At 33.8% G+C, this 50,752-nt stretch overlaps 6 protein-coding genes across 13 annotated transcripts; 4 read left to right on the forward strand and 2 right to left on the reverse strand.

Moving 5' to 3' along the window:
* The first annotated feature begins 13,175 nt into the window (after positions 1 to 13,175).
* On the forward strand, positions 13,176 to 24,017 carry DFC (DHFS-FPGS homolog C). 7 transcript variants are annotated; one of them, XM_011029016.1, is made up of 18 exons: positions 13,227 to 13,313; positions 13,907 to 13,960; positions 14,423 to 14,608; positions 14,782 to 14,993; positions 15,350 to 15,415; positions 15,813 to 15,922; positions 16,656 to 16,716; positions 17,679 to 17,762; positions 18,444 to 18,500; positions 18,701 to 18,761; positions 18,996 to 19,042; positions 19,201 to 19,278; positions 20,353 to 20,511; positions 20,937 to 21,290; positions 21,475 to 21,553; positions 22,271 to 22,426; positions 23,031 to 23,230; positions 23,686 to 24,017. In XM_011029016.1, the coding sequence occupies exons 3-18, from the start codon at positions 14,428 to 14,430 to the stop codon at positions 23,743 to 23,745; spliced, it is 1,965 nt and encodes a 654-aa protein (XP_011027318.1). In that variant the 5' UTR covers positions 13,227 to 13,313; positions 13,907 to 13,960; positions 14,423 to 14,427; the 3' UTR covers positions 23,746 to 24,017. The 7 variants fall into 7 exon arrangements, 6 of the variants coding, with proteins under 6 accessions (XP_011027316.1, XP_011027318.1, XP_011027320.1 ...); XM_011029014.1 differs by lacking the exon at positions 13,907 to 13,960 and having other exon boundaries at positions 13,176 to 13,313; XM_011029018.1 differs by lacking the exon at positions 13,227 to 13,313 and having other exon boundaries at positions 13,959 to 14,033.
* A 2,872-nt stretch (positions 24,018 to 26,889) lies between these two features.
* Positions 26,890 to 31,844, forward strand: LOC105127648 (glycosyltransferase-like At3g57200). The gene is given in 13 exon segments (XM_011029021.1): positions 26,890 to 26,971; positions 26,974 to 27,218; positions 27,956 to 28,105; positions 28,259 to 28,311; positions 28,859 to 28,943; positions 28,945 to 28,971; positions 29,065 to 29,199; positions 29,364 to 29,408; positions 29,586 to 29,761; positions 30,003 to 30,135; positions 30,432 to 30,478; positions 30,720 to 30,807; positions 30,944 to 31,844. Coding segments are annotated over 13 exon segments (1,476 nt in total). The 5' UTR covers positions 26,890 to 26,904; the 3' UTR covers positions 31,169 to 31,844.
* A 2,064-nt stretch (positions 31,845 to 33,908) lies between these two features.
* LOC105127649 (apurinic endonuclease-redox protein) lies at positions 33,909 to 35,040 on the forward strand. Its single transcript, XM_011029022.1, has 3 exons — positions 33,909 to 34,113; positions 34,190 to 34,321; positions 34,616 to 35,040. Exons 1-3 carry the CDS (start codon positions 34,101 to 34,103, stop codon positions 34,735 to 34,737), a joined length of 267 nt encoding a protein of 88 aa, XP_011027324.1. The 5' UTR covers positions 33,909 to 34,100; the 3' UTR covers positions 34,738 to 35,040.
* An 802-nt stretch (positions 35,041 to 35,842) lies between these two features.
* On the forward strand, positions 35,843 to 40,699 carry LOC105127650 (UDP-N-acetylglucosamine--dolichyl-phosphate N-acetylglucosaminephosphotransferase-like). The gene is made up of 11 exons (XM_011029023.1): positions 35,843 to 36,270; positions 36,666 to 36,753; positions 36,905 to 36,996; positions 37,076 to 37,194; positions 37,527 to 37,642; positions 37,717 to 37,844; positions 37,932 to 38,018; positions 38,499 to 38,559; positions 38,641 to 38,681; positions 38,790 to 38,910; positions 40,366 to 40,699. Exons 1-11 carry the CDS (start codon positions 35,888 to 35,890, stop codon positions 40,423 to 40,425), a joined length of 1,296 nt encoding a protein of 431 aa, XP_011027325.1. The 5' UTR covers positions 35,843 to 35,887; the 3' UTR covers positions 40,426 to 40,699.
* Positions 40,700 to 41,061: 362 nt separating this feature from the next.
* LIS (WD-40 repeat family protein / small nuclear ribonucleoprotein Prp4p-like protein) lies at positions 41,062 to 45,279 on the reverse strand. 2 transcript variants are annotated; one of them, XM_011029025.1, is made up of 6 exons: positions 45,175 to 45,279; positions 43,672 to 44,576; positions 42,952 to 43,405; positions 42,642 to 42,839; positions 42,462 to 42,543; positions 41,062 to 41,609 (listed from the first exon to the last, which is right to left on the reverse strand). In XM_011029025.1, exons 2-6 carry the CDS (start codon positions 44,568 to 44,570, stop codon positions 41,518 to 41,520), a joined length of 1,725 nt encoding a protein of 574 aa, XP_011027327.1. In that variant the 5' UTR covers positions 44,571 to 44,576; positions 45,175 to 45,279; the 3' UTR covers positions 41,062 to 41,517. The 2 variants fall into 2 exon arrangements, with proteins under 2 accessions (XP_011027327.1, XP_011027326.1); XM_011029024.1 differs by lacking the exon at positions 45,175 to 45,279 and adding an exon at positions 44,851 to 45,152.
* Positions 45,280 to 45,931: 652 nt separating this feature from the next.
* On the reverse strand, positions 45,932 to 48,394 carry LOC105127652 (uncharacterized). Its single transcript, XM_011029026.1, has 2 exons — positions 48,032 to 48,394; positions 45,932 to 47,119 (listed from the first exon to the last, which is right to left on the reverse strand). Exons 1-2 carry the CDS (start codon positions 48,123 to 48,125, stop codon positions 46,341 to 46,343), a joined length of 873 nt encoding a protein of 290 aa, XP_011027328.1. The 5' UTR covers positions 48,126 to 48,394; the 3' UTR covers positions 45,932 to 46,340.
* Positions 48,395 to 50,752: the final 2,358 nt, after the last annotated feature.

Genomic DNA, 50,752 nt, shown 5'->3' on the forward strand with positions numbered 1-50,752 from the left:
TTTTTTTTTCCTTTTTTATATATTTATTATATTTTTTGTCATGAATAATAAGATAAAATAACATTCAAAAAATTTTAGTGAATCTAAAATTGGGTTACAACACGGAGCAAGGGTTTCGATTGACTCTTTCGCCTTCAAATCTCCATTTCCTTTCGCCATTGCAATCTTGTTATTTCAATCTTAAACAGGTACCGAGTCCATCTCCGCTATTTGTTACCGGTAATAATTAAAGAACTGAAGCACACAGAGATGAATCAATGAATCTGACTTTTATAAATGACATATGATTACAAGAAGGATAGCAGAAAGAATGAAAGGAACACAAGATATAAAACAGAGAGAAGTTTTACAAAATGATCCAATCCAATCTAAGACACTCTAGCTGCACAATTCTCTTCTTATACAATCTGTTACCTACTCAACTAACTCATAAAAGATTTACAAGTACTTTTCCCGGTAATTCCTCCATCTTCACGGCTCACACTTTCACTTATTCCACACCAGCACTGTCATCTGCAACAATGCCACCTGTGCATGCCATGCCACCAGTTTGATTCTCCAGAATTTGCTCTGTATCATAGAAGTGTAAGGAGAGAGTGGCATCCTGGTGCTTTATAACTTTATAAGGGATAGTAAGGAAAGTTCTGTGTGCTTGGAATTTTAGAAAGGAAAGTTCTGTGTGTTTGGAATTTTAGAAAGGAGAAGCATGTTTTCCATAGGAAAGGTGTCTGTTGATCATAGGGGTGGCTGGATCGAGTTTGCTTTGAGAAAACGCAAGGGGCATAGTTTATGGTATCTGATTTGGAAAAAAAAAAGGTTGTCCCAAAGCCTGCAAGACCCATCCTGAATCTTGCTTAATGCTTGCTAGAAATGCCAGAATCAAGTCTTTAATTCCCATTAATATTTGGGTCCTCTCCCCTTAATTCGCAAGGTTACCCCTAATCTTAATCCCATAATCACCAGCCATTAGCCAATCGAAGTGTAACCATATATATTGGAACATTGTCTCTTTTCAAGTGGACAATAAGTGTAATACATACATACATATGTATGTATCAGAACCCCTTTTCGTCCATAACATCTGAAAGAGAGAAGGGTGTCTAAATCAGAATCTTGTTTCAAGTGGACGGTACTATATATGTGTATCAGCTTTGGCCATAACATCTAAAAGGAAGAAGTGTGTCGAGCAACCATCTAGGTGGTGGTCAAGTGGTAAAGACTTGGGACTAAGGGGTTTGTTTCCTCTATAGTCTTAGGTTCGAGTCCTTGGTTGCTCATATGATGGCCACTGGAGGCTTACATGGTCATTAACTTCAGGGCCCATGGGATTAGTCGTGGTGCGCGCAAGCTGGCCCGGACACCCACATTAATTTTAAAAAAAAAAAAAAGAAGTGTGTCGAGCATCAGAGCCGGATTCATCTGTTTATATAAAAGTTTCAGATGGAACCCCTTTTCTAAGTGCATGGAACGGATGGTAACAGGCATTTCATTTTATTGATAGTCTTGGTCGGGGATTCTCAGTCCTTGATACTTCTTAGTGCTATCTCGATATGCATGCATGTTAGCAGCTGGCTAACAAACCTCTCTTATCTTCCAAAGAAAAATAATGGCGTCCGTCAATTAAAAAGATCAAGGGATGTAAGTGGTGAAAGGCGCGAGAGGAAAAACGACTGCGCTAACGAGGTAAGGCATAACGAAGTCGAGTGGCAAGCTGGTGGGTGGTCAAAGTCTTAATAAATGACAGCTTAGAGAGAGAGACAGATAATGGAGCAAAAGGTGATCAAAAGTCATCCAAAAGCTCCTTTACAGGGGATAGTAATGGTTTGGAAAGTTCTGTATGCTTGGATTTTCAGAAAGGAGGAGCATGTTTTTCCATAGGAAAGGTGTCTGTTGATCATGGGGCTGGCTCAGGTTTGCTTTGAGAAAACGCATATTTGGAAAGAAAAGTACTGTCGTCCCCAAGCCTGCAAGATCCACCCTGAATCTTGCTTGATGCTTGCTAGAATTGCCAGTGTCAATTCTTTAATTCCAATGTATTCTTTAATTCCAATGAACACGCAAATACTTTTTGGGTCCCTTCCCCTCCCCTCAATTCGCAACGCAAGTTTAATTACCCCTAATCCTAACTCCATAATCAACAGCCATTAGCCGATCAGTTCTCATCATTTTCTATAAAAATATTTAACAAGCGCCTGGGATTCATATGAAAAATATCCTTGTTTTTTTTTTTTTGTGATTCGATCAATTATTTCTTGAATCATGAAATTTCAAAATCAATATAGAGATTATTTAAATTACAGAGGAAGTTAATTGGATGTCGTGAAAGAGATAATATTTTATGTGATAGTTATTAAACTTAATCCAACTTAACAAATTTTAACTAGGATCTGGTAAGATGATTGGTTGGATAACTTTGGCTCTCTTGCTAGATATACGACTCAGAATCTATACGAGGAATTGCTCAACAAGTTAGTGGCAGAAATGGTTTCTAGCAACCATTAGTGGGGATGAGATGCTTTTGCGCACCTTTTGCTAATAAATATTGTGATGACTTTAGCTAGCTGTCCCCCTCTGAGGATTAGCTCTTTTAGAACCTTTTCATGAATGGTAAGTTCACTATTAAATCAACTTATATCTTTTTTATCAACTCTTGTGATAATCAGATCCATTTGAAGCCTTTATGACATCTCGTTTGGAGATGGAGAGGTCCTGAAAGAATTAGATCTTTCCTTTGGCTTGTTTTCCATTACAGATATAAAAAACATATGAGTGGTTCCCTTTATTGTCATTGTGGTAGTGGTGATACTGAGACCATTTTACATGTGTTAAGAGACTCGGTGAAGTGTGGCTGAAAATCTTAAATACATGTGATACTGATGGTTTCTTTATTGTGGATTTACATGTATGATTGCTATCTAACTTGTTAAGCATATTTAACATGAAGAAAGGTTGGTGTTGGTAAATCTTGTTTGATGTTACTAGTTTGTTTTTTGAAAGTATAGGAATTGTTGCATTTTTAGGAAAACCGTAGAAGTGGTTGGCCATCCTTTAATGATTATTTGGGATTTGACCAAAGACATAATGGGAGCTAGACTTCATGAGGAGTTTAATATTTTGATTCTTAAAAAGATGAATGTTGTGGGATGAAAATAGCCCCTTCTAGATTGGATGAAATTACATATAAATAGATATAATAAATGCAATCTAGGTTTAGCAATGACGGAAGAATTAATTAGGGATTACATGGGCTCTTAAATTAGAGATTTTACTATTAATACGAGGATTTATGTTTCAATTCATGCTGAGCTATAAGCGGTAATTACAAGGTTAGAGTTGCTTGGCATTTTAACTTTCACAAGATTATTTTGGAATCTAATTTCTTGATTGTGGTGGGTATACCCTTGAAACAGTCCATAAAAGCTGATGTTAACTTTGCCTTGGTTAACAGAACTCATGAAGCTCTAAGTAGAGATTTGATAGTCCAAGTACAACATTATTGCATGGAGACGATGAATGTTGCTGCTGATTGGCTTGTTAATTTTAAACTTTCTAAACATATACTTTCTAGAAAGTATTTGATTATTAATGACCCCCCCAGAGTGCTTGTATTGGTTTTTATATTATGACTTGATTGGAACAGTGTTCCCTCGTTTAAGTTAATTTTGGGTTTTAGCCTTGATCTATAACAAAAAAAAAAAAAAAGGAAAACCTAGGACTTGGAGTATGATTTAAGCCAAATTTTCAGTTGAACAAGACAATTGAATCAGTTCGATATCTTACAAATAAAGTGCCAAACATCATTGTTTTAATAAAAAATTATTCATCCAATCACTCAACTAACCAAATTTTTTTTAAGGATTAGTCCCCGGATCGGCTTTTACAACTAAAGCCAATAAACTCGGTTTCCATCTTCCTCGGTAAAAACAAGGAAAAAACTCTCAACATTCAATTTACCAAATTAATTTAAGAGCCGGTACTTGGGCAAATTAGAATCGCACACATATAATTTATTTATTTATTGGATTCTTTTTGTTTCATAGATTAGGACTAACAAAACACACAATCTATCATTATCTCTTAATTAATCCCCACACACACACACACACCATCTGGACTAGCTTCAGATGGCAATTCCTGTAGCATTCCAGTACCTGAGGATGTTGCTGTCCAAGCATTCCAGTACTTGACGATAGTCTCATCTTTATAGAATGAAGCATCCGGGTCTTCGAGGGAAAAAAAAAATTGAATTGAGCATAGAAAGCTAGTTACTTAATAAATAATAATTAATATGCTTCTTTTTTTCCTCAATTTCTATTACATGACAATCACCCCTATTTTACTAATTATAAAATACAAAAAGATAAGTTCTTGGGAATTTTGTTTTATTAAGAAAACGCAAAAATTTCAAATTTTTTGGGATTTGTTTCTTTTGTAACATTTATTTCGAGAGCCAGATACTGTGATATCAATTACTAATTAAAATTTTTGTTTGTTTAAAAATATATTAAAATAATATATTATTTTATTTTAAATTTTTATTTTTGATATTAACATATTAAAATGCCGAGGCCGAGGCCGAGGACGACGAAGACGACAAGGAACACGAGCTAGTACCGTATGAGTCATTAACACTCCCTGTAAAAGAAGTCATAGTTTATCGAATTGCTAGCTGAATGCTTACATCCATAGAAGCTAAAAAACAGGTCTATATTGTTCATGGGCAGGATTATATCCATGCAATGACTTAACTGTAAGAGGAGCTTGTCTCCCATGGTCATCGTCGTCGTCGTCGTCGTCGTCGTCGTCGTCGTCGTCGTCGTCGTCGTCGTCGTCTTCGTCGTCGTCGTCGTCGTTGTCGTCGTCGTCGTCGTCGTCCTGCAAAACAGCATGGTATAAGTAGTCAGTAAGTTATAGATTGTTGTTGGGCCTAAGTGATTCACCTGAACAAGTCCCTCGAGTTTGAATAGAAGAAGTATATCATCGTTCTTGACCCCGCAATGTTCGAGGATATCCGTGTCGTTCAGCAACCGGTTATCAGAATATAAAGCTTGCTGCTCAATAGGAATCCCTTCTGTTTCTTTGATTTTGGCCTTGACGCTCGAGATGTAATCTGTGCTCGCCACGTCCAGAGTGATTCGTTTGCCTCCAGGTATGATGGCCACGATGATCTGCATGGCTGCTAGGAGCCTTAGAACAAAGACCAAATATAGATAGTAAAATACTGATGATTATTAGAGTAATTAGCAAATGATTTGGTTTAAATATCTCTTTTCTTGAAGTGGGATTTTAGTGCTTATGAGCTAATTTGTTTGATAGAATGGATTCAGAAGCATGGTTTTTATAGGTAGCCTGAGTATTTTCCTTGTGCTTAAGCTAGCTTGAACAAAAAAAAAGAGAGAGAGAATTTTTAGGTCAAAAGCAATGGCATCCGATTCAAAAGAAAAAAAGAAGTTAAATCATGGCATGGAAGATATATACTACTCCTGATCATGTGAAAAATTTCAAGTATAAATTCTTAACGTAAAATCGGGGTTCCTTTCCAAGGTTATTTGATTGATTGTATTATAGTGGCGAATAAGAAGCTTTCTATCGGCGAGGCGATGTCTGATGGGAAAATCTATCAAATAATCATGACAAAAATTATTGTTAGGTGCAGGTCTCTAATAGATTTTTATATATCAGCACACTCTCGCGAGCAAACTTGATATTTAAATGGTTGAATATCTTACAGGTTTTTTTTATTTAAAAAAAACGTAGATTTGAGTTTTAATTAAAAGAAAAGAGATACAATAATAGATTTTAAAAAGCTTAGTGCGAGGTAAAAATAGATACACCACACTACCTTTTTTCTACAATTAATCTTGCATTAAAACAAATGATGCGAGATATCTGAACAAATCTTGTCATAAAATTAATTTTGTATATAAATTAAAGTTCGAGGGTTCAGATACCTTCTATTTTCTTGAATATGACCAATATATATATTCTTGATGTTAATATTGGAAAATTGTCTCATGCTTTCAAGTGGATAGTACTATGAATCAGCTTCGGCCGCTCTAACATATGAAAGTGAGAGAAGGGTGTCTAAATCGGAATCTTGTTTCAAGTGGACAGTACTATGTATGCATCAGCGTCGGCCATTATAACATCGGAAAGGAAGAAGGTTGTCTAAGTCAGAACCAGATTCAAGTGTTTATATAAAAGTTTCAGCTGGAACCCCTTAATTTTCTAGGTTACTAGCGAGTTCGGATCGGGGTAGAAATAGTATTTTTTTTAAGTTTAACTTTTTTTAACTTAAAATAAATTATTATATATATTTTTAGATTATTTAATATACCAATATCAAAAATAATTTTTAAAAAATAAAAAATATTTTAAATTACTATTACTATTACAATACTAAATATATTATAAGCGCATGGAACGGATGTTAACATGCACTTCGTTTTCTTGATATTCTTGGCCGGTGATTCTCAGTCCTTTGATACTTCTTAGTGCTATATCGATATACATCCATGTTAGCAGCTGGCTGATAAACCTCTCTTATAGGTAGTCTGCGTATTTTCGTTGTGCTTGCGCTAGCTTGAAACAAAAAACAGAGAATTTTTACGTCAAAAGCATCGGCATCTGATTCAAAAGAAAAGTAAAAAAGGCCTGTCATGGCATGGAAGATACTCCTGATCATGTGAAAATTTTCTAGTATGAATTCTTCGCGTAAAATCGGGGTTCCTTGCCAATTTTATTTGATTGATTGTATTTAGAAACTTTTATCTTATGAGGCGATGCAAATAAGAGTTTAATAATCCTAATGGATATGTTATTGTAATCACTCCACTTATAAAACTAACCCAAAACTTATATTAATAAATTTAAATTTTCATTCAAACAAGTTTTGAATTCTAATTAAAGATAAAATATTAATTAAATTCAAATAAGTCTTGTGTGTAACTAATGTAAAAGAAATAAAATCCATAAATCTGATTCCTATGCCGCAAGAGAAGAAGAAAAGAAAACATTGAAGGTTTGATACAAAGCTTGTTTATAATCTACAATACTATCCAATAATTCTAGAAACTAAATGAAAAGTTGTCGTACAAGTAGTTTACTATATAGAAGAGGATTTTAATTATAACCTTGTATTTGTTATTCTTTTAAGAGAAAACTAATTGTTGTTCTTAACTTTTCCTTGTAGAATTAGAAAACTTTCTAAAATAAACTAACCAATCTCTTATAAAATATATAAACTAACCAATTTCTTATAAAATATCATCGGCTCTTCTTTTCTTTTGTGATTAAGATAAACTATAAATAATAAATGCATAAATAAAAAATCTTTGTTACTCTTAAAAATTATGTTGTAGTCCATTAAAAATCTTTATAAAAATACAAAATTTTCAAAACAAGCTACCACATCTTTACATGAAAAGGATCTTTGCCAAATAAAAACTTTGTAGGTCAAAATAAAATAAATAACAAAACTTGTACAAGAAATACAAAATTTTCAAAACAAGTTACCACATCTTTATAGGAAAAGGATATTTGCCAAATAAAAACTTTGTAGGTTAAAATAAAATAAATAACAAAACTTGTACAACTTGTTCTGATCTATACCTTAAGGTATTCCAAAACTGCAATTGACTTGGAATTTTATCCTAACATACAACAATATTCTAGGAAACTCTAAGTAAATTTTCATCTCAATACAACAGTTGGATTGAAAATTATGATTGCTTTCGTAAAACTCGACAGTTCCTAATACTTCTGAGACATACTTATTAAATTCATTCTGGAGTTGATCTTGTCAAGAGATCAGGTTTTAGAGTATTCAAGTGAAGTCAGGTCAACTCGAAAAAAAATTAAAATAATTGTTTGAGATTTTAATATTATACATGAAAAAATTAAGAAATTGTAAATAATAAAATTTCAAAAATTATTTCAAAAGATTTTTATCGTATTTTGAAAAATATTATCTTCTCATTTTGAATTAAAGTATTTAAATAAAAAAAAATTATCCCACATTAAAAAATCTATTTTTTTATGAGAACATAATATATATATATATACACACACACTTACACACTTCTTGAACATAATATAAATACATTAGGAAATATTTTTTTTCTTTCAATTATTTCACAATTAAAAACAACACGCATTTACCACGAGCAACCTACCTAGTGCGAACCAAATCATGCTATGAATTCCCCTTGGATTTACAAGAAATATAAATAATTATATTAGACATATTTTATTACGCAAGATTATGAGCCGCCGATCTGGGTCTGAATATTATAGATTTCGGTCTTTTGTGATTTTTGGATTTTTTTTATCAGTTTTGTTAGAAGTTTTAAGGGACTAGCATGGTAATTAAGAAGGTTTGTTTATTTTTAAAATTTCTTGAGTTTAAATTTTAGAATCAATATGTACAAAATTATTAATTTTATAATGCATCAAATGTAGAATCATCTGATGAAACACTTAATTAGTTTTAATTAATGCGTAACTGTAATCATTAAAAAAGCTTTCTTTATTAGAAAATGCGAGCGCGTGTGTGAGCCAGCCACTAGAAACTTGTTGTGCCCTACAATGTTTGACTAATTGCTTGTATTAAAAAAATACAACAATTAAAGCAAGTAATTAACACACATTATTATTACTTGATAAAATAACAAAGATGATGAACAAAACAAATAAAAGGGACATAAATAATGTAAGGACTTATGGACACCATCTATCTCTATATTGGTATGATATTGTCCACTTTGAGTTTAGGTTCTCATGGATTTGCTCTTGGGTTATACCGACTTAGGTTCTCATGGATTTATTCTTGGGTTATATCCAAAAGACCTCATACCAATGGAGATAAATATCTTTATATACTCATGATCCTCCCCATTTCTAACCAATGTGGAACTTTGGTCGCATACCCAACAATCCTTCCCTCGAACAAAGAACCTCCTGGTTGGTAGAGAGTGGGCAGATGAATGATGATCGTGTTGGGATTAGGACACGTTCATGAAGCATCTGGAGAACACTACCTGACTTGAGAGTTTGCTCTTTTTAGGTCAACTCCTCTTCACCGTGTTGGGTTCAGGACACGTCCATGAAGCATCTGGAGCATATCGCCTATCCAATAGAGTTGATTCATGATCGTGATCTAATTAGGGCCCACCACCTTTTGTTCGACATTCCGAGAATCCATCTGTCAAGGCTAACTCTGGGGCATGGCTCTGATACCACTTGTAAGGACTTATGGACACCACCTATCTCCACATTGGTATGATATTGTCCACTTTAGGCCTAAGCCCTCATTGGTTTTGCTCTTGGGCTATACCCAAAAGGCCTCATACCAATGAAGATATTTGTCTATTCTTATATACCCATGATCCTCCCCATTCCTAACCAATGTGGGACTTTGATCGCATACCCAACAAATAATAATAATAACAGCATCAATAATAATAGTAAAAAAGAGGGTTTATATTTTTTATAGTCTTATATTTGAGTCATGTGATTGCTAATATGATGGTTATTGAAGGCTTATATAATCGTTAACTTCATAACTTATAATATTAATTGAAATATGTGCAAACTGATCTGGATATTCATATTAATAAAAAAATTAAAGAAACTAGAGGAGAGGAAATCAAGATTATGTGATTTTTCTATTAAATTTAGATCCAAAAATAAAATTTCACAATTCAAAGTATATTCATAATTGTTTTTACTTTTTATTTTTTTAATGAAAAATTGAATAACATATTCATACATGGAGATCAAAGAGAAATTTTTTCAACAAAATAAAAACATCAAGACTATAACTATTTTTTCATAAAAAATAAAAATAAAAATTGATAGTAGCCTGTCTTATGGTAATTGAATTATAAAATATGTATTTTACTTTATTTAACTGAAAAATTATCATGAAAAGTTATATTGTTAAATAAAAAAAGAGAATCTTTATATTAGATTTATTATAAGAATTAGACCTACGATTAACTACATATGAAAATATTTTATATTACCAACAAATATTGTATATAAAAATATTATATTTTTCATGTCTTTTCTTCATTTGAGAAACTATTGAAAACTTATAAAGAAAAACCGTGAAAAATCTCTAAAATATCTTTTTCATAGGCAGTACAATCTGAAAATCGAAAAGAAATTAGTTTTCAGTTTTTTAATGGAGAAATATTGTATTTGAATATGGAGGGACATTTTTAAAAAATTCAATTTTTCAGAAAATCAAGATATTAATTTGTTTTTATTGGTATGAAACGTAGCTCTTATCATGGTGGGAGAAGCAGGACCACTGGAAGGTGGGGTTGATGACTTTAAGCACATTTCAGATGCCGATTGCCAGAAAGGGATTGCAGCAGGGAGCATTTTTATTTTTCTCACTTATGGACCGCAAGATGTAAGTTTTATTTTGTAAATTTTTATTCGGGATACAAAGATTTAGTTAGGTGCATACAAGTTAGTAAAAGATATTTTAAATATATATTTTTAAAATTTTTTTGCTCAAAGAGATATTAATAACAATGAAGAATATATTTTTGTGTTTTAAAAATATTTTTAAAAAAATTAATAATTTTTTATATTTTTATTTATTTTAAATTAATATTTATTTTAATATTTTGATATGTTAATTTTAAAAATAATTTTTTAAAAAATAAAATAAAAAATTATTTAATAAATAACCATAACTATATTTTCAAACTATGCATAGCCTCTCAATTTTTTCTTTTTAATCACCTAGAATGTGTTTCTTTTATCTCTCCCAATTATGAGGAGGAATTGACTTTTTTGTTTCTATTTTTTAAAAAATTTTATTTTAAAATATTTTATATAAAATATTTTATCATCAAACTTTATAATCTAATTGATTTCATATCAATTAAATATCTTTTAATTATCATCCTTACCGCTTTCTATTGCCATCGTTATCTCATCATTGTCACTCATCACTCCACCACTATTCCATAAACACCACCACTAATTATATTTTTCACATATTACTTATTAAATATTGCGAAACTTTTTAATCCATAAAATATTTTATACAAAACAAATGCATTATATTTGGCAATTTTTTCAGGGCTGGAGTCTAATTAAAAGGGTTAGTGGATTAACACATAAGAGGGGGTTTAAGTGCGTAATTTTTTTAGATTTGTGTTTGTTTATTTATTAAATCATTTTTTTCTTTCTACTACGTAAAATCATGGACTCCGTAAATATTTTTTTTATTATTATATTTAATTTAGAATTTGATTTAAAATAAATTGGTTTCACCATTACACATAGTTTTCAAATACTTATCAAACATCCTCAATCATTTATCTTTCAACCACTTTTCTATACCCTTAACCTCTAGAATATGCAGCATTGAGGGCAGCGATGGAGCTTGAGGTTGTTTTGAGCTAGAAAGCTGAAGGTACCCAGACAAGATTTTAATTAATTAACACTTAATCTTTAATTTTTAATCTCAAATAAAAATAATAATCTAAAAGTGTCAGTATTAATGCTGGATATCCAGGTGATGATTATTAATTATGTTATGCAAAATTAAAGGGTTCTATATCATTTTAAAATGGAGGTCAAAGAACTGGGATTGCTTCTTGCTTTGTTCATGGATTATTTTACTGTGAAAAAGAAGAAGCAAGGGATGGCAAGCCCAAAAAGGCTACCCCTCTTAGTAGTATACTCAAGTCATCGTATGTTTTTACATTTGAAATTATATTGGAAGTGTTTTAAAAAAAATACTTAGTTTTAAAAAATATTAAATTGATATTTTTTTTTATATTTTTTATGATTGATATAAAAAATAAAAAATTATTTTAATATATTTTCTAATAAAAATTATTTTAAAAAAGCACACGGCACAATAACACCAAATACACACATAATAAGATTGGAAATGCAGTAAGTTTTGTTTCTTTTTTTTTTTTGGTTGTAAAAGTGGCTTCACTTAAAAACTCTTTGAATTATTTTTTAATAATTTTGATGTATTAATATAAAAAATAAAAAAAATATTTTAATATATTTTAATAAAAATTACTTTTGAAAAACACCTTCTATTACAATATTAAACACACATCCTAAATTTTTAATGATTTAATTGATTTAATTAAATTTTATTTAAATTTATCAAATCAATTATAAAAAAATAGCAAAGACTAATCCAATCATTCATCTATGCTATAATGATCAAAGTCCTTTTTCAGGTAATTCCCCAGCAATTATGTTACATAACAAACAATTATGTATACTATGTGTGTTTAAGAATATAATGATATTTATTTATTTTTATTTAAAAATATATTAAAATAATATATATATTTTAAAATTTATTTTTAATATCTTCACATTAAAATAATTAAAAATATATATAAAAAAATTTGATTAAATTTTTATTTATATTAAACATAACTTAGAGTTGGTTTAATATTATAATAAAGATTGTTTTTTAAAATATTTTTAGTTTAAAAATATATTAAAATAATTTTTAATTTTTTTTTTAATGTTAGTATGTTAAAATGTTTAAAAAATATTAAAAAAATTAATTTAAACAAAAAAAATTTAAAACATAAATTTTTTTAAAAATATTTTTAAAATAGAATTATTTTGAAAAAACACATTACACAATAACACCAAATACACGCATAATAAGTTTGGAAATGCAGTAAGTTTTGTTTTTTTTTTTTGTTGTAAAAGTGGCTTCACTTAAAAATTCTTTGAATTATTTTTTTAATATTTTTTAATAATTTTGATGCATCAATATAAAAAATAAAAAAATATTTTAATATATTTTAATAAAAATTATTTTTGAAAAACACTTGTATTGCAATATTAAACACACATCCTAGATTTTTAATGATTTAATTGATTTAATTAAATTTTATTTGGTTTAAAAATATATTAAAATAATTTTTTTATTTTTTAAAAATTTATTTTTAATATTAGTATGTTAAAATGTTTAAAAAATATTAAAAAAATTAATTTAAACAAAAAAAAATTAAAAACATGAATTTGTTTTAAAAATATTTTTAAAATAAAAAACAAATAGATAAATAAAATAGTCATCCCAAATCCCAATCTCTCCTCTCGGGTGGGGACTTTTTTGAGATTTACTCTACTTTTCCCTGTTTTTGTGTACGTTTTTTAATCTATTTCACACAACGCCTTATATAAAAAGCCTTGAGTGGATATGAAATCTTCGGCCACCGGCACGAACCGCAGATACTGGTCTGAGAGGCAAGTGCTGCCAGCCCAACTCCCAAAAAATGGTTCCCTCTCTCATTACTTCCTTGGTGAGTATGTCTCTCTTTCTTTCCCTGTCTTTAGTTACAAACTGTACTCTGTTGACAGAAACAACTTAATGTAAAAATTGCCAACCGCCCGCTTACATGTATATCGAATGGAACATGATTTGCTTTTTTTCTTTTCTTTTCTTTTTTGGATTTTGGAACTTGGAAGTGTTATTTTCTTGAAGTGGGATTGATGTTATCCATGCTTTATAGAGATGTTCATTAGCAAATATTGTTTAAGTGAAAGAAAGATGCTTTCTTTTTATTGGGTTATTTTGTTCCTTGTTATTATATTTTTGCAAGGCCAAATTTGCTAATGAGAGAAATGAAGTTCTGGGCATCTTGTAACTTGGAGTCTGCTGCCATAGAAATAATCCTTTCTAAGTTTTTGTTGTTTGGAATTGTTTTTCTCTCACATGGAAACAAGCAGACAGTGAGAGTTGGATGTTCCCATCATGTTAGGGTCCTGTTTTATTGTCTAGTAGGGAGTTTTTTTTTTTTTTGCTTGATCTGATATTGTGAGTTTGTGGTTTTAATGTTGAAATTGAAAAGTGGAGTTTGAAGCTGTGTTTTTTCGTGTAATATTTTATTTGCAGTACCTGATATGTAGATAGACTGGTGGGAGACCTGGAATTGGAAATTGTGAATCGGTTGGTGATAGAAAGAGTTCTGCCAACAAGTTGCATCTAGCTGTCCTCTAGGATATCCTTGTAAAGAGTTTAGGTTTTGGACCCTTTTCTGTGAAGTTTGTTTTTGCATGAATCTATTAGTAACTGAGGTAAAGATATTTTATTTTTCACAGTATGCGAGGAAGAATATGGACATTGACATTAAGGATATTTGGGAAATTCATTTATTTATTTTTTTAATTACCAAGGATTTCCTGTATGTTGGTTTAAGTATGAATATGATCCCTGTTCAGGGAAGTCACGGTCACAAACTGACAATAGAGGCAAATATTTGTTCTAGGAAATGGTTGTATGTTATCAATTATTACTATAAGAAGAAAAAATTGCTGGCTTGTTTCGGATAACAATAGACTTTCTTTTTGAAAGAAAAATTAGTTCATTGAGTTGAATCGGCCTGTTATTTTACTTTCTATTTTTTTGCAGGGTTGATGTTTCCAGCACTAATTCATACAAGTACTCATCTGAAAGGTGGGATATTTGGAGTTCCACGCTTCCATAAAAGAGAAAGTCAATTCTCCATTAGAACACCATGGAAATTTTCCTTCCAACCAGCTTATGTAGACATGTATGGTCTGCTCAGACGTAGGAAAATCCTTTCCCATGAAAAAGGTAATATCATAATTGCAGCTGCTTAACATGTATTGATATTTTAGCCAATGAGCACTTTAACTGAACAAATTTTTATATGAAATAAGAATGTACATGGTATTAATAATCTTGATCTGGGGTGTGACAGGTTGATTAGTAGTTTTAAGACTTCTTTTATTGGTTTAACATTTCAGGTTTTAGGTATCGAAATATGGCATCTCAAAACATGGAAAAACTGGAAAGTAATGTGGCTATCATAGATTACTCGCAAGATGTGCCTCTTTCAACTTCATATGAAGTAGCTATGGAAGCTCTTTCTTCCCTTATTAGACAGAAAAAACGCGGAGATCGAAAGGGGATTGGTGGTAAATATGGAAAATTGGACAGGATGCGGATATATCTCAAGGTAACAATATTACTATTCTTCCAACTTTTTGCAGATGCTCAAGTATTTATGTGATCAAGGGCCTATGAACCAGCTATATTTCTCTTCTGTGTACAAGTTAATATGACTGCCCATTTCCATTTTCTGTTGGATCAATAATGATAATTGGTTTATCTTATTTATTGATGTTGTCTCTGACAAGCAAGGGATCAATACATTTTACGGTCAAACTATTTCCAGGTAGGAGGAACAGAAAGTGCTTATTGAGGTTTTTACCGCACCTCATCAGATTGGAATATCAGTTTTCTATTTTTTCCCATTCTTTTCCTGAATGAAATCTCCTGAAGTTGAATGATTGAATGAATGTTTATCTTCAGATACTAGACTTGGAAGATCATATGGCTGGGCTTAAAATTATCCATGTTGCTGGAACTAAAGGGAAGGTACTGATCCATTTTAATATATTTGCTTAACAAATTAACCAGGTTTAGACCATAATCCACTCCTTGAAATTTGATTTAACCTTGTATCAAGCATAGTGTTAATTGTTGTTGCTATTTGAAAACAATTATGTTCTCTGAAAGGTGAGAGCCGCATCAGAATTACTCAATAATGTGAGTTGATATGAGCGTGAGGATAGAAGTATAGTTGTATGACTTCAGTTCTAGGGTGTCTGCATGGCATTGATATTAATATCCTTCTCTGGAAACTTCTATCTATGTATATACTACTAGATTTTGTTCAATATTGCACATGAGAATCATATTAAAACATGTGATAATATTTTATCACACTTTCTTAAACTCATTTTCATCTTCCTTTGATGGATCCATACTTCAGGGTTCAACATGCACATTCTGTGAGGCTATGTTAAGGGAATCTGGTTTTCGAACAGGGCTGTTTACTTCTCCTCACCTAATTGATGTTAGAGAAAGATTCCGGATAAATGGGTTAGTTTTTTATTGAGTTCCATCTTTGTTTATCCATTATGTTGTGCATTACTTGATCAGACAGACTCTCCTTTCCCTTTCCTTAACTCCTCCTCTTCTGTGGAAACAAAACCATCTATGATCATAAATTCCACAACAACAATAAAAGTAGTACAAGAAACAGATCCCCTAATAGTAGAGGGCTAGAAAATCTAATGCCATTGGGGGAAAAAAAAGATCCTTTCATGTTGTGCAAGAATGATGAGACCACTCAATAACCAGTAGGTTATCCAATGCACTTCGACCTTGTCAGTTTTTTTCAAAAGAGGCTGGTAGCCTCTGTTTCCATGAATCTTTGGCTATATCATTCCAAGTCATCTTCTAATTCTAATAACTTTATTTGACTTGTCTGTATGTCAATTGAGAGGTAAACTTAGGATTTTGTGGAAATAACAAGCTGGTTTGACATAAGATCACTAGCACCATTTTACCATTTTGAAATAGTCTGATGCATGTGGTTACTAAGTCAATCGGCTTGGGTAGAGGATTTCTCTTCCTAAGAGGAGGTGCATCGGTAGAAAACAGTCTTTTTAGATGTATGAAGTCTAAATCCACTGATATGAATCAGATTTAAATACAATTGTAGCTATGTTTATGTATCTTAATGCATTTTTAATTTCAGTCATTTTCTTGGTTGATTTGAATGGTGCTATGGGCATCTTGTTTCAGGTCTAACTTTTAGTTAATTTTGCAGAGTGGACATATCTGAAGATAAATTTCTATTGTATTTTTGGAATTGCTGGAATCGGTTGAAGGTACTAATCCTTTGCTTTCAATGGTTCTCAGGAGCTATAATAAGATCACACAAGTTAGTTTTCTTTTAAGGTGGAATTTTTGGATTGTGAAGAGATCATTTTGCCTATGAGTCATGGACCTTGAAACCACTTTGGTCTTTAATATTACTTTTTCTGGACCTTTTTTTGTGTCTTCATTATTGCCTTAAAGTGAACGTTGGTCTTGAGACCACTTTTGTGTAACATTATTGTGCTATCAGCTTTACATAGTATTATCAGTTTTCCATATGAGTTCAAACTGATTTATGTGTTTTACAAATGAAGTCAATATACATCTTCAATTAATGCCCAACTTTCTATTTTAGTGATCTTATGCTTATCAGTAACATTTACATATATGTAAAAATCTTCGGTAATTTATCTCCCCTTCTCTATGGTAATTCTTTGTTAAGTATGAAGTAAAATTGTTTTATCTTGACCTTTTTTGATAAAGTTTAACACCAAACCAAACTTTGATTCTTCATGAAATTCTCAGCCAATCATGGGATTTTTGGTTCAGCTCCAGCTGTTGCCAAACTTTTTGGTTCATTTTACAGCCTCACAGACCTTCAAATTTGGGCATCTGAAGCATTCACCTTTTATCCTTCCCTTACATTAAAGAAGGCATAAGCAGGACTTTAGTATCTGTGTTGCTTGTGCCTAATTAACTCCTTCATGTTTCTAAATGGAAATGTCAGTAAAAACAGTCGAACATGTCATTTGTAAGGGAAGATAAGAGACGCATTAATAGGATTCCTTGAAACTTTATTTGGCCTTGATTTTTAGAAGTTGGGTCCAAATTGGTGTATCAGTGATACTCCCTCATTTTAGTCACTGCTTGTCAGTACTTTGAAGGCTGACTATCCAATCTGATGCCTTTATCTGCTTCAATAATCACAATCTATGCATGGCAGTTACTTGATTCTGTAAATTTTGCTTTTCAGGAACATGAAACTGAGGACCTGCCAATGCCCCCGCTATTTCAGTTCCTAACTGTGTTGGCATTCAAAATATTTGTCTGCGAACAGGTCAGCTACATTTTCTTAATTTATATTGAAGCTTATTTAGATTACCAGCCTAGCAGTTGCAATGAGAGGTTTATCTCTAACCTCTTAATTTGCATATGTATGTTAGCATAACTAAAGGCATAAGATCTCTGCAGTAACTGGGACCTTTGGATTCATGAAAAATCCCAAAAATATTATTTGCCTTAGTTCATGATATTGCATGTGGACACCAATCCTGTCTCCTGATACTGAATTTCATTGGAAAAGATTTCCGCCACAGGAATTTTTCCTTTGAAATTTAATGGTAGGGCACTAGTACTGTACACAAATCTCATTTTTCTGTTTGAAAATACAGTAAAAGAATCCATTTTGACTGTTAAATTCATTGCATCTTTATTGAGCTATTGTGCATTTTCCAACAATGAATGTCATACCTAACTTAAAGCTGTTACAGTTGTTGGCAACTTTCTTCTTTGGTCATTGCTGATGTTTGTAGATGTATGTCCTTGATACGTTGCTAATCTTGAATTGTATGTGAAAGCTTTTCAGCTGACATGACTGCATGTATACACTGACATGTTCCTTTCAGGACCCAACACCTTTTGTATCAAATTATTTTTGCTTAGATCCACCCTCCATATAAACAGCTTATCTTCATTGCTTCTGAGTTAATGACTCTGTTTTGCTTTTCCTTTTCTACAGGTAGATGTTTCTATCATTGAAGTTGGTCTTGGCGGGAGAAATGATTCAACAAATGTGGTATTTATCTTTACCTAGAATTATCTGATTATTATTATTATTATTGAGTACCTTAAAAATATACTTACTCTAATGGCAAAGGAAAATATTGTTTTTCTGTTTAGCTGTTTATTGGAGGATTCTAAGATAAAAGAGACTAATGAGGTTTGTGATAATAAAAAATTTCTTGGTGATGGAATTTTGTTGATAAATCCTTGCAGATTGAAGAGCCTGTTGTCTGTGGCATTACTTCTCTGGGAATGGATCACACAGAAGCATTGGGTATACCATTTTCTGAAATCTACCTTTCTCAGCAACTTCTTGCATTTATTTTGAGTCTCCTGATACATATTTGTGTTAGCATGCTTAATTGTTGGTTTTGTTTTCTGGAATCAGGTGTCACTAAGATAGTAACTTTCAGCAGTTTCTTTAGTTTTCCAAGGGTTTTGTACAGTTTAATACTTGGTACAGAAAGAAGCAATGAATTATTAAACCACATACTGTGCTATTGTGCAGGCAATACCATTGGACAGATTGCTTCACACAAGGCTGGAATTTTCAAGGTATAAAACTCATATGTAAGCAGTTAAAACTAGCACAACTTTTGCTTTCTTTGCTATTCAGCTATTTATAGCAATTTATCTATTTTGAATATTTGAATTGGCAGTATTCATTTTCAAGTATTGTCTGAATTGAATTCATATCTTTTCTGTTCCCGAAGCATCAAATTCCTGCCTTCACTGTGCCACAAGTCTCTGAAGCAATGGATGTTCTTCAGGAGAATGCCCAAGAACTGACGGTAACTGTTGCTCTCAGTTTGCTATTAGCAAATTCTTTTTTTCCCCCCTGCTCTTGTAAATTATCTGCTGGTACATTTAATTTTTTTCACACAAATAAAATGTAGCCTTCATTCTGTTTTGTCTACATCACTTTGATTTTCATGCAAAAGTATCTTCGTCTGATCCAATAGAACTATTATTGACTCCTCTTGATACATGCATGCTCATCCAAGACTAAGTATGTTTGGCAACATGCACCGCGTTACCAATTGTACCCTAATTGTCAAAAAAATTTACATCTGCATAATTCATAAATGCACAGAGGATAGGTTAAAATCAGAACAATAATCAAAATTTTCCATATTCCGGGACATGAATTTTCTTTACCGAACTGCTGCAAGACACATTTAGGGAAAGTTCTGGATGGTATTTTAGGTCAAGGTTATGAAATTTAGTGGGTTTAGGGCTTGAACATTGAACATATATCTGAAATTATGTAAATAAAAGAAAATCAAGGTGAAAACTGGCGGCCTCAAACTGGTAGATTCAAGGAATCACTCCCTGAATAAGAACTTAGCATCTTATCTAGGATTCTTAGGAATCTCACCTAAGGTTGATTTCATCACACAGTCACGGTGAGCATATTACCGGAGTTCCTCTAAAAATATTGCCACTGTGCTTACTGAAAGATTACACGTGTAAGGAGTTCCTGGTACTCCTATAAAGGACTTAGCTTGCTAAATAAGAATATATTACTATTATTTTATGCTTTGAATCCTACCAAAATAGAAATCTAGACCTGTAAAATTTCCAGCATATCTGAAAGTTACAGAGATAACCCTTCAAATTTCAGAATTACAGAGTTGGCTGTTAGTTGTAAAATCAAATAAAATCACATAAAGTTCTTTTTGTTGGCTGCATCGCCAACATATACTTATTTATGATTCCCACCCTTGTATTTGTGATCTTCATTCTTCCATTATCATGTTTCAATAATAATTATTGAACCTTCAAAAGCTTGTATCCATGCCTGAGCACATGCCTCCAGAGACTGCCAGTGGCATTGCTGATAGATATTTTCTTGCTGATTGCAGGTCCCCCTGAAAGTAGTGGAACCTCTTGATTCAAATGAGTTGAATGGACTAAAGCTTAGTTTGTCTGGCAGTCATCAGTTGTCTAATGCTGGTCTTGCTGTTTCCCTTTGCAAATGTTGGCTTCAAAGAACAGGAAATTGGGAGAAGCTATTCCAAAATGTTAGTTTTGCAGACCATTCCTCATACTGTATATATTACGTAAAATCAATCTAGTGTTGGACTTTTAAACTCATAGATTCTGTTCTTTTTCATGGACTGGACCTAGTTAATTTCTGATAATAACAAATACACTCATAGATGCATGCCATTTACAGTATTTGTGCTTGCATGCGTGCTTGTGAGCATCAGTAATAGATATTTATGGGTACATACTCTAAGCCATTTGGTCATTCTGGTATCTTTCTGTCTCATATCTATCTTTTTGGAAACTGTGAATGGTGTACTCTCTCTGTTTCTTCTTTTGATTCCATTTTTGTAAGCTGCCAGTATCTAAGGATATGATAAATGGTAGTCATCCTCTATATTCAGAATTTGGTTGTTTTACCACAAGTTATTCACTGATCAGTTTTGTGGACTGTTGAAAGGATAACAAGGAAGCTAATTTACCGGAGGCATTTCTTAGAGGTCTGTCTAAAGCACATATTGCTGGGAGAGCTCAAATAGTTCCTGATCTTTCTTCAACTTCAAGCTCCTGTATTTCATCAGAAGTAGCTGAAACTTCAGGCAATCTCATTTTCTACTTGGATGGAGCTCACAGTCCAGAGAGCATGGAGGTTTGCGCTGAATGGTTTTCTAGTGCTGTTAAAGAAAACAACCCATCACCATCACTGGTTTCATTTTCTTCACATGACATTGAAAGTATAAACAAAGTGCCGGGAAATGGTTACATGCAGCATGAGAAATTCAACATTCAAGAAATCAATAAAATATCAAAGAAGGTGATATTCAGAATAACCAGCTTGATTTAGTTTGGGAGTTTAATGCGCTGGGCTGTTTTTGGGATGCTTATTTAATCCCATCATTGTTTGTTTGTTTGTTTTGCTTGGTGAAGAGTTTTTTGGAGTGTTCATTCTGTTTTCATTTATTACCTTCTCACCTATCGTTATCCATACCTTCTTGTAGATTCTTTTATTTAATTGCATGGATGTTAGAGATCCTCAGATCTTGCTTCCACGGCTTGTGAGTACATGTGCTTCCTCAGGTAAAAATAAATAAAAATAAAAATAAAAACTCATCAATCTCTCTCTCTATATATGTGTGAGTGTGAGGCTCCGTCCATTTTCATCTAAGTTTAACCTAGTCTTGGCATATGACAGCCATTAAGAACAGCTGTGTTGGTTTTATGATCAGGTTGCTTTTTTGATGGTTTAACTTTCGTTTACTAAATTATGCATGTCTTTCTTTTCATGCTTACTTAACTTGATTCCATTTTTCTATTTGCTTTCTGTCTGTGGCTGCATTGTTTTGTTATTGTTGTTAAGCCATCACTCTTATTACATGGCAAGTCATGAAAACCAATGCTTTCTTGTAGCCAAAAAAAATTTATCTCTTGGATTTAAAAAAAATGAAGGAAAAAAATACACAAGAGGTCAGGTGGATTTCACTGGAAGCACTAAAAGTATGGTAATTTACATGCTTCGTGCTGGAAAATTACAGTTCAAACAAACTTCAGCTGATTTATGATGCCAAGTTCAGTTGAATGTCAATTCTCGAATCTGCCAATTGGGACACAGGATATACTTATTTAGTGAGGTTGTCCAAATGCTGCTAATGGAACCAGATTCTCTATGATGAGAAATTATGCCTAGAAATAAATACTCCATCTTTCTTTTCCTTCCTACTTCTGCACAGAAATTATCTGCATCATAGTAAAAACTCAGAACACTGATGTGTTCAAAATGATTCGTGTCTTTTTCAGGTACTTTCTTCTCAAAGGCCATTTTTGTCCCAAGTATCTCAACATATAACAAGGTTACTTCTGGTACCTCAGTTGTCCCTTCAGATATCTCTAGCAAGGACTTGTCATGGCAATTCAGCCTGCAGAGACTCTGGGAGAAGATTGTCCACGGGATAGGTACTACTTTTTGCCGCCCTGAAATACTTACACATCTTAATATTTTGTTTATGTATGTCTGATTTCCCTCTCTTTTTGTTTTTCTTTTTTGACAATGATGACCAAAGAAAGCTTGGTTTACCATAAAATAGCAGACAAGCCAAACTATGCACAGAGTGCAGACTAAACTGGCTACTGTATTATCTGTCTTTCCCCATATTTCTGTACTACATGAATATAGAAGGAAAATCTAGAAAGAAAAGGAAATGTGAGGAGTGAACTGAGGGAGCTACATACATAGCAGCAGCGTGAACTGTTACAATGAAGTGACCCTTGGGCTTGATTTATGGTTTTTCTCTTTACCCATGACATGAATTTACCCACTTATGTGATTTAGCCAATCAAGCATCATTGCAAGTGAAACTGTGGCCATAGTCTCCATAGCAATGGAAAACCCATGTGCTTCTTACTCTCCATGACTATATTTTTTGCATGTTATTCCTGCTCAGGCCATTTGAATCATGCTACAATAACGTATTGTTGTTTGTCAAAGGAACCTCTTTTGGTGCCATTGCATGTTGTAATAGGCAGTACCTTATGCCCTTTGTTTTTCATTTGCTTGCAGATACAGATTCTTTACTTGAAAAGAGTATCAAGATGGATGGTGCAGAGACCTTACCACGTCATCAATTCCTTTATGAGGATGCTTCTAATTGCAGTCCTACAGATGGATATTTGGCTTGCAGTGCTGTAATTCCTTCATTGCCATTGACGATAAAATGGTTGAGGCATTGTGTTAGAGAGAACCCTTCCCTAAGACTTCAGGTGATATTTCTCTCTTAGATGGGGTTTCATTTCATTATGTCAAACAATGTGCATGGAGGAAATAATGTTACGGTTACAATTTTTGTTTGTTAAGGGTGAGGACAAAGACCTTTACCAGTTGACAGATTCCTCTCAGAATTCACATTTTCATCAATTTGAGAAGAGATTGCCTCTATTGTTCGTTCACCAACACTTCAGTAAAAATGCTCTAGAAATGAGTGAATTTCGTCTGGCCCTCTTTTAGGGTTATATTTTCTTCTGAAAATTAGTGGATGCAAATGTCTTCACTTGTGTCATGACTGGCTTCTTTTTTTGGAAAAAAAACAAAAAACAAAGAAGAGAGTCATGCCCGTCTTCTCTCATGCAATCCATCTCTAAAAGAACCAAATATTTGTGAGGTGCGTTGATTGTCAAACAGTAGTGCTAACCAGGAAGCCATCGTGGTGGATTTACAGGTTCTTGTCACTGGATCATTGCATCTAGTTGGAGATGTACTCAAGCTAATAAGGAGATGACGTCTATTGGAAGACACTCTAGTTGGGATTGTCCTAAAGATTCTTAACCATTGATTCTTGTCCACATTTTAAAGCAAACAAGGTGTACTCCATACAATCCAATAATGCTTATTCATAAGCAAGTGGGCAGCATAATTATATTTTTTTTGTGCAAGTAACATTGTGTATCATTATTATCATTTACAAAACTATTGTATTGGAATATGAAATTCTTCTATGTATCTGGTTTTGTCATCTGAATCAATAAATTTAAATTTGGAGATTTTAGATCAGTGCTTTGATATCTTATTTTGAAGTAATTACTGATGCCCTGGGGATCATCAGCAGAGCTATTGTTTTTTTTTTGTGGCCCAGAGTGAGGTACAATGAATCTTAGGTTGTAAAAAGGGGTTAATCTTCTCCTATTCCCACTCCTCAATCCATCCCATCCATGTTTGAACCTTGGACTTTCCGGTAGAAATCTCAAATCTAAACCGCTGATATCTAGATGCTCCGAGTGGTTTGGTTGTGAGGTGATATATGTTCCAAAGAGACCCTCGACTTTTCTCTAACAGTTAACTTCTTTATGGCTTCTGTTTGACTGTAACTATGCCAGCCTTGGGCCATTGGATAGGAACATAAATGATGAAAAACATTTTTATTTTTTGTGGTTTAATGTTATGTCGGTAAGCTTTTTTGGAGAAAAGGGAGCTATTTAAACTGGATTTCAAACAGATAAGAAAAGGTCTCATAAGCTATGATTCAGGTTTATACAACTGTTTTTGAGCTTTTAATTTCTATAATATTTCACCAAGCATCACAAATTGACAAGGGGCGAATTAAACTGTTTGAGGAATCATCATTTATGGGGTTGGTGTAATGCCCCTGATAGAAATTGGAAAATCATTGAAGATGGTCACCATACGACAGTGATTATCCGAGCTACAAAGCTAGATGAAGAAGAAAACTTTATGAAAGTTGGGGCCAATTAGAGTAGACACTTTAACCCTCTTTCTTATCATCATCCATGTGACCTGCAAGCTAACTTTGGAAGTTGCTAAGCTTTAAAAAGCAGAATTATCCAGCAGAGCTGTGCCATGTTAGAAAGAAGACAACTTGCATTTAAGATCCACTAACATCTATATCCCCCATAGCTTTCATGCTTGTAATGTTGGTTGCTTTCTATAGGTGGCATGAGAAAGTTATTGTATTCAGCTAATGATTCGAAGCTAGACTTGGAAGCATCCACTGATAAGATAATTAGAGCGGTATAAGGATTGTATTGGGCAATCACATTATCTAAAACATGTGGATACCCTTCTATAGAACTCAAGATAAAGGTCCATGTCTCCATGATGCCATTGGTTCAGCTCATTTTTTTTCAGATAAAGATGATGCCTTCGTCACACCCCTCTATAAGGGGTTTCTTTGCTAATAATCCACCATGGATGTGTTCCACTACTTCGTGGTAATAGTTCTGAGTCGGTGTTTTCAAGGCCCTAACAACTCAAGTAGAGTCGAGTGGGAAGAAATTTGATTAAAAGGCAACCCTACTCTCCGGAATTATTCAGTGGAAGCATAGATAACTCTTGGACAAAACATTCATCGCACTAGCTTGGTGACTCTTGCTCAGATTGAATTGCAACATTCTCATCCTACGGTCTTTCATGAGGCTGAATGGAATGGTCTAAAACCTGCACACGTTGTGGAATGGCAATGGGTTGGTTCAAGTTTTCGGTTCTGTTTTTGATTAAAAAAAACAACTAAACTGAGATTTTTTATATGTATAATTAGAATCGGATCTAATCAAAAACTGATTTAAAACCGAACACTTTCATTTCGGTTTGCTATGGTTTTTTAAAGAAAAAAACCAACAAAACCTGTAAGCTTTTTAGTGGGTTATTTTTGGATTTTTTTATGTCTAAATCCAGTTAATTTTTATAAAATAAAGGGAAAAACAAAATTAATTCATAAAATAAATTAGATAATTGCAAATACCCAATAATATATGTACATACCATTTCAAAAATATAGAAAAAAAAAGTACAAAAAAATATATAATTATCACAAAATTTATATAACCTCATTCAGAATCTTTAAATATGGTTAAGTTGAGCCTGTGATACTGTAATATTTATTATTTTTTAAAATATTTTTTTATTTAAAAATATATTAAAATAATATTTAATTTGTAATAAATTACAGTAATAATGATTATATATATATATAACCATGAAATTTTTTATAAGTGAAATATTATCTTAATATATTTAAATAAAAAATATTTTAAAAAATAATAAATATTACAGTATCATATGCTCTACTTAACTATGTTTAAAGATTCAAACAAGGTTATATAATTTTTATTTTATTTTATTTTATTTTTTATCTCTCTACCCTGCAATCCATATATATATATATATATATAAACTATTAGGTTTAACATTTTATAATCCTCTCCTCATGAAAAGAAATGCACTCATAGAATGAACTAATTTCTCGAAGTATGAAGTGTAAAAAATCAATAGGATTTAAAATATATTCATGATCTAAAATATCTTATCAATTATTAAAAATAATATCATAATTTTTTATTATTATCATAAATTTGAAATTCTTTTTTTAATGACTCTCCCATGTTTATTATTCATAATAAGAATTATCCAAACTTAAAAAAAAATAAAAAAAAATATTATGAATAAAAAAACTAAAATGATAAAGATAAAATGAAAGTTATAAAACCTATTTAATCTAAACATAATTAAATAAGTTAATTTGGCTTAATAAAATTAAATTCATTTTGATTTTTTTGAATCAAATAAAAATTTGATTTTCTTGATCGGTTCTATCTTATATTAATTCTCTTTTAATTTTAAATAATTTATTAAATCAAATCAGATTTAATAACTACCATATATCACATATAATAACATATATTAACGTAGATCTCTTGTTATTATCTATATTCATGAACCGCTAATATCTTATTTGAAAACTAATTTAAAATTATGTTTTTTTTAATATTTAATTTTTTTTAATATTTAACTTTAATATACTAATATTAAAATTATATTTTAAAAAATAAAAATATTTTAATACATTAAAAAAAAACTCTAAAAATCAATACCATATTCCCAAACAACCCCCAGCCCTCCCTCCCTCCCTATTTATTTATTTCAAATGGCGGGTTTAAGACCCCCCACGTCAATATCACAAACATTCACGCAACTTGTTTCTTCGCTTCTAGCCAACTCATAACTCTTCTTCCATTAACTCTAGCCGGGTTTGCATTTGTTCTTCAATGCCGGGGCGGGTTGACCGACCCCACTACCCGGTGGTCACATGATCACCATGAATTTCCCGGAATCTAGACTATCAATGGCTTGACTAAGGATGTGGCTAGGAATTCGGATCTTCTGGGTCAGAGTCATTCCCTTTCTTTCCCTTATTTTCGTGATTGGAAATTCGGGTTCGGGTCGGATCTGAAACCCAAGGTGAGTTTTTTTTATATAGTATTTTTCGGGTTGTTTCGGGAGTGATTGATTTTTTATGGGTTTTCGGGTTTGGTTTAGAATCAGGGTATCCGGCAAAATGCTGAACTAATAGTGTAGGGTTAGGATTCGATTAAAAAGATTGATTGGACATTTGAAATGAAAGCTATGGCTTTTATTTTATTTTTTATTTTTTTGGGGGGTTGACTAAAGTTAGTGTTTTTAGCTTTATTTCATTTGATCATTTCTCTAATGAAAAATAAAATAAAATTGATTGCTGCTATACATTTTTGTGTTTATTTGATCGCTGAAAATTGTGGTTGTGGGGTGGGGTGGGGGGGTGGTTTGGCTTGGCTTTAAGTACTTTTATCACAGCAAAAATATGATCAATAAGAACAGTTGTGTTAGGTGATTGTGTTAACAGTTGCTGAAATGCTGACCTGATCATTTAAGCATTGCCTTTGTTGATAATTCAAGTTGAATGTATATTAGTCCTAGATTTTGTTTCATTTAGCCTACCCCCGGTTTATGGTAATTTGTTCACACTTCGGATTTTAACTGCTTTCCCCATCCATCTTAAGTGTTCGTTAGGTCAACAACTGAATTGGTTGTTTATAAATGCAGCTATTATATCTAATGTTATTGATATTAAGATGATTTGTTCTTTTGAAATGTTTAGTTTCATGAGTGATGTGGAGGATATTAAGACACATGGGTTTTGTAATTTTGCTTTGCATCAGGTATGCATAACGACAAGCACGTCTGCTGGCTTAGAACAAACTTTACCATGGATATTTTATCACAAGGTCATGGGAGTCTCAACCTTTTTTCTTTTTGTGGAGGGGAAAGCTGCTTCCCATGACGTATCTAAAGTTTTGGAAACAGTTCCAGTGATTTAATTTTCAATTTCCTGATACGGCATCTGTGTTGGAATTGTAACTTGTCTTATGCTTCTAGGGGTGTGTGTCTGCTCCTCTGTGGTTTAATTTTTCTGTTTGTCATCTTCTGAATGTTTTTTTATGGGCTGTGTATGTCTTTTGCAGGGGGTGAAAGTCATAAACAGATTGAAAGAATTAGAGGAACAACAAGCTAAAGGGTTGTTGCTTTTTCTCTTGAATATCACTATTTAATTAACCAAGCTGTAGTATTATGATCACCAGTTTCTTCTATTCATAGATGTGGTATACAGAAAAGGATGGCAGCATCTTTTCTATTGGGCATGTTTAGAAATACTACTTAGGTCCTAGTGTATTTTAGCCTTGTGATTTTTAGGCTTGGTGTATTCTTTCATATCATAATTCAACCTTTGATATGTTTGTCAATGATTCAACATATAAGGAGTTGATAAAAAAATTATTGGCCAGGGGAACTTCTGAAGATATCAATCATGATGTGGGGAAAATTTTGCCTATTGCAGTGGCAATGAGCTTAAAATACATGCTTAGGAATGATGCACAGTATTTGACTAGATACTATTTTGTTCATGCTCCTCTTCTCACCATTCAATTCTAAGATAGGGATGACTAGCCTTTTTTTCCCCAATCCTTTTGATACTGGCTATTCTTGTACTTTCATATCTGTAGTTTTAAATCTGACTGAATCTCATTTAGTTTTGTTTCTTTTATTATGTTTTGGGTCATTAGTCGGATCTGGAATGAGACCTGGTTGTCAAGCTTCTTCTACAAGCCATGTAATTATGAGTTATTTGTGAAGCAATCTCTCAATATGGAAAGAAATGGCTATTGTCATGGCAAGGGTATGGATATTACATTCTCATATGCTTCGTAAATCATCAGCTTATTGCAGTGTTTGATGAAAGCTTTACATATTTTACACAATGCAATTTCAGGAGGCTAGCATGGGCTGGATTATCCATCTCGAAACTGATGAGCTAATTCATCCTGCAGGAGCTAGTGAATATTTCTTGAGACAGTTGCTGTCAGATGTGCCTGGAAATGTTGACATGGTTATCTTTCCGAATTATGTGAGTTGAACTGCTTTTATAAGATTCATATGATATATTACCTCTTGCAAGGTTGATTTGTAGCCTTTGGTGTCGAAAACTTTCTGCTCATCACAACGTGTAACTATTAGTTTCTTTTGTTCTGCTGTTCTTCTTGATATTTGATGACCACATAATCATTTCAGGAGAGCAGTGTTGAGCGAGATGATATCAAGGAACCTTTTAGTGAGGTACTGTTTATTTTTCTCAGAACTTAAGCTAATTGAAATTAACACTTGCCTAATATGTGTTGTGTGTGTGTGGTGGGGCAGGGGAAGGCTCATGTGTGGTGTGTTTTTGGATTTTCATGTCCCGGACACAATTATTCTCACCAATAATAGTTCATATTTATTTGTTTGTGGACATAGGTCTCAATGTTCAAAAAGAATCACAATCATCTTCCCAAAGTTACATACTTTGGCAATTATGAGGAAGCAATCCATGGTAATCCAACATATGGGAATGGGAAATCTGCTGCTCGTATTCGAGACCATCTTCGTCCTAATGGCACACACAGATGGCATAACTATATGAAAACACCCAAGTATGGTCACTCTATCTGATAACTTCACATGCACATGCATATACATTTTATTGCGCTTATGCATCTCCTTTTTTCTTTTTTTTCCTCATGTCACCTCCTCATTGGCGCATCCATTATGTGAATTTTTGATGTATTTCCGTTATCTTTCCTGACTTAACATCATCGAGATGCATAGAGAGCTGTCTCATTCGTTTCTTTATTTGTTGCACGCTCTTAAGAGCTTCTCTGTAAACTTTGCTAGTGAGGTTAAATTGGAGGAGGCTGCTGTTCTGCATTACACATACCCTAAATTTTCTGATTTGACTTCACGAAGTGATCAGTGTCGATGCAAGCCTACGAAGGAGGATGTTAAAAGATGCTTCATGTTCATGGCTGTAAGTCCTCATGCATGATTTTTTTTTTTTGTTGGTTGTTTTGTTTCTAGATTGAAATTGTCTTTCCTCTTCTTTTGTGGGAACTGATTCTGTTGGTAAAATGTCTTTATCATGTGCAATAGGCATAATCATAGTTTCTGAGTATATATGTTGTTTTCATTTCCCTCGCTGTAAATGCATTTTATCTCTTGGGCTTATATGGATGTGTTAAAACTCAGTAAAACCATTGCATGAGAAGACTTCATAATTTCTGAATTATTTGGCTTACAACTCTATCATTGTTTTATACTGAACAGGCTTTCATAATTGCTTCAACGGTAACAGAGGAGGAAATGCTTCACTGGTACTAACTATACTCCCATTTTCCTATATTTTGTTTTAGAATTTTGATATGAATCCATTGACCCTTCTTGAAGTTACATATGTGAAATAAAATACCTAAAAATGTGCTGCAATTATCCTATGCTTTCAAATCTAATGCTATGTGAGTTTCCTTGGCTTTATTTTGATGGGTGATGTCTTTTGCCCTAAAATGCTATAAACCAACATTTTAAACCATCATACTCAATACCTCATTACATTAGGTACCAGGAAACGATCATGTGGACTGATGAAGCACTGAAACTGAAACTCTTGAGAAAGGGCATCTTGACTCGCATCTACACTCCCATGGTGAGTTTCACTGCCTGAATTTTCCATCCAAAGTCTCTTGTTTCTAGTTCATCTTTGAGCTGCATAGGAGTTTAGTTGGTGTGGATCTGTGTACCATTTGACAATCCTGACGCCTTTCTTAATTTTCTGTTCACAGGTCATTGTCCATGGACTTAGGGAATCTGGTGTTTTCAGCTCTGTGATAGCAGCGTCACAGAAGTTCATATCATCAGTTAAGAATAGCAACTCTTCCATGACAGCTGGAGTTGTTTCTTCAAGAAAGATTGGTCATGGTGGAGAATCTTAGGCAACTGCAAGGAGGGGCTTGCAAATTTCTGACGAGGCTTCTATATTTTCAGCAATTCCACCAGCCTCCTCCTGACCTGGAAGATATTCACATAGAGATGTGATTACATTACATCCGCAGTAGCCCTTGACCCCCTTGTCTTATCTCGTGTTGTTTGATTGGAGAGGGACGTCAAAGTTCTTGAAAATGTTGATGAACTGGAACTCGAGGGAGCAAGAAAAGCAGCTATGACTGTTGAGATGGGGCACTTCGTTGTGCAGTTTCATGGGGCCCTTCCCGATCATTACCCAAGCGTTGGTGTACATTTTGGTTTAGATATTAGGTTCTATAGAGTTGAGGTGTCGAGCGAGATTCTGATCACTTACATATTCATGATTTGTCTTCTGGTAGTATTTCTGGTTGCCGTGGCTGATTGTCTGCAGTTGTGATCTGAAGCCCTGCCAGACCAGTTGTTGGCTTACACACGTTGCAGGGGACGAATACTACAGCATGCATTCCCCATTCATGATACGGAAGGTGGTTATTCATTGGAATTGGCTTCTTGCCGTTCATTTCCTCAATCTTACTCTCTCTGCTTAAGCAGCTCTATTCATTTATTCTTGTGAAAATGTGTGGAATTTTATCAACTCGTATTAGATTTTGGAGACCTATGTGTCAATGATAGGAAGAATTTCGTCTTTAACAACCACTTGTAAATTATTGGACCAACAAATTGAACCAAAAAAAAAACACCACCACAACTTGAACTAAAGAAACCATTAAAATGTTGGCTCGTATTTTTTTTCCCCTGAAGAGGCGACGTATTTGCATTTGATTAACTTTGAAGTATTTACATTTGCAAACAACTTGTATTTTATACCATCTGAGTTTTTTTTTCAAACCCCAACACAATTCTCAAGGGTACTGTCATTCCCCGCTACGAGTCTAGTACTCCGGAAACTACAATTGCCGAAGCTCAAACCTTGTTCCAGGCATATAATCTATGGAAAGCATAATCGCTAAATGAAGCATGTGATTTGTATCTGTTGCTCCCTTGTGTTTAATGATGACTTCAAATTTTTAGGAAATTTGGAGTCCCTGCCATGCGTCGTAAAGGGGACCTTGTATCTGCTTTCATGCAGATCATGGCCAAGCAGATAGATGGTGATCAGTACTATTAAAATAAGTATTTATGTATTCTGGCAGTAATTTTGGGAGCTCAATTTGACAGATGTTATTTGTTAGTGTGAAAGAGGACTTTCTCTAACCATTGAAAAGGGGATCTTCCTCATTTTCAAAATTCTGATAGTTAGCTGTTTCCCACAAGTGCAGGTGAAAGCTCTCAGGAAGAAGGATGTGTTTCCTTTAATTCACTTGGAAATATTTCCCTGCAAAAGAACAGTAAATGTAAATCTGATGAAAGTTATGTTGTAAGCATTAACACTGTTTCAGAGGTTTTTGGGTTTAAACAGAGTAAGAAAAGGATGAAACAGTCACACCGTTGAGGATGAAATTGTTAAAGTTGATGCTGGAATGGTCACTTCAAAGGAGAAGCTTTCAATTAAAACTGATGCTAGTTACTTTACCTCAAGCTGAACCCTGGACAGTTCTTGCACACAAGAAGCCACAGAAAGGGTGGACTCCATATAACCCCAGAACTACGAGGCCTCCACCTCTCGCTGATTGAAGCTAATGTCTTGGAATGTCAATGGGTTAAGGGCATTATTGAAGTTAGAGGGATTCTCTGCTCTTGAGCTTGCCTAAAAGGAAGACATCGATGTGTTGTGCTTGCAAGAAACCGAACTACGCGCAAGTATCAGTTACATATTTGGTCGCATGAGGTTTAATTTAGAGCTTCTTCACTACATTTTTTTCATTTATGGAGCAAGGTTCTAGCATTCATACCGAACCTTGGGTTGATTTGGTGAAATTGACAATTTCTTGATTGGTTCCTCTGATTTTGAAAGCAGGAGAAGGGTGTTGATTCCATCAAACAATCCCTGATTGATGGTTATGAGAATAGCTTCTCGACATGTGGCAACGCCAAACTTGATTATTCTGGCACTGCAATTGTCTCTCGAGTATGCTTATCCTTTTCTGGTTCTGTCTAGAAGATGACTCTCTCTCTGATTCATATCATAAAATTACATCACATTATGGAATAACACCACAGATGAACATAGAAGCTTACTATAATCCAAAATCGTTTCCAAATACTCAACAGGCTAGCATGACATAATTACAATCTACTGATCTAGAGAATAGAATTTTAGGTTAGCCACTTCAGAATACCAAATAGTTCTGCCTTTATGGTAAAAGAGTTTGTTGTGATCTGTTTTTTGACCTGCAGAGCTTGTGGACTCTACAAGTATTTTGATCCCGATTTTTGAATTGCCAACTTGCCTTTTGCTTTTATAATAGATTTTCCTGTCATTACTTATCCAGTAGAGATCAATGTTTGTGTGACAGACAAAGCTCCTTTCAGTCCATTATGGCCTAGGCATCCCAGACCATGACAGCAGGGGACGTGTTGTGACACTGACAGCAGAGTTTGTTTCATTTTATTTAGTAAATGCATACGTTCCTAACTCTAGATGGCTTGAAGAGACTGGTAATTGGCCGTGGATCCATGTCATCACTATATTATATTTTATTCCACTCACTTTATCATCATGAGCTCTTTGTTCTGAGGTGGATTTATTCATGGACTGACAGCTCTAATTTAATTCTAATTGTACAGGATTGCACAATGGGATCCATCTCTTAGCAACTAATGAAAGTAAGCATGGTTTTTTAAGTGAATGCTTACACCAGATCTGTTTGTTTTCTACCGCAGAGGGAATAGTTGCTATGCTATCTCCATGGTTGATTTAAGGCTTGTGCTGCTTTGCATGCTTGATCCAGGAGCTTGAAAAGTCATAGCCTGTCATTTTGACTGGTGATCTGAATTGTATCTCATCAGGAGATAGAAATTTGCAATCGTGCAGCCAGTCATTTAAATTTCATGGATTTGCACTAGTCTTTGTGAATGTTCCCAAGAGGTCAGTAAATATGTTGGATCCCCAATTTTAGGTTTAGTATCAAGCTTTTTGTTTGAAAGAAGTGCTGCGTGTACAGAAGAAGAAAGAAAATCATTTGGATCAAACTTTTTGTCAAATGGATTTGTGGATGCCTTCAGAAAACAGCATCCCAATGTTGTTGGGTATACCTACTGGGGTTATCGACACGGTGGTCGGAAAACTAACAAAGGTATCTCACCACTTGGGTTCAAAAAATTTCTATCTAAAAATCCTTTCACAGAAGAGCACTTATTATTATTTAAAGTCTTAGAATTTTGAAAAGTGGTTCAACTCTAGAAGATAATAGGAAGCATACTAATATTTGAAGTATCCGTAAAATTACCAAGCCATTGTAAGATAGCCCGGAGAAGGTCAATTCATATCTTCAGATCTTTCTGGCATACATAAACCAGGGCTGTTTACCGTTGTATTTGTTTCCTATTCATTTTGATCTGACACACAGTTGTACTGAAGTTTGAAACAGGATGGCGGCTTGACTACTTTCTTGTGTCGGAATCCATAGCAGACAACGTCCATGACTCCTACATTGTCCCTGATGTTAATGGGGGTGATCACTGTCCTCTTCGCCCTGTACTCGAGCTTTAGTTTTGCAAGAACCATAGTTTGCATGGGAATACACATGGAGGATTAGTTTGTCTTGGCAATTTGTTGAATTGATGGCTTTGGCCTTCTGGTTAATGCCAAGAACATATAATTCTGTCAGCACTGAAATAGGAAATTTATGGCAGATCCAAAGCAGATGGGATCTGAAAGTTTGAACATAATTATCATCAGAGTCCTTATCCATCCTAGCTGGCAGCCAATTCATGGCACCCAGTTAATGCTCGAGCAGCAAATTTCTTTGAGATACACGACGTGGATAATCTACTGGATAAAAAAGAAAAAAAGAGAGGAAAAAAAAGGGTTTGACGTGTAAAAAATAGCCAGAAAATAACCTAATTATTAATTAAGAAAATGGTGAACTTTTTAAATAGTGTTTGTGAACTGTGGCAACTTTTTTTTTTTTTTTCAACTTTTATTCTTGAGGGTGTTGTGTATTTAAAAATGTTTTTTATTGGGAAATATATTAGATTTATATTTTATTATTATTATTTTTTGATAATTTTAATAATATAGATGTTAAAAATTAAAACAAATTTTTAAAATTAATTAGATAAATATTTATATAATTTTAATCAGGTTAATTAGCCTATTAGATGACTCAAGAAATAAAAAACAAATTTTAATTAAATTAGTTGTGGGTCATCTAGCTATGGAGTTAGATAACTTCATAAAAAAAATATAATTTTAATTAAATTAGTTGTGGGTCATCGAGTATAGCTATGGAGTTAGATAGCTTCATAAAAAAAAATAGTTAATTGGAGTTAATCTGTATTTATTTTTATGTTTGAAAAATAATTTTTTAAAAGTAAAAATATATATTATTTTAATATATTTGCAAATAAAAATTTTGTAAAGTAAAGGTTTTCTTACGTGGCAGCCCTTTGGCGGGCCCTGTTGCTCTTTTTCTCCGACATGGCAACATCTGATTAGCTCCAATGACACGGGTGAAGAAAAACCGTAAGCCACCTGAAATGACCTTAACTTCACAGTGGTGGGTCCCGTACTTGAAACGTGGCAACATCTTATTAGTTCAATGACACCAAAGTGAAAACAACAGTGCTGCAACTCTCATATCTTCAACATCTACAAAATTGACAGCAAAAGCAGAGAGAGAGTGAGAGAGAGCAGACCAATGGCAAGAAAGAGAGCTTCGGAACCAACAAAAATAACAACAAAAGAAGCAATTGTTACAAGTGACAAAGAAACCAAACCACTTCCTCCTCCTCCTCCTCCTCCTCGAGGAACAAGCAATGACCAACCAATTGCACCACCAAAAAAAGGATTCATTTTTAAGCTCTCTCTTTTACTTATAGCCCCCTACTTTTACTTACTCTTATTTCACTACCAGATCCAACATGACCTCATCAAACCTATTCTTATCAATGCTGGTCTTAGTCTTGCTGGGTTTTTTCTCACCTTTAAGATGATTCCTGTGGCTTCTAAATATGTTTTGAGAAGGAACTTGTTTGGCTATGATATTAACAAGAAGGGTACTCCTCAAGGGACTGTTAAAGTGTGAGCCCTTATTCTTGGGTTTGTGTTTTTCTTTATGATGTGAGTTTGATTTAGATTTGTTGATAGAGGGTTTGGATTTTGTAAATTTGTGATCTTTATATATATATATATTGAGAAGAGGGGTTTGTCTCAGATTTCAATTTTGGTTGCTAAATTATTTTTTGCCTGTTTTTTATTCATCATCATTGTTTCTTTATTTATTTATTTCACTGGCTGATGAAGTTCTCATGAGTTGAAATTTAATTTTGGTATTGTGATTGTCAAACTGGAGTAGAAGTTAAGAGAATGGATTATTGGTATGTTAGTTCTAAAAGATATGATGCTTAGAAAATGATTGTGTTTCTGTCCTTGCTAATCCGCTTAATCAGATTTTTCCACTTTTATGTTTTTGGCAGGCCTGAATCATTGGGTATTGTTGTCGCTGTAGTCTTCATGGTTTTGACTATAGTATTTCAGTTTTTAAACTTCGCGCCAGATTCCAATGTAAGAATCTTTGACAATCTTCTGTTGCAATTTTTTTACACCATGCTTGTATCTTTACTGCAGTTTCTGTGTTTTCATGTTTCTACCTGTATGTCTTTGTTTACTTCCCCAGTATTTCTTCCATTTGGTGTTTTAATTTGTGAACATGCAGTGGCTTGTTGAGTACAATGCAGCACTAGCATCAATTTGCTTCATGACTCTACTCGGATTCATAGATGATGTCCTTGATGTTCCATGGAGAGTGTGAGTATTTCTTGGTAGCGTTTGTTAAAATGAAGCTTGATTAGATCCTCATGGCTGTTATTGTGTTTACTAAGAGCAGCAAATTATTGCTTCCGTCAATTGCTGCCCTTCCATTGCTGATGGCATACGCCGGACATACTACTATCATTATACCAAAGCCTCTTGTTCCATATATTGGGCTCAAGGTTTTGGACCTGGGTATGTTTTTTAATTCCAATAGTGTGAGATCATTGAATGTCATGATTGTTGCTCTCTCTCTCTCTCTCTCTCTCACACACACACACACACACACTCACACACATGCTACATTGCTAGGATTCATCCTCATCATGAACATCAATCTAATTTTAAAAACATACTCCTAATTTCATAGTAAACTTGAGACTTTTCATCGTAGAACTTGAATTTCATTTTTCAGTTATATGAAAAGAAATAGAAACCATTGTTTGAAAGAAAGTCGATAAAGCCTTACAAGTGGCTGGAGTTATACCAGCATGTGCTTAATGGTTTTTTCATTTTGTTTTTGACAGGATTTATATATAAGATTTACATGTGGTTTTTGGCAATTTTCTGCACAAATTGCATTAACATTCATGCTGGTATAAATGGCCTTGAAGCTGGTCAAACAGTTGTGATCGCATCTGCGGTAAGCATAGAGAGTTGTAGAACAACTGGATTCTGACTCTTTTATGGATCTGACACAGCTTAACAATTTTATAGATTTTGATACATAATGTCATGCAAATTGGAGCGTCTGCGGATCCTGAGTATCAACAGGCTCATGCATTCTCTGTGTATCTTGTCCAACCCTTACTGGCAACCTCTTTGGCTTTGCTTTCTTACAATTGGTATTAACATTTGATTCTATTTATCAAGTGATTTTCTTACTGTTCTTTCTGCGCAGAAAAGTAACATTTACTCTTTTATTTTTTCAGGTATCCTTCTTCAGTATTTGTTGGAGATACTTATACATACTTTGCAGGGATGACGATGGCTGTTGTTGGGATTTTAGGCCATTTTAGGTGTGTCCTGTGCCTGTTCAATGTTCTTTTATTTTATTTCACAATATATGTATGGGTAGTTTTCTAATTCATTCAAGTCATCTCCATGCATGGGTTAAAACCTAGAACACGGCATTTAGAGTTTTGATATGTGAATGATTGACGACCTGTGCAAGCTCTGGATGTTGTGAGATTAGGGTATTCCTTACTAAATATTTTTGAAATATAAGTTCAAACTAGATTTACTTGCCAGTATGTACATTAGAAAATACTTGTTGCTTTTCTTTACCTATTGTAACCATGCACTATTTTTCTCTTTCTCATTACGCAATCTCAACCAAATGATAGCTAATCAATTGTGCTTTTAGGACATACATTGTCACATTTAAAGATACCAGAGATCAGATATACTGGGTTTTTTCTACAGTTACTTTGTATTTATCAATATGCCTATCCATAACCTCATAATTGATTTTTTTTTTCCCTCATTTTTTTGAACAGTGAAACGCTCCTGATTTTCTTTTTAGCACAAGTATTAAACTTCCTCCTGTCAGTTCCTCAGGTTTGATCTCATAACTCTTCTCCCCCAAGCTTTTAAACTCCAATTATCCACTAAGGCATCTAATTTGCGGTTCCTTTTCAGCTTTTTGGCTTCAAGCATTGTCCAAGACATCGTCTACCTAGGTAGATTCTCTACCCTCGTTGCAAGTTTGTACCAAAGGGAATTTCATGGCCCTTCTTTTGTGAATCTTCTATGGATGTCTTAAATTACATGACTTTTTTTTTTTTCAGGTTTGATCCTCAAACAGGACTTCTTACAGGAACAAACGATGGGACACTTGTTAATTTTTACTTGAGAATGTTAGGCAGGAAGACAGAAAATTCACTTTGCGTGCATCTTCTTCTTGTTCAGGTGATTTATTTGTTTGTTAAATTTTATCTTTCTCCTTCTACTTGTGCACTTTGGAGAAGGGGCTTTTTGCCTTGTCGAGGGTTTGGACTTCACTATCCCATGCTTCTCACAATTTTGGGACTAGGGAGCAACACTGTCCCCAAGCAGGAGTTCCAAGCTTCTTGATAATGGCACCTGACTGAAATACCCACATAAACCAATATGTTTGTATGATACAGATAACCATCTCATTCAGATAAAACTAGGAAAATGTGAACCAAGCTTCACAATTGATTCTTGAGTTAGGGTCTTCCATTTTGAAATAAGTTTGCTTCACTTGATTGTAAACAGGTAGGTTCCAAAGCAAGCCAAATAGAAACCCAGTTGCATGAATAATTCAAGGCGAAATTATAATCGAAACCCCTTTAACTTCAACCCTATTAGAGATTTTACCTCTGAACTAAACAATCCCTTATTTTTGCTGTCTAAACATTGCATTTTTTTAATGTGGCCCATCCAGTTCTGCTATAAAATAATTTTTTACATATATGTGTACATTGATTTTTTTTGTATAATTTTGTAGAAAAGAATTAAGAGAAGCCTCCTACTCTAACTCACTCTTCATCTTCCTCTATGTATTGTGAATAACCTCCAAATCAAACAAATAAGTTTACTTCATAATTCTCCACATCAAGCATCTTCACCATGTTATTTACTTTTCTTTATCACAAGCCCTTGTCATTACCACAACCTCAATCTCAGCACCAACCATCTGTACCCCAAATACCTTCCTCTTGCTTTTCTGTAAATTGCAGCATGAATAGGCTGATTCTGTTATTGAAGATCAGGTGGGTATCATTATTTGATGGGATAAAGAAATCATTGCAGCTTTTTGATATTGTTGATCTTGTTTGACTTGTATGACTTGTTTCTATAACTGTTGTAACATGTGAAATTTTTGTTGTTTCTACTGATGTACTTAAGGTGGTTTTTTGTAGAAATTATAGGTTCGGGAAAGAAACAGAGGTCTGAGTATCTTCATACATTTTCTGCTGGATATTGAAAATGCTGGAGAGAAATTAGGATTTCCCTAAAAAGTTTCTTAGTCTTATTTTCGTAAAAATATATTTATCTTTAAAATGTAGTATTGTGTCTTGCTAACCAAAACCTAGTTTCCCTAATGTCAAGGATGACACTCCAATATTAAATTAGTTTGACAAAAATCAGGGAATTTTCAGTTCATGAAGCAATCTCAAATAGAGTTGAAGTTCAAGGGGTTAAACTAGGTACACTTTGGCCTCACTTCAACTGTAATGATATAGTAACTGCATTGACTTCCTGTCTTGATCTGATCAAGTTTTCAGCATGGATGTTTCTTGCAACATAGTCTTATTCAACTCATGTAATGATTGCCAGCACCTGCGTTCTAATATCCTGCCTGTTACCTGCGTTCTAATACCCTGCCTGTGGTAACAGGCACTCGGATGCTGCATTTGTTTTGGGCTGAGGTATTTACTCACCGGTTGGTATAAATGAGGAACATGATCGAAGATGCGATCTTCTGGTTGTATTCATTAACATACCAAAGGTCTTTCTTACTGAATGGTTTTGTTGGATGATTTGGCATCACGCTCTAAAGGGAAATACCGGTCATCTGGGTAACGTGTTCCAATGGAGGACAAGCACTTCAAGATGATGCCAGGATTTGTATAGAAAGAAGCGTGATGTTTCACTGAGATTTGACTTTTAATGCAATTTTGGGATCTTTACAGCGAAGAGACTTGATAAAGATCGATAGTGTTGGCGCCCATTAGCTCTTGTGTCATCACTGAATTGTTTCGGAAGATTGATATACCTCTAGTTACACCAAAACCATGTGTTTTCTCTGTTTCTTTCCTCGGTATACCCAAGCTTTGAGAAAAAATGGCTTTCATGTGTCAAAGCTCCGGCGAAACTGGCGTGCTAGTCCTCTTCCTCTCCAGTGAGATGAGAGGAATAGCCACCATCCATAAGCAATAACAGAAACTCATCAATATCATTCTTGCCCCACGACATAGGATCTCATTTTCTTTCTTATTTTTCAGGGGTGAGAAATTATGAACATAAACGAGCAAAGAGAACGAGAACAGAGTCTACGAGTATTAGTGATATTTCATTTCAATGAAGGTTTAATAATAAAATGTTTGCTGCAAAATTTTGACTAGTACGAAAATTCTACAAAAGAAGCGACCAAAATACAAGAACCGACAGTAAATAAACTTCCTAACCTTAACCCAAAATGGACATGTAAATCACATTTACTGGGTTCAAAAGTTGTGAAAAAGGGGGAGCAGAAACCCCATTTCAGTCACATTTACGGCGAGGACAAGCTTAAGAGAACTGCAACATGGTATGGATTCCTCACAAAATCATCAACATATTAAGAATAGCATCATACTATAAACGGAGACTTCAGTAGAACTCTGACAGGAGAAATTCCACTACAATAAGCATTTCTCTCCCAAAGAAAGGAAAAAAAAAGTTTCATGAGGTTGGGTATTCTGCTCAAAGCAAAGTTAGAAATGCTCAATTCATAATATAAGATTAGGCCAACAGTTTATCTTGTTTGCTACAGAGTCCAAAGCCAACTCATTCAACCTCCATAGCATCCTTTTCATTGCTTCTGCTGGACCACAGCTTGATGGTTCGATCATGTGAGACAGTTGCAATTAGACGTCCATCTGCCACCAAGCAACAATGCTCATCCAATCAAAATGAAGCAAAGGGTGATTCATAAATTAGCAGAACAAAATGAGTTCTCCAGAGGAGCAATTAAATTAAAACTCATTTCAAAGACAAATCAAAAAATGACCAGAAAAAACAAGCCCTTAACCTTTGGCGTGCACAGACAAATGACACCTTATTTTATTTGAGTAAATGGCAGATCATTAATGAAAAGGAACATAGTTAATCCATGAAGCCATGACACAACAATTCATATAAGCAAAGTTTTTATGAAGATAACACTGAATCAATTAACTTAGTATATGAACTGGATTAGTTTATTTTGAATTTTTTGGCTTTAACTGTGAATTACAAAAAATAGAAGGCCATTGTACAGAAAATATATCGGGATCAGATCCCACAACTGAATAAATAAAACACAACCATTAACAACTTTCAAGGTGTTCCAAACAAAACACCATAAGCATTCTCAGTCAATATGTATAATACCAGCTGCCTCATTTCATTTCTTTGTGAACCAAATAAAAGCAACTAGAATTCCAGTTTTTAGTTCCACAGAAGTTGTAAATGGAATTGACAGAACCCAAAGATTATTTAGGAAAAGAGAAACTGTCGAGAGAAAGGGGGGAAACAAAATTTGGCACAGTAAAAAAAAAAGTGGCAGATGATTTGAGGATGGACCAATGGTAACGGTTCATGGTGCAATGGTGGTAATATATTGACAATTAGCACATCAATTGTGGTTATTAAAATAAAGGTGAAGCAAACAAAAGATAAATAGTTCATGAGAAGTGGTTAAATGATCACAAATTTGGGCATATATGACTTATTTAAGTGGGGAAAATTACCTGCACTAATATCCAGAGATGTAACTTTGGCTTCGTGAGCTGATAATGTCTTGACATGCTTAAAATCTCGGCCAGACCAAACCTGTTAAACAGAAATTCAATGCCTTCAGAATAAAATAAACAGAAATTCAATGCCTTCAGCTGTACAAAACAATCAAAATGATTAGAAATAAACCAAACCTTAGCAGTCATGTCATATGATGATGTAACCAGATAATAGCCTTCTTGGGGCTCAAACTTTACTTGTGATACAAGATTTGAGTGTGCTGGTATGACATACAATGATTTTTTCTTCCTTAAATCCCATATCCGGCAAGTATTATCCTCTCCGCCAGTCGCTAAATGATAGCCATTAGGAGAAAAGCTGATCCCAAGAAGCTGAAAATGGTATGAAAGATAAATATGGTCTATTTAACAACTATACTTTACAAATAAACAAAAACAAGATTCCCATGAGAAAAAGGAGAAAGATTCAGAAAGAGTCTCTCACCGGCTTGACATGGCCTTCCAATGCCATTATACTTCTCCCAGTACGTAGGTCCCAAACACGTGCTAGTGCATCCAATCCACAGGATGCTGCTAATGATCCATCATGATGGAAAGCTATTCCATAAATGCTCCGACTGTGACCTTCTTGAAGGAGCAGCTCCACACCAGAATCTATATCCCACAGTCTCCACGTCTTATCAAAGCTCGTGGTGCCCAAGTACTTCCCTGATGGATGGAAAGCAACGCGAGCAAGACGGTCTAGATGACCTTCAAACTTCATCAGGAGAGAACCATCAGTGTTCCACAACCTTGCAGTTCGATCAGCGGAGGCAGTTGCCAAATGATTGTGCACAGGAGAGAAGGCGACATCAGTTGCACGTTCCATGTGTCCCTTTAAGTTAGAAACCTTTGTAACTTGAGGCACGCTCCATATTTTAGCAACTCCACTTAAGGAACTGCATAAGCAGAATAAAGCAAGGAATCAGATTATGGAATGATCATGGTAATTAAGAACAAGAAAGGGATAGTTTACTTAACACAATACTCGCAAATGACTTTATTATGTGATTGGTACTGTCTATGAAAGAAAGATTGACCGTGCTGTCAGATGTGATCTGTCATGTTGTGAAAGAAGGGGGGAAATAACTGTTTACAAGCAAGCAAGAAAGAGAGTGGCAGCTAACAGAAATGGATTAAATCATAGAGAGAGAGAGAGAGAGACCAGGTAGCGAGCATTTCTCCGTCACAAGAGAAGGAACAGCCAGAGAGTGGCCGGTCATCTCCAAGCTCGCTGCAATTAAGACCCAAACTCTCCGCCTGATTCAGAGTCCAATCAATCTCTGCATCTTCATCTTCATCTGGGTCATCTCTTTTTCTCCTTGCACGTTGAAGACGCAAAGCTGCCTTCGAAATGGAGTATTTAGCAATATCAATTCTAGCATCCAAGAGGTCTTTCGACCCTTCAGTGTAGAATGGATACTGAACAAATTCTTCCTCGGCATCTTCTGCTGCTGCACTTGATGCAGCCTCCTCTTCCTCATGAACTTTCATCAACTTCTCCAGTTGTCCTTCAGAATCCAACTTAGCCATAAGCATCCTCAACCTGTCCCGTCTCTCCATCTCTCGTTCTCCGAAAAGAGTTATAGGCTCACCAAGCCGGCGAAGACGAGTCCTAACTGCCATATCATTAGTAGGCACTGCCAAAGCAGCAGCACGCTTCTTCATCATAAACTCCTGCATTGCCTTTTGCTGCCGTTCTCTCACTAGTCTGCTGGCTTCCGAAATTTCATAACCCCCAGTTGACCCGGGGGTAGTCCCAGTGGGACTTAATTCCTCTTGGTCAGAATCTGAGTCACTAGTTCTCATCTCGCCGTTTTGCACTCCAGGTGGCCTAGTTGCAGGCGGTCGGATGGGGAGTGGTGCTAATGGGCGGGGAGGAACTATAGGTATTGGAGCAATAGAAGGCAAAACTGGTATTGAAGATGGGATTACAGGCGGAATGATTGGTGGAGTTGGTTGAATATGACTAGATTTATCAATCATTAGTTCATCATCAGGGACTACAGCAGAAGATTCTTCTGGTAAATTTGACAAAGCGGGATTTTCCTCTTCAGCTGCCATGACAACCTAAACAAGCAAAACCTTAACAATTAATAAATCTTATAAGAGAGTACTTAAAACCCATTAAAAAGTTTCGATCTAATAACTGAAATGAGGGTTCAAGTAAACAAACCAATGCACAGATATCCCAGAACAAACATATACCACCTAGATAATTTTATCATAAATTTAAAAGAAAAGGAAGTAAATCAAGCTGTTAATATGGATGTCAATGGTCTAACCTTGTTAGAAATTGCATTAAATAAAAGTGGGGGTAAAAACAGCTGAACAATAAACGTACTATTTCTTTTCTTTCTCGTTGGGGCATTTTAGCAAACAGGGGGCGTGCGTTCGTAAATGTTAACCCATATAACCCAGCAGCCAACTCTTAAAATATGTAGTTCTTTTTTACTCAGGACCAAACAGAAACCCAAGTATTCATTGCAAAAAGAAACGAGTAGCTAAATAACTAAGCAGAGAACCCCGCAATGAAAAGCAAACATTAAAGAAAGCATTAACTTTAAGACTCTGTTTCTGATTCTGGTGCTCAAAACTTAAGTTCTTCAATGTTAAAAGAGAAAAAAGAGAATTGTAAAAGGAATTCACAAATTATAAATCGGTGTACCTGTGTGTGTATTGCTGGAAAATCGTCTTTCTAGGACAAGAAGCAGACCTGGAGAGCTTTGTCGAACCCTTTTAAGTTTTAACTAAAACACTGTTATGGCGGGCTTCCAAAATTTCCCTTTTGGGCTTTAATAGTCAGCATAAATATGGGCCACAGCACCTAAATTTCTTTAACGTCAGACTTGACGGTAATTGTGTTTGTTTTTTTGTAAAAATTATTTTTTAAAATGTTTTTTATTTTTTAAAATTTATTTTTAACATTAATATATTAAAATAATTAAAGTACACCAAAAATAATTAATATATTTGTAAGATGATTGAGAATACTTGTTTAATATATCTTTAAAACTATTATAAATAACGTGAGGAAAAAAATGATTTTAATTCAGAAGAATTGGCTCGAGGATACAGAGCCCGTTAAAACCCAGAAAAAGAAGAGAGATATATTAGTTTTTTTATTATTATGCTGGAGATTATGGTGTCAATGAGAGGTGTTTAGTTCAGTATACTCTTCTGAAAAGAGTGCAGTGTCAGGATTGAATCCACTGGCTAAAACCTTACGCAACCTGCTGGTGTTTCCTAGGCAAGAAAAGCAGTACTGCGTTGCTTGAGGCAGCAGAAACAAATAGCAGTTGTGTTAAGGTATACGGCCTTGCTTTCACAATAATTGGCGCCCATGTTAAATCTTTATAATAATTCCTAGAAGCCATGTCAGGCGCGGCAAAGAAGAAACACTACTTTCAAATACAAGAATCATCATCAGGATAGCAGGACTACCTCCGTCTCAATAGAATCATCATCATGATTCTGCCCCTTGAATTGGGATTAGAATCCTCATTACATGCATAAAAATACCTCTACTTGATATCATAACAAGAAAGAGTCTCACAGCATATTATGCCTCATGCTTCTTGAAGCAAACTACAAAACTGCAGCTTAAAATCCAACATGACAGTGCATTTGTCAGGTTGGTATCATCCTATTCTATTTAGTTATTTACTACTACTGGTATATGCTTCGACACACAACAAATAAAACAATAGGGGCACAAACCACCTAAGTTGTTGCACTATATACTTCAATCAAATCCCCTGCTTTCAGGCCGGTAATCCGCAAGGATTCTTGGAGTTCCACTGCCTTGAACACGGTCTCTTCCAGAAGCAGCTGTCAATAAACAAAATTTACCCTCCTCCTCCCTCTTCCATGCCTCCACAATCCCCGATCCATTTGATATTCATCACCATGAAACTTGGAAGTTTTATAACTTGACATTTGCCAACCAGTACCTTCCCTACTTTGGTTGTACCCATCCAATGTTCCCCAGTCACCACCAGTTCCATCATTAACATTCTTCCCGTCATTGCTAACATCCCACTCATTGTTGCCCCAACCGAACGAATCATTCCAACAATCCCATCCATCATCGTTCATGGCTTCATTAGGATGAGTAACATTCCTTCCCTGGGGATTTTCATCACTAGTGACCTTATGGTTGAAATCCCAATGTCCAGGATCCAGTGCCGAATCAGGAACCTTTTGAAATTCCTCTTCAGCTCCTCCCCATCCAGCACACGAAAATGACTGATTCAGGAGGAGAGAACTGCCAATAATGACAACCTCCTCTCCTTTGGTAATCTCATCATGATCTTTCGGTTCCCGCTCCAAGTCTAAAAGCAATTCAGGGTCAACACTGGAGTTCCAATCAATTTCATCAATATAAATATCAGGATCAGGTAACGATATATTGCAAGGTAGGCCATTAATCTCAGCCCAAAATCGGTTTTTAGCATTGTGGAATGCCTCTTCACCAGCAGAGTCATTCCACTTGACTATATTCTCATATAAATACATAAGTTTTTTGGTTTCCAGGAGCTTTCTCCATGGAATTGAACCAGCTGAATAGCAGAATCTCTTTTCCCATGAAGGTACAGTTGGCTGCCAACTAACTGAAAACAAAAGGCAAAAATATAAGATAAACTATTCAATGTTTCAAGGACAATGAGGAAAACAAGTTTCGAAAAGAGGAACAACAACAGAGTGAATAGAAAGCATGTACAATGTAAGAATCATTACAGAGAACAGGTAATGCCAAGGATATTTACAGAAAAAAGCACTAGAAAAGGACAGCAAGGATATCTAGACAACAAAAAAAAATAATAGACAAATACGACCCAAATCTTGTATAAATCTAAATAGAAACACTTCAGACGTTCATTCTTTTTCTGCCATAATTTCTATTTTGTGCTTTTTGTATGTAATCTGCATACATTTTTCAGAAAGAATCCCCAAATATATTTTAACACTTTCAAATTGATCAGTTTCTTGTCTGTACATGTCTGGTAGGAAACTTCAGAACTTGAACGAATTCTCAGAAATAGTTCATAAAGACAACTGCTGTGTATCTAAATCGACATCCACTGCTAAAAACAGACCAGACCAACAGAAATTTAACAAAAAAATAATTGCATATTTTATAAAGTGAAACACTTAAACACTACAAACAGAAACTGCACACATCACCAAGCACCTTGCCCTAACAAGAAGCGCCGACATCTAGAAAACAATAAACAGTTCTAAACAAATTAAAGTGAATGAAACAATGATGCAAAACCACGAAGGGGAAAAAAGAACCAACTCCAACATGTCACGACCCCAACAGAAAGATACCTTTTTTTTGCCGAAAAAACAACAAAAATAACCCTTCAGGAAGAGCCATAACACCAAAACAGAGGCTGCCACGACAAAATCCAACAAGAAACTACCCTCTTGAAAGAAATAAGGTAACGTTCAAAGGAAATCACAAAGTGACTCCTGGTACAAGGCCTTAAAAAAAATCAAAGGAAGAGAACTCCACATACCATGCTGAGGAGGTTTTCTAGAACGTGATCTTGTCGTTCTTTGAACTTGTTGATGTTGATAAATCTCACCCCTGTGTCTCCTCCTATTATTCATACTCAAAATAATCCAATAAACACAAAAGGGTCCTCCAGAAACCAAAAAAAGACACTGCTTCTTGTTTCAAGCAAGGAGAACACAGAGAAAGATCAAAACTTTTTAAATGAGAACAAAAGGTGGGTATTGTTAATTTTTTATTAGACGATTGATCAAGGAATAAATTTTGGTGGCTGAAGAAGTACAAAAGAATTTGAGAGAGCGATGGTAGTGGTGATCACACCTCACGAGAAGAGAAATTTTGTTTATAAAATAGTTAGGAAAGAAAGCCCCAGGTATTTGATTTTGTCTTGAGTATTTATAGCCCCTGCTCTTTGTTTAAATTACGAGTCTATCAAATTCTTGCTCTGCAAGGACTCGGTCGCTGTAACGTGTGGGTTTCGCGATGCCGTAACTTTATATTTTATATTATTTTATTGTAATAATATTAAATAAATAAAAATAATACTATTTAAATACATTTTTAAATAAAAATATTAAAAAATAAATTTTTATCATTTCACGAAGATCCTTGACTCGCCGTCGTTCAGTCGAATATTTATTTAAAAATTGATCTAAATTATATTTTTAAAAATTTAAATTATTTCATTAAAAATAATTTTTTTTGTATGTTTTAAATTATTGCGATACACTAATTTTCAAAAAATAAAAAAAAATATTTTATTGTATTTCAATAAAAAAAACTTTAAAAAATAATTTTAACTATACTTTTAAATAACTTAATTAAAAAAAATTCCAGCATTTATGCTTAAAATTTTTAAAAAAATATTAAGTTTTTGGACGTTGTTGAAAGGAAAACATGGAAAGTTCCTCAACATCTTAATTGATTGTTTCCATTCAAGGTTCAATGAAAAATAATTATATCTTATATTTTTCTCAATAATATAAAAGTGGGTATGGATGATTTGTACGACATGACAATAAAAACAAAAAATTTGAATGAATGAAAGCTTTAAAATATTTCTAGACCAATTTATTTGTTAATCAATATTAAGTAATTCTTTCGAATGATTTTAAAAACACATTATCTATATTGAACTAGTATATTTATAAAACAATAATTTTTTTCAAGGAAAAGATGGCCCCTAAATATAAATCCATGAAGATATATAATAGATTTTACTCGTTTAATAATATTTTCTTTGTTTTATTATTTCCTGGCTGAATTAATCCAAAATCATTTAAGTGTTTGAAGTTGTTATTTAAAAAATATATTTATTTTAAAAAATATCAAATTGAATATTTCTTAATATTTCTCTGGTTTTAATGAGTTGTTGTTAAAAATTAAAAAAAATTAATATATTTCAAAATAAAAAAATATTTTAATACACTTATTTTGGTACCACTTGCAATTATTCATAAAGAACAAATTGATGAACAGTCTCGAGTACAATTTTTTTTTCCAAGTCAGTCTGATAATTAATCGAAACTATTTTTAAATATAATTATAAAAACACATCCTCTATTGATTTGACGTATCCCAGTAAAATTTAATGTTTTAGATATGCACATGAAAAGAAAAAAAAAGATTAGAGTGTAGCTTCTTTTTGAATTTAAAAATATTTTATTATTAAAATTTTATATAGATTCTGCGTAGAAAATCTTGATTATAAAAAAATTATAGTTTATAAATTTATTTTTTCAGAAAAACTATAAAAATGCTGGTGACGACGGAAACCTTGCTTCTCGTGGGTAGATGAAGCTCGTGATTCATGGCACGCAAAACATTGCCGCGAGAAAAGAGAACTGTCAGGCTATCCGCTCGGTGTGTGCGTGTGGTATTGACCTGCCTGCGAACGTCTCCAAAATTTTATCTGCCCTTTTCAATTTTATCTGCAGAAATGGAGGCTGGTTGTCAATATTGAGTGATAAAAATATTGAGAAATTGTCTCTGGTTAGAAAAATACCGTGATTCGGTATTGGTTTTGTAAGATTGTTATTGAAAATTGCGATTATTTACTGAAAATTAAAAGTTAAATTAATTAGTATTTGCAGAAATCAATATATAATTATATAAAAAATCGATGGCTGGAAATTTAAGATGTAATTGTTATGAAGTAAGAGATGATATAAGCTAAGGTGGAAAGAGAAACGAGGAAAAAAAATAAATATGAAAGAAAAGATGGATTACTAGAAATGAAACGGGGCTTTTTTTTATATACTAGGTATTTTTAAAGAAATCTTTGTAAGATAATTTTAATTGTATAATTAAAGATTATCAAATAATATCATGAATAATTAATAATTTTATCAAGAATTAGTCAGATCTTGAATTACTTTAACTTAAAATTAATCCCAGAACAAAACTAGTAATTAATTATAATTTTATTTTATAATTTGATTAAAATTATCCTGTCAAGATTTTTTTGATAATATTTAATATTATGAAATAAGAGATGATATAAGTTAATGCGCCATGAAAAGAGAAACAAGAAAAAAAGAAGATAAATTACTAAAAACACTTGTTTTTTTTATACATTTGATACTTTTTAATAAAACCTTGATAAAATAATTTTAATTGTATAATTAAATATTGTTAAATAAAATCATGAATAATTAATAGTTTTGTAAGTATTAGCTAAATATTAAATCATTTTAATTCAAAATTAACCGTTGGACAAAACTAA

This window comes from Populus euphratica, unplaced genomic scaffold (genome assembly GCF_000495115.2).
Source record: "Populus euphratica unplaced genomic scaffold, PopEup_1.0 scaffold13.1, whole genome shotgun sequence".
NCBI classification, from domain to species: domain Eukaryota; kingdom Viridiplantae; phylum Streptophyta; class Magnoliopsida; order Malpighiales; family Salicaceae; genus Populus; species Populus euphratica.

Coding starts and splice junctions, on each gene's coding strand:
- DFC (XM_011029014.1), top strand. CDS start 13,211: ATGAAATCTTCGGCCACCGGCACGAACCGCAGATACTGGTCTGAGAGG. Junction 14,994..15,349: donor GGATGCGGATATATCTCAAG/GTAACAATATTA, acceptor GTTTATCTTCAG/ATACTAGACTTGGAAGATCA. Junction 20,512..20,936: donor GGGAGAAGCTATTCCAAAAT/GTTAGTTTTGCA, acceptor GACTGTTGAAAG/GATAACAAGGAAGCTAATTT.
- LOC105127649 (XM_011029022.1), top strand. Junction 34,322..34,615: donor TGGTCGGAAAACTAACAAAG/GTATCTCACCAC, acceptor AGTTTGAAACAG/GATGGCGGCTTGACTACTTT.
- LOC105127650 (XM_011029023.1), top strand. CDS start 35,888: ATGGCAAGAAAGAGAGCTTCGGAACCAACAAAAATAACAACAAAAGAA. Junction 37,195..37,526: donor GCTCAAGGTTTTGGACCTGG/GTATGTTTTTTA, acceptor TGTTTTTGACAG/GATTTATATATAAGATTTAC. Junction 38,911..40,365: donor TGCATCTTCTTCTTGTTCAG/GTGATTTATTTG, acceptor CTGTGGTAACAG/GCACTCGGATGCTGCATTTG.
- LIS (XM_011029024.1), bottom strand. CDS start 44,877: ATGCCCCAACGAGAAAGAAAAGAAATA. Junction 43,406..43,671: donor GGAGAAATGCTCGCTACCTG/GTCTCTCTCTCT, acceptor CTGCTTATGCAG/TTCCTTAAGTGGAGTTGCTA. Junction 42,544..42,641: donor CATATGACATGACTGCTAAG/GTTTGGTTTATT, acceptor TCTGTTTAACAG/GTTTGGTCTGGCCGAGATTT.
- LOC105127652 (XM_011029026.1), bottom strand. CDS start 48,125: ATGAATAATAGGAGGAGACACAGGGGTGAGATTTATCAACATCAACAA. Junction 47,120..48,031: donor TAGAAAACCTCCTCAGCATG/GTATGTGGAGTT, acceptor TTTTGTTTTCAG/TTAGTTGGCAGCCAACTGTA.